Here is a 65,163-nt window from a genome sequence, read left to right as displayed (position 1 = left end):
ATTGTACTACCTGTTTACATAATGTATATTCACATTCCAGAGTAAATTGAGATTCAATAAAGGAAAATTATATTAGCATCCTAGCCTGGAATACATATGTACATACATATGTTGAATTTATATCCATACAACCATGTTGCAAATAAAGACATCCTCCAAAAACATTGAAATAGTGCTGAATATATTGCATTGAATCGTGAAAAAAATTATATTAATCAATATTCACAAGTGAGGAAAGAGCTTCATGATATAAACCAGATAGATAACGAGGACAGGGCCCACATATATGACTCAGAATAACTACATTCATCTGAATTATGGTAAAAAAAGAACGGTGTCAGGTTTTGCCGTCTGCCGTCATCTGGTGGCTAGTTTAGAAAACTACAAGCCAGAGCTCACTTCGACCTGGTCGTTTAGGTGCATTGAAAGCTGGGAATTTATAATTACCATTTAAATCAAGCATGTTAATGTATAGATACTGATATGATGAAATTATATTATGATGTAGTTATATTTACAAAGGTTAGATTTGTATAACTTGATTTGGAACTTCTAAAAGCTTAAGACTCCATGTATCTTCAAAACAGTATGCATATCTTCTATTAATAGGCCATCTTACATTTCTACTTTTTGAAACTACGCCACAGGGGTGAGACCGTTAATAGGTCCTTTAAATTGTACACTGTTATTTAGAGACTTATTTGTAATCCTCAGTGAATCAATGTATTTAAAGCAGATGACTAAGTGTTGTTGACATGTTCAACCATGGCAGTTAAAGAGCAGGCATAGCTGTATGACTCAAATGAGCTCATATTATTAGAGGACTTTGTTGTTGTTTTTAAATGCTAAAGCTAAAGCAAAGGATCCATTTTAGTGTCTTTTGATATTAAACCAGCATGCAGTGCACAGTGACGATTAGAAGTAATAGTGCGGATACTGAGGCATCGTCAATGTGTAACCCTGTTGTAATTATGAGCTCAGGAATGCAGGGCTCTCAAGTTTTGAAGACAGGCAAGAGTGACATTTCCACCCCCCCCCCCCCCCCCCCCCCCCCCGAACTAAATTTTCGGATATCAGTCAGTCGTGCGCAATTCCAGGATGCTTTATTTTCATTGGTTGCTGGATTAAATCTTACCCAGATACAACAGATACGTTTTTTTTCCTGATTGGCTATTGTGTAGCCCATTTCTTTTTTTTGATTGGCTGATAATTGGCACCTCACAGCCAGGGATGGATTAACGAACGGGTCTACCGGGCCCAGGCCCAGGGCCCATGAACTCAGGGGGCCCCTAAACCAGAGTCTCCGCGCGTGACGTCGCTGTTATTACCTTCGCATTGAAAATGCCGGAAGGTTATGTTTTGATCGCCGTGTATTTATTTATTTATTTATTTATTACCTTCGCATTGAAAATGCCGGAAGGTTATGTTTTGATCGCCGTGTATTTATTTATTTATTTATTTGTATGCGTGTTATTCGCAAAACTCAAAAAGTATTGAACCGAATCGCATGCAATTTGGTGGGATGATTGTTTATTATCCGGGGACCAGTTGATTAGATTTTGGGATCGATCGGGTCAAAGGTCAAGGTCAAAGGTCATGAACAGGTCAAAATATTTCGCAGAACTCAAAAAGTATTGAACCGAATCGCATGAAATTTGGTGGGATGATTGTTTATTATCCGGGGACCAGTTGATTAGATTTTGGGATCGATCGGGTCAAAGGTCAAGGTCAAAGGTCATGAACAGGTCAAAATCTTTCGCAGAACTCAAAAAGTATTGAACCGAATCGCATGAAATTTGGTGGGATGATTGTTTATTATCCAGGGACCAGTTGATTCGATTTTGGGATCGATCGGGTCAAAGGTCAAGGTCAAAGGTCATGAACAGGTCAAATCTTCTTGAATCACATGGAATTTGGTGGGATGATTGGTTATTATCCGGGGACCATTTGATTAGATTTTGGGATCAATCGGGTCAAAGGTCAAGGTCAAGGTCATGGAAAGGTCAAAATCTTTTTTTTACCATAGCACGATACATTTTTGTCCAATTGGCATGCAACTAATGCCAAAATGTTCATAATTCAATGCCCAATCTTGTAATATGCGAAGGTATGCGCTCTACCGAGTGCCCGTTCTAGTTTATTTATTTATTTATTTGTATGCGTGTTATTCGCAAAACTCAAAAAGTATTCAACCGAATCGCATGAAATTTGGTGGGATGATTGTTTATTATCCGGGGACCAGTTGATTAGATTTTGGGATCGATCGGGTCAAAGGTCAAAGGTCAAAGGTCATGAACAGGTCAAAATCTTTCGCAGAACTCAAAAAGTATTGAACCGAATCGCATGAAATTTGGTGGGATGATTGTTTATTATCCGGGGACCTGTTGATTAGATTTTGGGATCGATCGGGTCAAAGGTCAAAGGTCATGAACAGGTCAAAATCTTTTGCAGAACTCAAAAAGTATTGAACCGAATCGCATGTAATTTGGTGGGATGATTGTTTATTATCCGGGGACCAGTTGACTAGATTTTGGGATCGATCGGGTCAAAGGTCAAGGTTAAAGGTCATGAACAGGTCAAAATGTTCTTGAATCGCATGAAATTTGGTGGGATGATTGGTTATTATCCGGGGACCATTTGGTTAGATTTTGGGATCAATCGGGTCAAAGGTCAAGGTCAAGGTTATGGAAAGGTCAAACTCTTTTTTTACCATATCACGATACATTTTTGTCCAATTGGCATGCAACTAATGCCAAAATGTTCATAATTCAATGCCCAATCTTGTGATATGCGAAGGTATGCGCTCTACCGAGTGCCCATTCTAGTTAACATTGTATTGATATGAATATGATGATATGACACGATGCGCCGTAGCCGGTATATGCGAGGCTTAAGTCATTCATGTCAGTAACAGGGCCCCAATAGTCCTACTCAGGGATGTTATTCCTGGTTATTCGTTTAATTCATATAACCGAAGTCCCTGCTATCATATAATTCGCATTATGTTGTCTGCTCAGCTCCGGTATCGTTGTTCCATACGGACTGTTTTGTTCGCAATGTTTTTTTGCCGGGGGGGGGGCCTTGACACGTCCAGGCCCAGGGGCCCGTGGTTTCTTAATCCGTCCATGCTCACAGCAGAACTCCAGGGAAGCGCTTGATTCCTCTATGGTGAGGGCAGCGCGGCCAGCTCATGTTTGTGTGCTGCGGTACGTTAAAACATTAAATAGCCGAGAGTTTTTTTCAGCGTGAGAAATACGATGTGTGGCGGGAGTGCGTGACTTAAGACCGAAATGCGTGAGTGTCAAGCTCAATGCGTGACACTTGAGAGCCCTGGGAATGTTACCATGCTGATCGGTGGCTTCATTTACATGTCAGCTGAGCTCAGAGCTGTCCTATAAATTCACAAACTCCATAGCTCTGGAGGCCCTTTTTTGTTGGTATGAATATTCAGGTCTCCGTACAGGATGAGTCATTCTTATCAAGTTGTTGATTTGGACATTCTCTCAATGCCGTGGAGGAGCAGAGGGTCAGGTGGGGGGTAGAAACTGGCTGTCTGCCGAGGTGATCCCACATTCCAGTTTGGGGGTACCATCCCAAAGGCCCGTGGGAGTCTGCTCAAAGAGCTGAACCGTGGCCTGGAATTAAGACAAACTTTTTTTTAGGATCTCACAGCCAATTTTACTTTACTTTTGTAAATATATAGTTTATATGTATATATATATATATATGTATATATATATATACATATATATAATATATACATATTTATATATTTATTCAATCCAATTTAAATCAGTTTATTTTGTATAGCCCAAAATCACAAATTACAGATGTGCCTCAGAGGGCTTTACAATCTGTACACATACTCCCTGACCTTTGACCTCACATAGGATCAGGAAAAACTGAGAAAAATAAAATGAAAGTGAAGAAACCTTCAGGAGAGCAAGAGGAGGATCCCTCTCGCCAGATGGACAGAAGCAATAGATGTCATGTTTACAGAATGAAGCATTACAGAGTTGCAACACATTTAATAAATATGACATAATATATAGTATATATATATATATATATATACTATTTATATATATATATATATATATCTAGTAGCTGTAGTATAGTTGTGAGTAATGCGTGAGTAATGTGTCAAGTATATGTGTGTGTGTATATATATATATATATATATATATATGCACACGCACAATTCAAAATGAAATAAGTGTAATTTTAAAGAAAAAAGCAGGGTTGTCGTATGTTATTAGTTTGACTGTAAACATACTTTACAGTGTGTTTTTTCTTCCATGGTAGATGGCGAATATTTTTTTTCTTTCTCAGGCGCATAGTGTGAATAAAGGAAATGATTACAAATATTAAACTCCCGCCAGTACAGGGAAGAGAAAAGTCGTGTTGCTTTGGGTGGGTGTGTCAGCATTAAGGAGCGTGAATAGACAGCAGTGCGCTCTCTAACCAGTACACCAGTGGAGGGTAGTCTGAGGACAGGAAGGCGGGGCTCCTCCTTGTGTGGCCCCGCCCACCGCAGGGGCCAGTACCTGGCCCCCACACAGCTGTCCGATCATTTCCAGTCCGAAGCAGACAGCGCAACATGTCTCCGAGACGCACCACCGCGCTCTGCCTGCAGCTCCTGCCGCTGCTGCTGCTGCTCGGAGCGGGGCAGCAGTGCCTCGCTGGCCACCAGCTGCTCGTGTTCCTCATCGACGGGTTCCGTTATGACTACATGGACGACCTGCAGGCTCTGCCCGGACTCCGCCAACTCGTGGACAACGGCGTGAAGGTGGACTACATGACCCCGGACTTCCCGTCTTTATCTTACCCCAATTACTACTCATTAATGACAGGTAATCAATCAATCAATCTATCTATCTATTTATATGTATGTATATATGTATGTCTGTCTATCAATCTATCTATCTTTCTATCTATCTTTCTATTACATTGCATTACATGTCATTTAGCAGACGCTTTTATCCAAAGCGACTTACAATAAGTGCATTTCAACCTAGAGTACAAACTAAGAACAACAAGAATACAGGAAGTAACATTTCCTAAACATAGTCGAACTACAAAAGTACCATAAGTAAGTGCTATTTAAGTGCCACTGAAGTGCAAATCTGTGTTTTAATCCAGATATAGTCGGGAAAGGTGTGTTTTCAGTCTCCGGCGGAAGATGTAGAGACTTTCTGCTGTCCTGATGTCAGTGGGGAGCTCATTCCACCACTGAGGAGCCAGGACAGCAAACAGTCTGGATGTAGAGTGATGAGCTCGAAGTGCAGGAGTCACAAGCCGATTGGTTGATGCCGAGCGGAGCGAACGTGCCGGGGTGTACGGTGTGACCATATCCCGGATGTAGACGGGGCCCGATCCGTTCAGAGCACTATCTATCTATCTATCTATCTATTTATATGTATGTATATATGTATGTCTGTCTATCCATCTATCTATCTGTCTATCTATCTATCTATCCATCCATCCATCTGTCCATCTATACATCTATCCATCTATCTATCATTTAAATTTACATCTTTTTTTTAAATAAATTGGGGGCACTTTTTACAACTTGTGAAATAACATTTAACCTTTGTTCAAAATAATAAATAGACTTATTTAGGTTTACAGTATATGAACAATTGTCATCAAATGGCAATAATAGGACTATGAAGCAGTAGCTTCAAAGTGTTTTCTGAGATTTTTTGAACAAAAAACAAACAAAAATCAGGCAATCATATTCAATTGTATTCTTATTTCTTGGTAAATTCTTATCATTACATTTTTTAAACAACTATTAACAACATTGACTTATTTCTTTGTTTTTTCAATTTCAATAATTAAAAATTATATTTGATTTTTTTGTGTACCTACCCAGTACAGGAAGTACAGATATAACAGACAAAACAAAAAACTATAAAAACGCTATCCATGGATTAATTCAATTCACAAACAAGTAAATGTTACACATGTTAAGTAAATATTACATCCTGTAATTTCCCGCTTGCGGGATCAATAAAGTATACATCTATCTATCTATCTATCTATTATATGTACAGTGTATAAATATAATAAATATGTACATTTATAATACGGGTAGATGAATTCAAGCATTCTGATTGGTTGGGAGTGTGTCACAAGGTGTACTTTATTTAAGCAATAAGGTACGAGAGGCAGTACTGTATCGTCAATAATGTCCGCTTCAAAGGAGTTGCGCGGAGGGCCAGTAAACCCTTGAACAGGACATTATTGACAATACAGTACTGCCTCGAGAAATTAGTGGTAGGAGGGTTGCGTGCATCATTATAAATAGTTAGTAAATAGTAAACTTTCAGCACAAAATAGTTGTCGAGCAGTACATTTTCGTCAATAATGTCTGCTTCAAGGGTTTGCCGGCTATCCGCTGCGCGTCGGGCCGAACAACTCCCTTGAAGCGGACATATTGACGGCAAAGTACTGCCTCTCGTACCTTATTGCTTTTATAATACGGTTGCGTGCGATATTATAAATAGTAACTAAATAGTAAGCTGCGTTTTAACACAATAGTTGTGTATCGCATTTCAGTAGCGGAGAGAAAATAGTCTGTTTGTCTGTTTGTCAGGTGCATAGCTTTGTATAGCTTTGCAAATCTGTTTGCAGTTACATAGCATTGCAAATAACAATAGACAAACATATGTGTATTTGTGTCAGTTGCATAGAATTGCAAATAACAACAGACAAATAGCTGTGTCTGTTTGCAGTTGCATAGCATTGCAAATAAGAAGAGACAAACAGATTTGTATGTTTGCAGTTGCATAGCATTGCAAATAACAACAGACAAACAGATTAGTCTGTTTGTCAATGTGCATAACATTGCAAATCTGTTTGCAGTTGCATAGCATTGCAAATAGCAACAGACAAATAGATGTGTCTGTTTGCAGTTGCGTAGCATTGCAAATAACAATAGACAAACAGATTTGTATGTTTGCAGTTGCATAGCATTGCATAACATTGCAAATGTGTTTACAGTTGCATTGCGAATAGCAACATGCAAACAGATTCGTCTATTTGTCAATTTGAATAGCATTGAATAGCCCTGCAAATCTGTTTACAGTTGCATAGCATTGCAAATAACAACAGACAAACAGAAGTGTCTGTTTACAGTTGCATAGCATTGCATAGCATTGCAAATCTGTTTGTCTGTTGCTGTGCAAATTAATACAATTATTAGACGAAATTATGGGAGAATTATTATTTCTTGGTTTGCAATGGGAAGTGAGGCATTCAACTCGACACACATCACAATCAAGACAGACACGATGATAAGAGTACACAAAGCCACAAATCAGTGTTAGAATTCTAATTTGTTCACCTGAAAAATGGCTGCTGGAACAACGCTGTTTTTTATACCACTTAGTTCTACACTGTGGTTCTAAATACCTCTGTCTAGAAGGAAGAAGCTGAAACTCCCTGTGCAATACGAGTCGTCCGTTAAGAGGTTATCTGTTGTAACCGTCTGCTGTACAGAGACTCTGGGCTCAGCTGGGACTCACCAATCAGCCTGCTAGACCATTTCACAACCTGATGTAGAGCATTGTTGTTCTTCTATGCTTTCTTTCTTTAACACGGTTTTATATGTGGGCAGTAGACACACGCATGATCCGCAGAGCCCAGTGCTGGTGGTAGGAGTGATTTAAAGATAGTGATGGAGGCAGAGGCGGCATTTGCGGCAGAGGGAGTTATACCGAGCTGGGAGAAGGATTTAACATCGATTTTGTGACTCAGAAGAGAAATGAGAAAATGAGTCAGCGCTGCACAGTGGATGGTAAATGGACCTGTACTTGTACAGCGCCTTTCTAGTCTTCCGACCCCTAGAAGCACTTTTACACTACTTGTTATCGTTCACCCACTCACACACTGATGGGAGGGCTACAATCAGGACTAAATAACATTCATAGACCGTAAATGCAGCTATGGGAGCGAACCATCAACATGGACCAGCGCAGCGAACCACAGATCCTCTGATTAAAGGACGACCCTGCTTTACCACTAATAATACATCTGGGACTTTTGCAAAATCAAACAACAGGCAGTTATTTTCCTCTTCAACTGCAGTCTGATTAACCGTCATGTGACATCTAAAGACGTCAAGGGAGAGTTGAGACCTCTTTGCCTTCCTTAAATGGTGAGTTGTTCAGCATTGTCTCTTGGGGGGCAGAGTGGGCAAATGGAGCCACGGAGAAATAATATGTTTTTTCTTTCCGATTTTGGAAGGAGCGATATGATTAAAGATCGAGAGGCAGGTGTAAATGAAATAACGAGCCATGGCTTCAGAGCACTGTTGCAGCATAAGTTGTGCCGTTAAGCTACTGGAGAACGATCCACAGAATGTACTGGCAGAATCAGCATTAAGGATACATGCCATGGCCCTGCTGATGTGCCCCGCCCACTCCTCCTCTCTACCTCCATCTGCCTGATGGATCATGGAGGTCTGGATCGTGGTCCATGCCTACTACCAACTATTCATACACTCTGTCATACTCATTGAATGTGTTGTAACTCTGTAACGCTTCCATCTCTACACATGAAATCTCTTGCTTCTGTCCATCCTGGAGAATGATCCTCCTCTGTTGCTCTCCTGACGGTTTCTTCCCGTTTTTTCCCTGTGAAAGTGTTTTTACATTTTATTTTTTTGGAGCGTTTCCTGATCCGATGTGAGGTCCTGGGACAGGGAGGGATGTCGTATGTGTACAGATTGTAAAATCCTCTGAGGCAAATTTGTAATTTGTGATGTTGTGCTATACAAAATAAACTGAATTGAATTGAATGACATGACAGTGGATTGCGGCTTATCAGTGGGAGGAGAAAACAATTGTGAAGAAGAAGTCAACACGGTTCACTTTGAAGGGGAGAAAACCCTACGACTGAGGACTCAATCTCAGGTATGACTTTTGGAATGTGTGGCACTAAAAGATGACTTATTTGATCTTATCAAGTCATAAGAACTCATGGGAGGGTTGGAAGGACAACAGACATGGATACTGGACAAGGTTATTACATGGAGGAGTATCGAATTAGTATAAAGCAATACAGTGGAGTCAGATGGTCTATTATATACATTAACATGGACATGGTGGAGGAGTACAAGTACCTGGGCGTCTCCATCGACAGCCGACTGAACTGGAAGGCCAACATCAACGCTGTGTACAAGAAGGGGATGAGTCGACTCTTTTTCCTGAGAAAGCTTCGATCCTTCAACGTGTGCAGCAAGATGCTGGAGTTATTCTACCAGTCGGTTGTGGCCAGTGTGCTGCACTTTGCCATTGTCTGCTGGGGGAGCAGCATCGGAGCCGGTGACACCAGCCGTCTTAACAAACTAGGAAGGCTGGCTCCATCATCGGCTGCCAGCTGGAGCACCTGGAACAGGTGGTGGAGAGGAGGACGTTGAAGAAACTGGTGTCCATATAGGACAACCCGGACCACCCTCTCCACCACCTCCTACAGGGACAGAGGAGTACTTTCTCCAAACGTCTCCTCACGCTCCGCTGCCACAAGGACAGATACAGGAGAACATTCCTGCCGACGGCTATGAGGCTCTACAACAGTTCACCTCTTGCCAGATCACCCTAACCCTTCTTATATTTGTGTTTTTTATTTTTATTTTTATTCTTGTGTGTTGCTGCTACTGGCTCGACAAATTTCCCCTTGGGGATTAATAAAGTATATATCTATCTATCTATCTATCTAACACCAAACAGGGGAACTAGACCAGTTCTTAAAACATTTAAAACAGGAAAAAGAACTGCAAACTATTTCTATGGATGACAGCAGCGCCACAAACTGACCTGAATACCAACAAATTATCAGTCCCTCTTGAATGTTATCAATTTATTGATGATTCATGTGTTGATTAAATGATTCTTCTTTCATTGCCCAGGATACCAATTCATGAAATACCCAGTATTCCAATCCACGTGTTTATGAATTTATTATTGTATTATCAAGTAAAGGATCTTTATTACTATCACCATGCCACTTGTGCAGTGTGCTTAGTCAGAGCAGAGAGATCAATGTGTGGCCAAATCATAAATGAGACCCACAACTTTAAATAGCAGAGCAAGCAAATTACTTTTACAAGCACTTCCACGTCACTGCGCACAGAAAATCTCTACTTGTGCGAGCTAAATTGAAAATGAGGAAACCCTGCTTTGACCTCGAGAAGAAGTTCCCTTGTGGACAACTTGTTCCGCTGCTTTTCTGCTCGCCAAAACCTTCTCCTGCTCGCTTACAAATGTATACTTGGTCACAATCCTCGTCTTTGGATCGGCTCAATATCGTTACACACAGATTAGGTAGGTGCCGGCATAAAGGGGGTTTCAATCCGCAACTAAACAACTCAGAGATCTATCCTCTAATGTACAATATTTAGATGTAGTGGAGTCAAAACTACAATATATAAAAGCAATACAGAATGCCTAAGAGCCTCACTGCATTATGTTACATTATATTTTCCTTTTTTGAGTTGTCACCTGCCGTCTGAATTTAGTGTTTACCTTGACAAGAATAAAGACTTTTCGAGCATAAATTGGTGCACAAATGCAGCAGTATGCAGGACAAGAAGTTTGACACTTAGCTTTTGCTGAAACGGCGCCTCAGAGAACTGGAGCTGTTGGCTGAGATCAGAGATCAAAACTGTGTGTATTTGGTCAGTCTGGCTGAAATGAAATGACACTAATTGTGTTGGACAATATTGTCCTCCTTAGGGACCGTTCATGCAGAATGTTGACTGCATGATTATGCAGCAACAGCCTTGTTATGAATATGTTTTCAGTAGCTGGAGCAGCAGCTTCCTTTACACACAGTGCACATCTGAAAAGAAGTGCAGGCACAGGAATACCTACAGAAAGAACTATCTTATCCTGGTCCGCGGCTTTAAGCTAAATACAACAATATATATATATAATTGTATCATAATATAATACATTCCCTTATATAATATCTGGAGATGTATGACGGGGGTGGAGGGTGGGCGTCGCCAACTGTGGGAGTGGGGTAAATTAACAGTATTTAAGTGTGTGTATATATTAGGGTATGCAGGTATGTGCATTTATTTTCATTGGTTGCTGGATTAAATCTTACCCAGATACAACAGATACGTTTTTTTTCCTGATTGGCTATTGTGTAGCCCATTTCTTGTGTGCAGGTTTTTGTTGCATGCCTACCCGTATTTATACACGATATGTATTCTTTATTTTATTTTTTGTTTTGTATGTTTTTTGTCTGAGTATCTTTGTATACGTACAGTGCGTACATCTTTTCTTTTGCATGTGCATATCTCGAAAACCAATAAATGATTTGATTTTATTTTTCATGGAATACCTACAGATTATTTTTGATTCATATTCATAGACCACATATAATTAAATATGTGGGGTCGACACCCGTCTGTACATACAGGAAACTATTTTCTCTAAAAGATGGCTGAGTTGGCAGCTACAGCTAACGATGCTAACAGATTAAACAACGTAACGGAGCTACCAGTGTTTACCTGTGGGGGAAGGGAGGGTTTGGGACAGATGTATGAGCAGAGTAGTTGCCATGAATTGGACAGAGATGATTAATATACAAGAGTTCACTCACTTTGAGAGGGTGAGTTTATTGCAAGAACATGAGTCTGTGTTGTATTGTGAGATTATATGATCTACTTTACAGGGCTCTCAAGTGTCACGCATTGAGCGTGAGACTCACGCATTTCCGTCTTAAATCACGCACTCCCGCCACACATCGTATTTCTCACGCTGAAAAAACCTCTCGGCTATTTAATGTTTTAACGTGCCGCAGCGCGCAAACATGAGCCGCGCTGCCCTCACCGTGGAGGAATCAAGCGCTCCCCTGGAGTTCTGCTGTGAGGTGCCGCTTATCAGCCAATCAAAAAAAAGAAATGGGCTACACAATAGCCAATCAGAAAAAACCCCGTATCTGGGTAAAATGTAATCCAGCAACCAATGAAAATCAAGCAACCTGGAATTGGGCGCGACTGACTGATATCTTGAGAGCCCTGACTTTATCCCCCAAAAAACTTGTTTCAGCTCAGTTTATTCACCCCTGCAGCCATCTAAGGGCAGCAAGACAGATATTTGAGATAGATAAAACCATAAACAGTGCCATAATGTGTCCGCTGTGTTGACTTTGATTAAATCACATGTAGATGACACCAGGCTGCTAAAAAGGAACAGACACACTTCTGATTAGTTATAACTCTGTTTTATGCTTCCATATGTTATCACTGAGGCATGACAATGTGGTTCAGAACCTCCTTTCAACTTTGAGTCATTGTTATGTGTCATCGTGACTCGTCTGTTTCAGTTCTGATCTGCTTTATATTTCACTTCACCCACCCCTTAGTTTAGGACATAGAACGAGAGGAACAGAGAGCAGACAGAGGATAGTCCTGCCGGGCCAAACGTAGTCCAACTAAACTATCAATTTGGAATATTTTGTTAAAAAAGGTTAAATTATTCTTTTCCGCAGTATTGCGACATTGTGGTGGAAATTATTGCATTAATTTAGATTTTAGAATGAAATAGAAGTATACTTATTGTGAACGTCTTTGCGGAGTACACAGTACATGCTTCAGACAAGCTGAACTGCACGTTATCTCTTTTCCATTCCCACAGACGTACTTCTTCTTTGAGACAAGGCCAACATGTTGAAACCGGGTGATGAGCCTTGGCATGTAACCGAGATGTTATGTGCCAGAGCAGAGCCGGTGCTGCTGTCTCTGCTTTTATGGACCAAGCTCTTCACCACCAACGGCTCAGAGGTCTGACAACTAGAACAGAGTTTTATACACATTAGTCATATCTTCCTTCCCCCCGCCTACCCCGTGGCAATCTCCAACTAGATGTTGTCTGCAGGCCCTGGGAGAACCCGTGAGAAGGAGAAGAAAGTACAGAATACAGGCCATGACACAAATAACAAGAACTTTGTGTTATGTTCCCTATCAATGGAGCTGAGCAGGCTAGGTCAGGATTAACCATCTCTGTGTTTTCAGATTTCAGCAATACAAGTTACACCGAGAACAAAACAATATGATACATAATCTCAGTATTTTGCGATGTTCTGAAAATCATAAATGATTGATTTATTCTTTTAGAATGTAATATCAATTATCAAAATTGACTAAATAGAATAATATTTGAAAAAGAACCTAGTGAATATAGAAAAGATCGAGAGTGTGTGTGTGTGAGTGTGTGAGACTCATGTATGCTTTTGAGTTGACGTCCTCTATTTTACGAAGCTCCATAAACAAAAGCCCATCCTGGCCAATGGTATGCGAGCTTTGGACCCTGTGTGTTTTGATAGAGCACATTCTCTTGGGGAAAGAATCACTGGCAGGACACACACACACACACACACACACACACACACACACACTGTTCATTGACACCTTCTCAATACCTGATCCAGAATGCTGCAGCTCGTGTCCTCGCATAAACTAAGAGAAGAGATCACATAACTCCTGTATCACAGAAACACATTTAAAATGCTTCACCTGGTCCAGCCCGATATGCTGCTCTAGGCTGCTGGGGGACGTTTTAGGATATAGTGAGCTCCTCTCTCCTCTTCTCTTTATTAGTCATACATTTCTGTCATATTCATTGAATGTGTTGTAACTCTGTAACTCTGTTCATTCTGTACTCATGACATCTCTTGCTTCTGTCCACCCGGGGAGGGGGATCCTCCTCTGTTGCTCTCCTGAAGGTTTCTTCCCTTTTTTCCCTGTGAAAGGTTTTTTTCTTGTTCTTTTTGGAGTGTTTCCTGATCCGATGTGAGGTCCTGGCACAGGAATGTCGTATGTGCACGGACTGTAAAGCCCTCTGCGGATCATTTGTGATTTTGGGCTATACAAAATAAACTGAATTGAACTGAATGTTAACTATTTAGCCTCGTTTCTTAATTTGTTTTAGATCAAAACTAACAATATTTTAGTCTGTTCCCAAATACTTTTTGTCTTCTCCTCCTGTGTATGTTCCAGCTTCAAGACCATCGGTTTTACTGAAGAAGCTTTAAAAAACTTAGATGCATACATGAATAGTTTAATTTCTGTTGACGACTTATTATTTTCTTTAAATAATACAGTGTGTTTTCATGGTGAAGATTACGGATTTTGGACAACAATGGAACTATTTTGTATCAGAGAAATAATATCAGGCTTTGAAGACTAAAACTGTTTTTTAAAATGCTTTTTGTTTATTGTTGTCAGGTCGCCACTGTGACATTCATCAGATGACTGGAAACTACATGTGGGATGAAACCTCCAACAAGGAGTTTCTGATTGGGGGCAACGAGGACAGCCGGTTGTCTTTTTGGTGGGAGGGATCAGAGCCATTGTGGGTCACCATGCAGAAACTGGGAAAGAAGGTGTTCATGTACTACTGGCCTGGTAAGCATACCCATTGTTAACATGAACACTGAAGCTGTCTGCCTTTTTAGTTGTGGATCACATGCTCTTCTAACAGAACAGATGCATTTCTATTTTCATTAGCAGCCTGTGTAACATTCAGATGTTAAGAATTAACCATTAATCAGCTAAATACATTTGGACCAATTAATCAACTGGTTATTAAGTAACAATTTATTAAGAAATACAATAAAATGTAATAAAAAACAATCATTTGAAAGCTGGTTTAAAGAAAAAATAAGGTATGTAATGTACTGGTGGAGATTATGAGACAGCTATCTGCTGCCCACACTGGAGTCGTGCAAAGCTTCAATGCTCCTTGGCGACGGCTACAGCACCCCGCAACAAGCTCCTCCCTCATTGGACACTCGTCCAAGTGACTGGTGGAAGGGTATTCAGATGTGCTTCCAAAAGGGTGAAGACTGACATTTATTGTATTGGTGATTTTTCACAAATCTAATCATCAATATTAGTTCATTATTATTTAAGGGTATATTGTGCAACAATTACCTTAAAAAACAGTCAGAGAACAGGTTGTTACATCACTCAGTCAGTCTCTCTGTCGCTCAAGACTGACAAATAAACGTATAAATAAAAATAAAAAACTTAAGAGCAAGACCCAGAGATTCTGGATTTGATTACATTTATTTTTTTCGCAAAAAAATCACAAATGACACATTATTCTCAGAGGGCTTTACGATACGTACACATACAACATCTTCTGTCCCGGGCCCTCACATTGGTGAGAACTTGAACTCTTCCAGTTGTACACAGACTAAAGTCAGTCACAAGTTAAACAAATCCATCTGTCTCGAATATTTAGCATATATTTGTCGTGTACATTCAGCCCTTTCCCCAATCACATCAGTTGTTGGAGTCAGTACCCAGAGCCCTTCCTTCTTCACAAACATGTTGTGTACTTTTTGTGGCTTACCGAAAGAACCTGGCACCCAATTCACTCCGGTTGGGTCAAGATGACCTTTTACAGAACCCGCGAGTCATTTGTGGGAAGTTTATGATGCAGTTATTCTTCCTTCTATTATTGCTCAAATCCACATTTTTAGGAAACATCTGTTCCACAACCAAGTATCATAACAAGTTGCAGAATTGTTTCTGCTGGCTAACTCTAAGGAGTTCAAACTAAGTTATACGATTTTCTCCAACAACTTCTCATGTGAAGCACTGGCATGGATGTCTTCATATTTACAGAACACACTGCGATGTGTTAAAGTTTGTGATGCACTGATGCATTGTGCCTTATCCTGTACTGTTTGCTATTGTTTTATTACAACACATTACTATCATTTAGCAGACACTTTTATCCAAAGCGACTTACAATACGTGCATTCAACCATGAGTATGTTTTTAATGTTTGTTATGGTCTGTCAAAAGGGACTACAGATGCAAATGAGCTGTAGCTACAATCCGGTACAGTGCATCAAATGGTGACATTTATGTTTTAACTTGCAATGTTAACAATTCTAAAAACTGTAAATACTGCAGCCATCTCTTGTTTGTCTTCAGGCTGTGAAGTGGAGATTCTGAGTACCCGCGCAACATTCTGTGAGGAATATTATGACTACCCATCAGCGCAAAACTTCATAGACTCAATAGGGAATGCTATGAATGTCCTGAGGTAAGAACACAATGATGTCCTGTGATCCATGGCTTTCCTAACACGGAAAATAACAGTCAACTTGAGACTTGACTATGACAGTAAAAAGAAATGTTCGCTGGGAAAACGCAGCAAAAGCAAGACCTTGTATCGCCACAAGTATGAGTTGTTAAGAGCCGAAGGGTTCTGTTCCAGAACTTTCTGAAGATTCTACCTTGAAGTGTTTTCAAGGCTGCATAAAAACTATTTTATTTGTTTTTTCTCCGATTGTATATAGTTGTTTGTTCAAAATGTATACATTTAGTGGCCTTAACAAACATAATTTCCTATAAGTCCACAGCCTAAACTCTGCAGAGGAGGAGAGTCTATGAACAAATGGAGAGCTAGTGGCTCGTTCAGACATTTCTATAACAGCAGAACAGAGAGGACTGAACAGCAAGGTTTATGGATATGGACGAAACATTACATTTTACATTACATTTAGCTGTATCTTTTATCCAAAGTGACTTACATTCATACACCGTAGACGCAGCTACGGGGAGCAATTCAGGGTTAAGTGTCTTGCTCAAGGACACGTCGACGAGGGTTAGCAGAGCCGGGGATCAAACCGCCAACTCTCTGGCCCAAAGACAGACCTACATCTACAGCCTTGTAAATGTTTGATGGTGTTCTCAAAATTCTTAGTGACGATGACACAAGTATCAGCACGAGGTAGCTTCTAACTCAACAAGCCGATCAGACAAAATGTTGGGAGAACAATTTCTTACAATTAATCAATAAAGATGTCCTCTAGATGGTATTATTAAAACTATATCGGTCTAAAGTCTCACACAGCCTGAAAGGTCTAGGTTTGATTTCATGGGACAGTGATGTAACTATTAAAATATAAACAATAATGATAGCAGCAGATGCTACAAGTGTGTGTGTGTGTGTGTGTGTGTGTGTGTGTGTGTGTGTGTGTGTGTGTAGCTCAGGCGAAGCAGACATGGCAGCAATATATCATGAGAAAATAGATGTGGAGGGCCATCACTTCGGTCCAAAGTCTCCTGAGGTCAGAGCAGCTGTGCAAGAACTGGATAAGGCTTTGCAGTTACTCAACAGCATAATCAAAGTCAGTAATATCCCGACTATTGTTACTACAATTATAGTTACTACGGCTCTTCCTGCCATGCAGCTCATTGTCCATCCGTTTCTGTCTCTTGTGGTTTTCTCAGGAGAAAGGCATGATGGACAAGCTCAACATTATGCTATTTTCAGACCATGGTATGACAGAGCTCCAGTGGATGGACAAGGTCATAGAGCTGGACAAGCACATCAACATGTCAGATATTGCCAAGATGATGGACAGAGGACCAGTGGTCAGTCTGTGGCCCAAAGATAACAAGTACCAAGCGGTGAGGCCACAATCAGAATGGTTTTGTTCATGGCTGATAAACCAGTAAAATGCATGCTCTTTAACGCTTGTGTTGCCTTAGGGTCATTTTGACCCGAATCAATATTACACCCTCCCCCCGCCTTTGGGTCATTTTGACCCGATTCAATGTTTCACCCTCCTGTTACCTTTATATTTACTAACATATTTTACCATTTGGGTTCAATTTGACGCCAGCAATTAAAACCTCCAGAAAATTATTAGAATTAATATTGTTTTCCAAGTTTAAGTGTGAGGCACATTATGTTTGTTTGTTGACTACCGAAAGAACACCGACATTAAACATTGAATGGGGTCAAATTAATCCTAAGGCGGGGGGAGGGTGTAATATTGATTCGGGTCAAAATGACCCTAAGGCAACACAAGGGTTAAATGACTGCTTGGTCCAGAGTTAGAATTATGGGGAGGGATTGGAGAGGTGTGAACCCCCGAATTAAGACTTGGACCCCCGAAAAGAAGCAAAAACAACATGTCTGTGTGGTGAAAACATTCATACTTACTTTCTTTTTAAATTACTTACAATATATGTCAGGATGGACTGTGTTTAGAGGGAACAATACATTCCTTACACAAGGAGGGATGCGCCAATCGTGAACTGTTGGGTTGATACCGATGTTTCAAATACAAATGTGGCTGACTATCGATGCCAAAACCGATGTTTCTCATATAAAAAATAACTGAGTCTTGTTTGAGAGTTCTGTCTACGAATGGAGTTATGTCAAAAGGGAATTATTTGTACATTTTAAAATAAGTATTGGGTGAATAAGAGACCTTCTAGGGGCCACGTTTTATGTTCATTCAATGACTGAACTGATGATGAGGAGTTGAGAGTGCTCACTGCCTCAGGATACGTGCTGTTACAGAAACAAGTAGTTCTTAATAATACGCAGTGTTTTTCCTGGAAGGAGGACAAAAAATGAACCCCCCCTTGATTGTCTCTTTATTATTCATCTCTGGGTTGGTCAGGGGGTCTGTGTAAACCGATTGGTCTTGTGCCCTCCTGATAAAAATGACTCCAAGGCATGATGGCATTAAGCAGAGATAGATACAAAGAGAAAAATACATAATGTAGAATTTGGAAGAAATTTGAATGCGTCATATCACTTTTTGTACTGTCTTTGTACTCCAGCATAATTGATTTAAAGTGAAACCATCAATGTATTATCATGCATGTAAGTAACTGGCTTAATTATAACTTGATTTCCCAACTAGACTTCTCTGATAGAACGTCGGTCTGTTGACAATGCATTGACATAGCTCCTAATCTGCTTTTTATACATTGAGCACATATGTAAGGAGTAGCAGGATGAAAATAGAGATCATTACAGTTTGAGATGTATCAAAGGTATGCACGGGGTCCAGTCACTTAAATGCACCGAGGGAAGAGGAGCAGAAAGGATCTCTTGGTGTACCAGTTCACGAGATCTTCATTCTTTTATTGTTGACTGGCGGAGAGGACCTGGAGACAAAAAAATACACAATACATCGACACAATATAGATAGATAACAACAGGCAGACCCACATAAGGGAGTTATATATGCTGTCTAGTTCCATAGCAACAACTAGAGGAGGTTCAGTAAAAGTAGATGGTGCATGGACTGTACTTGTGTAGTACTTTTCTAGTCTTCCAACCACTCAAAGTCCTTTAACACTCCATGTTATCATTCACCCATTCACACCCATTCATACACTGATGGGACAGCCTTCTGGAGCAAAGTGGGGTGAAGTGGAAGCCCACAGACACATCGACATGGACTAGAGGAGTGGGGGATTGAACCGACAATCCTCTGGTTGAAGATACCTTCCGGGCCACAGTTGCCGCCAAGAACACAGTCAATAATTTAAAAATCATAAAATCAAAAGGTGCATATGTGTCATTGTACAACCATACAAATAGTATGCTGACAATAACAGCATAAGTGTTGTTTTATCCACACAGGTTTCAAAAAAGCTGAAAATCTACAGAAAGTTAATGAATTTAACCTTAAAGCAAATCAACTTTATCTGCATTTACCAGAAACCGGGGGCCGAACCACCAGCTATGTGATTAAAGGACAACCCGATCTAGCTACAGCCGCCCCCAAAAACAATTATGTTCAGTCGTGCCTTTTTATTTTATAGATATGTTTGAAAATCTTTGATGGGGTCCATTAATTAAGGAGATATTTCTGATTGTGCTGAATGTATTATTGCGGGAGTAGTGAAGGGTTAGTTAAAATGATTAAATTGTGTGTGTGTGTGTGTGTGTGTGTGTGTGTGTGTGTGTGTTATTCCAGGTGTATGCCATGTTGACCCAAATCCCAAACATGAATGCCTATGCCAAACAGGAGATCCCTGAACGGTTCAATTTAAGATCAGGGAAGTTTGTTTCCCCCCTGACTCTGGTGGCTGATCCTGGCTGGTTCATTATTGAGGTAACTTCATTGATACATACACAAAGCAATCAGGCAACACTAAATGTAACTCTAATTTAAAGGGTCCATTCAAGCTAAGGTCGATTTAGCAGCTAAATGGATCACATGACCGATACAATATCACTGCACACTTTGTTCTATCTTTTGTTAAAATGATGTAGTGTGTGCGTTTATCTGTGTTCCCTTAGAACAAGGCAAAACTCCCATACTGGAAAAACGACTCTGGGACACCGTCAGCATGGCAAGCTGGTTGGCATGGTTACGACAACGAGTTTCTCGACATGAGAGGGTTTTTCGTGGCGACTGGACCTGGTAACAAACAATTCATATTTGATAGTACAATATGTGCATTATTTTATTCCTATAATCTCTCTGCTTCACAATTCAATCTAAAGCAACCCTCCCCCTCTCCTGTTAGCCACTATCTAAAACAGACGTGACCAATAAACCAGATTGGATTTAAGAGATTAAAAGATACTATTATATGATCTAAAAAATATATGATATTATATTACTATATTATTATATGATATTACTATTGTCATCCAAATCATAATTCTTCAACTTTAACCATATCTTTTTTACATTCTTAACTTCTTCTGCATACTCTAATCTGCAAAACATTGTAATATACAAATATTGAGCTCTTCATGACAATTCTGCTCTAACTTTTCTTTTTCTACGTCTTATTCTTTTTAAAATATCAAAAACATTCTTGGAATTGGAAAATGTTTCACTCCACTGTAAAATTATACTCCTTAACTTTAACTGTGAGACCCACATGGACTCGTTGTCTTTTTAAGGGGGGATTGGGGATCTTTAGGGGTCAGCAGTGTATACCACAGAGAAGTGGTATACATCAAAACAGGGAATCTTGTGCTGGACATTTTACGACGGAATCTAACAGACTTTGTTACTCAAACCTAAACCCCAAGAAATCCCCACGTGAACCTTTAAATGCTGGTAGAGAGACACACTCACAGTGCTTTAACACTATTTGTCATCATTCACCCATTCATACAATGAATACTAGGGCCTAAATGGAACAATTCACATTATCAATAATAACATGTAAATCGATGGTGTGTAATAATAGCTGCTGTGAAAAAGGCCTCTTTCACCGGTTCTAGTTTCCTTTCATTGGCTTCCTGTTCGTATCAGATTTTAAATTGTCAATGGACACGCCCTTTTTTACCTCCAATCAGGACTCTCTCAGAATACAGGGCTCCTGTCTGTCCCCAGAGTGAAAACAACGTCAGCAGACCAAAGGGCTTTTACCAGAGACAGTCAGAAGGTTTTTTGTATGTTAACAGGAAACTCAACACTTTCAAAATAAAGGTTCCTTCGAGTAACTCTATCTAGCTCTAAAACTATAATAGGATCTTTTCAACCCAAATATTACTGTCTAACGACTTAATTCATCTAAACGTTCAGCTTTGATATGACAGTTTAGCTCCTGTCTTTTATAGATATGTATTTGTGCTCCTTGTCTCTTTGTGGTATGCAGTTCTGCTTTCAACTCTGCCAGTCTTACATTTCAGATTTTCAGTAATGCTTTGCAGTTCATTTCTGCTGTCAACATTCACATGTATTTGCTAGTTTAAGATGTAGATCTAATTACATTTACCTAATTTCATTCAGACTTCAAGCAAAACTTTAAGGCAGCTCCAATTCGATCGGTGGACATCTACAACTTGATGTGCTCGACGTTGGGAGTGAAACCTTTGCCAAATAATGGGTCCTGGTCTCGGGTCGAGTCCTTCCTGAATGGCTCTGATGGTCCAGCCCTATCCACAACCCTCTGCTGTATGGGAATGCTCGGAATACTGCTTGCACTATGGGAGTAAAGCATTGAAAGGTTCACTTTTTATGGCATCTGATTGTGTCTAGAAATGATCTGCTAGAAAGAATAAGAACATTGTTCCATCTGAAACGAATGAAAGATATATAAAACAGGCAGAAAAAAATCAGCCATAAAATAGTTAGAGCATTTATAGGGACCAATAACTTAAAGTGCCTGAAGAGTTTTACAGTAGAAGGTACAGCATAACAGCAACTTGGTAATTATATTACCTTTAAATTCTCCTTGTCAATCATAATAAAACATGAAAAGTTGTCAGGTCTACATGCAGGGTCTCAGGGTTTCTGGTCCTAGTTTATAAAGTGAGTCAAAATCCTTGTGTTCACATACTTTGCCAATAAAAATGATTTTGATTTCTGGGTAAAGGTCACTATCCTCCTATATTTTCTTAATACTTTTTAAAAAATGACTAATAAAGGTAATTTAAACAAATTGTATGCTTGTCTTTATACAAATGTCACATACTGTTCTCTTACTAAACGGTGTAGGTTACACTATCAATTAATATAAATCAATTAATTGATAGAGAACATTTCTTAGTTTTTTTTTGTTTATTTAACCTTTATTTCTAAAAGTAATCTAATTGAGACGCGGGGGTCTCATTCATCACAGCAATACAACACACATTTACAGGACATCTATGAAATAAATTCATATTACATGTTTTTTTACATACATTCATACATGAAATGTGTTCTCTGGATTCAATCCATCCTTAGGAGCAGTGGGCTGATGTGAAGCGCCGAGACAAAATAGTAACCACATTTTAAAAGTGGTATTAGCTAAAATATCAAATTAAAGCTATTATATAGAACAAGAGTAGGAATTACAATATTATTTGCAGGAAAGGTTCTCGGAAATTGTACAGACGTATAAAACAGTTGTATAGAAAGCATTACTGATGTCTGGGTATTTGTAACCTTGAAGCTGTTGAATGTAAACCTCTTCTCTCGTGTCTTGCCATTGCTGTGTATCCAGATGAGAAGGAATGTTTTCTGATGTCAGAACAATTTGATTGAGAGACTTCATAAAGTACATAATGCTGACGTTGTTTTCAATATGTGTAAAGGCTAGAATATGTCTTAGGACTTAGGAGAATGAATAAAAGTTAGACTTTCTATATTTGGCAAAGCACAAATAGACGACATTTAGGTTCACTCTGTATGGTGGTTGATTATAATACTACTATATTTAGTGGGGTGGCTGTAGCTCAGTGGGGTAAGAGGGCCGTCCTGCAACCGCAAGGTTGTGGGTTCGATCCCCGCTCTCCCCATTAGTTGCAAGTCGAAGTGACCTTGAGCAAGGCACTGAACCCCCAGCTGCTTCCCGGGCGCTTCACTGCAGCCCACTGCTCCTTAATAACTAAGGATGGGTTAAATGCAGAGAACTAATTTCCCCTTGGGGATTAATAAAAGTGTATATTTATTTTTAATTTTATAATTAAGATTTTTTTTGGATTGGGCAACAACTTCATAATCAGAATCATTTATTTGCGTGTTAGACACACGAAGAATTTTACTGGGCGACTGGACTATACATTAGAAAGACAAACAAAACAACAACAATCAACAGTCAACATTGTGCAAGAATTTAAACATTACATTTACAATGGTATAAGATCAAATAAAATGCACAAACAGATAACAGTGTGTGTTAAAGTGTAATGTGTTTTAAAGTGACACGTGAAATTAGATGTTAAATATTAAGTTCAAAGAGTTGTGCAGGGGAGGGACCGGAAGGAAATGTCTTGGGAATGACAGTCAGTCAGTGGGGGACCCGGCCTCTGTTCATGAGCCCGACTGCCGACGGGAAAAAGCTGTCTGTGTGACATGAGGTCTTAGTCCTGATGGATGTATAAATACAACAAACTATAGTTGTTGTACATATAATATAACTATATATATAAAACTTTATAAGCGGTGATATCAAATAGTTTTTTGTGCCTCCAGACACATTTTATTTGGTGGGAAATAGGGCCAAATGGCTCTTTGGATATAGGGTTACTGACCCCTGCATGGGCTGTAGGAATGAAATATATATGTGCTATGATAAACTGTCAGCTAGGCTGCTATGATGTCAATATTACTATCAAAATATCATTTTTACATTCTATTTTTTCTACAGTTCCAATGTCTATCTGAAGAAAATATAAATCAGAAATTCTAATTATGAAATTATGATTTCCAGGATTTTTTTCATCACAGTGCGGAAATAGGCTTCTATCGAGAAGGCAAGGCATAGAGTTGTTATGACTGGACTGGGACAATATGGAAACAATTACTCACGGAAAGCTAGATTATGGACAGATGCGCATTTTATAACAAGTTTAATAGTTGATTTGACCCGTATGGGGCTAACTCTGTTAAGGTGGTGATAGTGTACGAGTTTTAATTAATGTATTGTCACCTAAAAAAAGAAAATAAAGGAGAGTCACCAGCAGTAAGTCTCCACACCAATTCATATGATCCGTTAACGCATATTGCTGTCAGAATACGAAGGCGAAACAACATATAACATAATAATAAATAAGACTAGAGGACGCTTTTTACAATTCATAACAGCATTGTAGAAAAGAGAGACAACAAACGGCAAAGATACGTTGATCAGAGACGTATTTGTAATTTTAATACGTCAAATACAACGTAATCTGGAGAGAAATACGTTTCAGTCAAACGTAACTGCAAATTGTATTTTAGGTCTGGGGGAACGTAATTTTTGTGATACAGGGTTGCGCAGCGACAGAATACATTTTTGGAAAGAGAAAACAGTGAGGGGCAGCAACGAGCCGCACGGTATGTAATCTGCCGGAAATCTACAAACAGAAGAAGAAGAAACAGGTGGCCTGTTATCCATAACGACCAGGGACGCTTTCTCCTGATTGGCTGCTTCTACATCCGGTGTTTACTGTGTTCAGGCTTCGCTAGCAGATGCTATTTTAAACCCCACACTGCCTTCGTGAGCAGTGGATTAACAAGTAAATCTTAAAAAAGGAGTAGGTCAATCATAATATACTTGACTCTCGGCGGCCATTTCACTGAAGGAATGATAAATATAAATAGTATACACGGATAAAAAACGCTGTTAGTTGTAGCTAAATGGGCCAAACCTGCTGCTGCTGTTGAAACTAACGTTAGTTCTGTGGGATTATTCACTCTCAGTGGAGGTGTCTCGTGAGGATACGCGAGTAGGTTCTTCTGTGGAGTCGTCAGGATGCCCCGGGAATGGACGTGTGCACACCTCTTCTAATGTTCAGTAAGAATGTCTTGATAATGCCTTGAGGTTGTGACATCCCCTGCTAAGTATGACATTATTTAGCCACCTTAAATAAACCCGGTAATTGAAATCAGGCTATCTTGCTTTTTTTTAGAGGCTGATCTGTGCTCAAACAATCTCGTTATTTCAAACCAGACTTCAGGAATCAGAATAGTTGGTGACGAGCAGGAGATGGTCATGAACGCATATGAAGAATTCCAGACCATAACCATGGCAACATCTAACACACATGAATGGAAATTACCCAGTCATCGGACCACATAACTTTTAGGCACACAAATGAGATTACATCATCACAGACAACACCTCACCTTAAAAAGTGGCTCAGTGAGAGAGCGGGTTATTGTCCCTGAACTTTCAACTTTCTGTGCTATCGGTGTTTTGATTAGGTGTGAATGGTTACATAGTCCTCATGGGCAGGTGGCACCTTGCATGGTAGCCCCTGTCATCAGTGTATGAATGGGTGAATGATGACTTGAGTGGTTGAGAGACTACAACAAATATGTACAGATACTGTCCATTTATCAAGCATGTCATACTGTCGGTTCACAGCTCGGCTGCATTGTCTGGGATGGATCGCAACAACCCAGAGGTTCTGACACATCATGGTGGAGAACCTGGTCTGACAGCAGGTGATGCACACAGGCACACATACACACAGACACACACACACACAAACAAGTATTAACATACTGTATATTTCACTCTCAAAGTATAGGACAGTGGAACATCTTTTGTTGTGTTGTCTGCATTCCAGCTAATTGGAAGCAACGGTGTGAGGTTGTGTCATCGTTGAATGAACAGTAGCTCTGGTGCCCAGACTTGTAAACCGTCTTTACGTTCACGTTGGTGCTTCTCCTGTGTAGCCTGTTAGCGAGCTCCTCAAATCCACACATCCAATGGTTTAAAAGTTGTAAGTGTTATATCAGAGATTATTCAGTTTGTATAACCTATACATGATCAATCAGGGGATCTTTTTTATTTGACTATACCTAGTTGGACCTTTTAAAAGACTTCCCTTCAATTAGTTTTCCTTTCGAAAACCCTACTTAAAGCATTTCAGTTTACATTCGTGGTTCCTGAGAAACCGTGGAAAGTAATACAAGATCCAACCTCGCTCTCTTTTGAACATGTCGGTCCAGTAGTGAGACAGTCCTAAAATGTTGTTTTTGATGTGGTCTGATGATTGTGGTTTGTGTTTGTCTCTCTCTTCCAGGGCATCCTGATTCAATCGGTCCAGAAAAGGAGCAGGTTAGTTCAGTAAATAAAAAGCTTCACTCCCTGTCAATTGAATGTCTGTAATGGTAATAAGGGGAGTTGCTTGTATTGAGGAACGCAGAGAGATTTACACTCCACCCTGCAGCTGCGTGGAGCTTTAAAGCATCTCAGCTTTGGTCACATTGACAGGTCATTGCCTCATGGACTACAAGGCATGGACTTCTACAGATCATTGACTTCAGATCATTGACTTCAGATCATGGACTAGAGATCATTGACTTCAGATCATGGACTATAGATCATTGACTTCAGATCATGGACTACAGATCATGGACTACAGATCATTGACTTCAGATCATGGACTACAGATCATTGACTTCAGATCATGGACTACATATCATTGACTTCAGATCATGGACTACAGATCATTGACTTCAGATCATTGACTTCAGATCATGGACTACATATCATTGACTTCAGATCATGGACTACAGATCATTGACTTCAGATCATGGACTACAGATCATTGACTTCAGATCATGGACTACAGATCATTGACTTCAGATCATGGACTACAGATCATTGACTTCAGATCATTGACTTCAGATCATGGACTACAGATCATTGACTTCAGATCATGGACTACAGATCATTGACTTCAGATCATGGACTACAGATCATTAACTTCAGATCATGGACTACAGATCATGGACGACAGATCATTGACTTCAGATCATGGACTACAGATCATTGACTTCAGATCATGGACTACAGATCATTGACTTCAGATCATGGACTACAGATCATGGACTACAGATCATTGACTTCAGATCATTGACTTCAAATCATGGACGACAGATCATTGCTTTGGTGTCCAGCAGCAGGCAGCTGCTTTCAATACATTTGTGATGAATCCACGGTGCACGACCTGCCCAGCAGCAAACTGCAGACATACTAAGTTAAAGACTAGCTGGTGTGGAGAATCTTGCTGAGTTTTCTCTACAGGGACAAGCAGTTCATTGCTATCCACAGACGACAGTGGTGGGCCCTATTAATCAGCACAGTGCTTCACAATACAAACAACAACAGACATGAAGTATAGACTTTAGAAGAGAAAAAAATATAATATTAATGAGTTAATAAATGGTGTCCACATTTCTCAAGGAGTAAAACGCAGACTGAAAAAGTGTTTTGCTGCCCACTCTGAACGTTTCAAGGCTGTTTTACCTCTGACCGCACTCAGGATCACTGATGGGTGTGGACACAAGTGTCACAGAGTCCTTGAGTTCAGTTACATTATTGCCACAAAGGGAAAAGATAAACCACTGGAGGCCAGCAAAGACCAGATCCTTAGGGGCTGTTAAGATCCCTGTCAAGTCCCTAAGGAGAGAAACAGTCACCTGTAGTTTGATCATGTAGCTGCAGGAAATTGTCGGTCATATTGTCTTTGAATAAGTTAAAGCAGTCTTATTCTTTAACATTTTGAGGCCTTAATAAGATGTATAGCTGAATCGGTATAGCAGTGATAACACAGCTTTCATTGATGATCCTCCTGAAAACACTCGCTCTAAGATTGACTGGCTAGATGATTTTTCTTTGTGTCTTTCAGAGGACTTCCTGCATGGTGACGGAGGATCTGAACACCAATGGTACTTTGTCTACATGTGATCAGTGTCATCAGTGTCCAAAAACACACTCTTGTATCAGGCAATAGGACTGAGCCCATATCTCTGTCGCAGATCCTACTGCACACGCATTTCATACAGGATGTACTTCATGCTAACTTTCACTGTATCCTGTTTAAGCAGGTAGTAAACAGAAAAGTCAGCATATGTACATACCTGCTTTATGCTAACAGGAAATACAATACATGATGTCCAGCAAGCTGCAACTTTGGAACGTCACTGCAAACAAACAAATTCACAAATATGTATCCATAAGTGTCCCTCCTAAAAACAGATGACTTTTTTTTCAAGGTCTTTGTGGAGCCATGGACATTTGTCATTATTTCAGCTGGGAGCAGCACCTTTATCTCTTTTGTGCATTGTTCATCTGTACACGGGACATCTATTGCACTTCTGTCCCTCCTGAAAGAGGGGTCCTCCTCTGTTGCTCTCCCAGAAGTTCCTTCCCTTTTTCTCCCCGTTAAAGTTTTTTAAGGGGGATTCTTTTCATGAACCGATGTGAGGGTCAAAGGTTAGAGGATGTCTTATGTGTACAGATTATAAAGCTCTCTGAGGTTAAATTTTTTGGGGGGGATAATCCAAAATTAATTCAATTCAATTGAACATAAATTTGCTCTGATTATGACCAAAAATTAGTTTTAAAACCCACACAGATTCCCTCATGTAGAATGTCGCATCATTGTTTTTTCCTGCATGTTCTTTTCCTTTTAAAAGTTGAAAATGCCCATTGATAGGCTAATGTGACATGAAGACATTTGACCAATGTTTTTTTCCGCCCCTCCAGGTTCCTGGTCCCAGAGGTCGATCGCCAGTTCCTTGCAGCGAGCCGAGTCGTTACTCAGAAGCACCTTTAATCCCAGTCTGAAGTGGCTGTTCCACTGCCGCGGTCAAGATGAGGAAGAGGACGAGGGACATTTTGTAGTCGCTCACAATCTGGTGTCCCGGTCCTCTGCACGTCTCCTGCGTCTGCAACAAGCTCTTCTGACGGTGGCACCCCAGTGGCAGCAGGTCAGCTGGGCCCAGAGAGGATCTCCACAGGTCAGTTCCGGAGAGGGAAGCTGGATGTCAGCAGGTGTAATTAATGCGTGTGATCCTCTCAACCTCATGATCGAGAGAAACAAGGAAGAGCATTTTATTTCTCTGCTGCATGCTTTCATAATGTTGTCAGACACTTTGCAGCCTGTTTAGTCTTGGACCGTTTTTTTGAGATGCACTGTTCTCTTGTAGTTTTAACCAAACAGACGAGTTTTTTGCAGCCATCAGAGACATTATGATTTCATGTTGTCCATCAGTCTTACTTTCGCGAACGAGACATCTCAGGAGCGCCTTGAGGGAATTTCTTAAAAACTTCAAATGTAGCACAAACTTCCCCTTAGGCTGAAGGATGAACGAATTAGATATCGGAGGTCAAAGGTCACTGTGACAATATGTTTAAATAATTGAAAGGGAATAATAAGAAGTCATGAAATGTTAAAAACAAAAACAAACAAAACATTCTAGTTTTGAAGGTCAATGGCGTGATTAGAGAGAAGAAGCAATGTCCTAATTTGAGTTTCAAACCCTCGTCCTCTCTCCCTTCCTCTCAGGTCTGTGTTAAAGGCATCCCAGCAGAGGGTGTTGTTCTCCTCCTGCCCTCCTCCTCTTCCTCCTCCATCCTGCAGGGGCACTACACAGCTCTGTGGAGGCTGCTGGAGCAGCGGTCCCTGCTGCTCTTCATACACGAGTACACCAGGAGGGCTCGTCTAGCGGCCGCGTACATCTCCAGAGTGAGCCACCTGCTGGAGGAGCAGCTGGAGAAATCACTCCGGACACCTCAACAGGTCAGGCTGAATGACAGGAAAACGTTAACAAAGGTCAGCACACCTGTGCAGCTCCTTGCAGCTTTTAAGTGAAAACTGAGCACATTGTATGTGGATGTCCAATCAGTGTTTATGGTAAATGTAGTCCATTGGTCAATATAGCAGCACTGAGGAAGCAATAACTTCCTCGGTGCTGCTATATTGACTGAGAGAGCAGTAGAGCTCTGAATCTTCACAACCTCACAATTTGATTTTGATTCATCAATACATCTCCATGTTTTGCACATAGCTACTTTTTCAATCATTAATAAGAGCATTCAGATAAATGTGATTTTCATTCCCATGTGTGAGCCGCCTCACTACATATGCATTACAAATACAAAACATAAATCCCTCAGCGGAGAATTACAAGTGTGCTGTCATCTACAAAAATAAGTCGTAGTGAGACCAGGGCTGTGATGGCCTACACACTTTCACACACAGTTTCTTTATGTATTTAACAATAATATCATATGAGACATGAAATTGCTGCACTTGAACGCAACTTTCTTTGACAGGCTATTGTGTGCATTGTCTCTGTTTGCTGAAGGACATCTGCCCACCGTCTGCAGTGCATATATTCTAGATTCAAATATTTGTAAAAGTTGTCCACTCAGAATTCAATTCATTTCAATTTATTTTGTATGGCACAAAAAGTACAAATTTGCCTCAGGGGGCTTTACACATACGACATCCCTCACATCAGAACATGGAAAAACTCCATCAAATCAATTGTGTGAATCAAATGGTTGACAAGTAAAAGCACAACACAGGAGCTTCTGACAGCTATGGAATGCAAAACCAGGAAACCTGTTAACACCTGTTAAATAAATATATATATAAATATATATATGTGTATATATATATATAAATATGTCAATATATCAACGAGACTTAGGGTGGGGGGTTCATTCAGCTTCTGGCGTTTGGGTGGAAAATGAGTCTCTTGACATTCTGACATAAACCCGCCTGGAGAAATTGATATTCTCACAATGACAATGCCAACATGCTAACATTTAGCAGGTATTATGTTTACACGTTCTCTTTTAGTTAAGCCTGTTAGCATCCTGATCTGCATTGACTGACCATGAAGGTGTGAACAATATGTACTTGCAAGCCATCCAATGGTTGTTGAGATATTTCACACAAAAACTCAAACGTGAATGCTTGTGACGCTAGAATATTAATGTCTGCACAGAGTGTCAATCCATCCAACAGCGATCTCCCTCTGGTGGTGGACGCAGACGGAGAGCTGACATGTGCCGTATGCTCAGCTCTTTAACGGCTGCTTGTGTTAAAACAGCATTTAATGTTCGAGACCTTTGGCTTCTTCTCATTGGAAAAAATATTTAAAAAACAAAAATATGTTTATATTGCTCAAAATGAGATACTGACTGATATTGTAATTGGGTACAGTATCAGCAGCACTTGTATAGAAGGATATTAAAACGATACCTCTGGTGCTTATTCACAAACACAAGCCCTCTCCTCTCCTTTCCAGACCCCGTCCAAATGGTCTTCAACCAGCGTTGGTCTTGTCTCACTGAGTCAGGAGCTCCAGGTCCATCTCAACCACTGGTCTTGTCTGGTCTCCAAAGTCCACTCTGACCACCACCTCAGACCAGCTCTGGTCCAGCACCCCCGGCTGCTGGTGGAAATCAAACGGACTCTGGACTTACTTGTTCTGCAGGCATTGGTGTTGATGGAACATTATGTGTACGTCATTCTGTGTGCCATAGCCCAGACCGAATTAGACTCTGTACCAAGGGAAGTCCTGGAGGACATTTTAGCTGGAACCGACCTGTATAACCAGGCAGTTGGCGAGCAGAGAGCGCAGCACGGCACCACCCAGCTGAGGACTGCAGTATTACAGCAGGCCCAGTATTCCACGCTGGACTGGAGTCTTCCAAACGGCAAAGGGCGTCACCCTGCTGCCTTCACAGTCAAAGAGCTGATGATGATTTTAGCGGTGCATCAAGCAGACATGGCAGCCAAGCAGCTGCACGGCTGGGCCTCTGAACAGAGCTGTCCCACCTGTCAGGTCCACACCAACCACGAGGCCAAAGCATGTCCTGATGGCTCTGTTAAGCTGGTGGCCGGACCCCGCTCTGGGACCTCTGCACTAAAATCTGAGCTGACCTGGGAGCAGCTGCAGCACACGTACCTTAATTCCTCTCCTCTCTTCTCGATTCATCATCAGTCATCGTCTGGTCACACTCCTCCTCTTTACACCCATGACCCTCATTTGGACAGTACTACCTTTGAAAACCGCCATCCTGTGTTAGCCAAGAGCACTTTTGTCAAACACAGGCCAGAGGTCTCAAACAAAGACCAAACTAGCCAATACCAAACATCCCAGACTGGTCTAGTCCAGACGAGTGTGGAAGCTTTGGACTCAGTCCAACCGAATCTAGAAAGTTTAGGAAACCGTAAACTCTTGCAGACCATTTCACCCCCTTCAACCACCCCCCACTGTCTCTCAGCCCAGCCTCTGTCGGGGGTTTTCCAACGGGACCGTTCCTCAGTAGAGCTACTCTTCCAGGTGCTCATTTTCTCCAATGACCTGCTGGCTCACCTGGTGTCACACACACAGACACCAGAGGCTCCACCTGAACAACTGCTCCCAGATACAGGGTCAGAGGTGTTAACACCAAAGGAGAAGACTGACCTGATGATTTTAAATCCAGCTCAAGCAGTGGAATGGAATACAGGAGGACAGAGTACAGAGCAGAGCAAGGACCGACATGTGGAAGGAACTCGGCAGCAATGGTCTGAACTGAATCTAACAACGAGGTAAGACGCTGCTGTCAGGGTTCTCAAGATTAACCAGCTCCTGATCGTTGATGCACCATTGTTAAGAAATGTTGATGCCTGTCAGATCCTCTGAGACACGTTTGACAATCATGCTAGGCAACAGCAGGCCATAGCCATGAATTATATGCTGGCCATTCACAAGAATGATTAGGCTTAAGTTTGGTTGGTGGAACTGACTAAACAAAGACTGACTTAAGACTTTGGATCAGGCTTAGTAGAGACCCGCTCCTAGATCTTTCACATCCAGTGTTGCGACATCACTCCATGTGTGATAACTGCAGTGTGTGTGTGTGTGTGTGTCCTTCAGCTCTCGAAGGGATGGAAACCCAGAGAAGGAGGAGACCAGAGGAGCAGCGGAGAGGGTCAGTCTTCGTTGGCCTCACTCGGTCCAGTGGTTGGACCTCGGCCAGTCGCTGTTGTTTGCGGATCTGTTTGGCCAGTACCGCACCTTGCTGTGGACCCTTTGCAGCAACGCGCTGTGGCTGCAGCTGCATGTGCCACAGGCGGGAAACAGTGCAGGAAGCATCAACCTCCAGGACCAACACAGGGGCTTCCAGATGCTGCACAGGATGAGTCAAGCTTCAAAGACAGGTGAGACGATAATGTCCAGTCAAATGACCAGTGTGCAGGTGTGCATACAGCAGGCCCTACAACACAGTCATTCATTATGTAATCAATCATTCATTAAGTACTTCCTCGATTGATTGTTTCCGTTACTCCAGGTACAGTTTTCTGTGTGTTTTAGTCATTTCATCTGATGAGTTATAACTGTCATTCAGATATTCACTGAAAATATATATTTTTTTAAAGATGCTATGTTCCAACATAAACATAAACATAACATAAAAGTCAACCATCCTGTGATTTATGATCAAAATAAATTCAGGTGCATGTAGAGTTTATGTATTTCTTCACCACAAGCGTTTCAGCTCTCACTGGCACAGAGTCGTCTCCCACATCACGTTTTTGTTGGTTGGAAAAGCCGCATCAGAGGGAGCATCAACAGGAGCAGAAGATGTTCCTCTCTACCTGATGATGTGTCTTTTCATAAAAAAAACATTTGATCGTCGAATTGCCGGTCAACAGGATTCTTCTGGGTTTTGTGCTGTCTGCTGTAGATCTGGTTCCAGAGGAGTGCAGAACCATGCTGGAGGACTTCTGCTGGTATCTGTTAGTCATCACAGCACATGCTCAGTGGGACTATGGTTAGTACACACGCACGCACACACACACACACACGCACACACACACGCACACACACACACACACACGGACCGATTTAGCTGTTATAGGGGACAGCGCTGTTGGAGAAACAGAAATAATATGTACCAGTTGGAGTATAGTTCCATATGTGTTCGTGGTGCAGTGCGTTGAAACCATGTCTGGTCAGAACAACACTTGGCCAGTTTTCTTTATAACTGCACATACATTAACTTCAACTTTACACTAAACACTGCTCTTCATTTGGTCCTCGACAACACACCTGCCATGACATCGTCGTGTCGGTTAGGACGACTCGCAACCAAATCACAAGCTTTAAAGCTTCATCTGGATGTCAGAACATTGCACAGACCGTTTTATCCTTGCTCTGTGTTGACTGAATCCTTCTCTTGCATGTGTTTGTCTCTCACACACTCTGTTTCTTCAGAGTTGTGCAGAAGTTTGGGTTCAGCTCTGAGAGACAAGTGTCTCAAAGCTGTGAATCATAGCAGCAGCTCTGCGACGCCGTCATGTGAGCGAGATGGACGTGGGATGATGTCGGTGACCATGGAGCACCTCCTGCTGCTGTGCCCCCCTCTCCTGTCGTCCCTGAGCTACCGACCCTCAAGCAGCGGGGCCTCAGGTAAGAAGACATACACAATGGTCTACTCGTGCAAGAACATCTCTGCACTGTTATATGAATGTTCTCTTACTTTTTCTGGTATTGTGGACTCGTTCTCAATGCTCCGGACTTCAGAACACTGAGTAAACATGATGAATACCTCCTAGGTGGGACATTAGCATAATAACGTACCATATGTTTATTTATTGTTTTCATATGTCTGAAACCAATAAATAAAAAGATGGACTTTTAATGATTATGAGAGCTGTTGATGACGCGTCACCTGAGTATCACACAGAAATGGTTCCATATGAAAAAAGCTTTTTTTTAAACTTCAGCCGTGGCTACACTTGTCACTGACCTCATCATATACAGAGGCGTTTTGCAGAATCGAGCCTGTTAACGGAATTTATGAAGAATTTTTTTCTGCAAGAATAGCTTAAAGGTAAAACAGTGATATACAATAAATCAGTGAAAAACTCATTTTGGATAACGGCTGACGAACTGCACATGACTCCTGCGACAGGTCTGGAAAACACATGTGATTTGGGTTTGTACCATGGAGGGAATTCAAAATACGAGAAAACTGGTGAATGTGGAAAGTTCTCCTCACTCACTACTGCGAGGTGTTTAGGTTCTCGCATGATGCCCAATTTGATTCAATCACACCAGCAACATACCTTCCTGCAATATCACTTGACACCACTTTACTTTAAGCTGGTGTTGATGCGTAAAGCTGCTGTAGTCAGCCATTTTCACATTGTAGCTGAACAACAATCATTAGACAGCTGCTCTGCTCCAGAGACATGTCATGCAATGGGTTCAGATTATCTTCACCTTCCTTAATGTTCCTTCATCCAGCAGCCAAAGTGAAATGTAGTTAATGAGCCACTGTCTGCTAGTTGAGACCTCTCTCTCTCTCTCTCTCTCTGTCTTTCTCTCCCCCCTCTCACCCTGCAGGCTCTCCTAGCCTCTTCCCCGCCAGGCTCACTCTCCAGAGGCAGACTGTTAGCTTGGTGTTAGCCACCGTGCAGCTGTCTATGGTCTGGGTCATGTCCAAGGCTTACCAGTTCCTCTCTTCCTGGCGCCTCAACAACTTCCTGCTCATCACACAGGGAGACCTCAAAGTAGGTTGCTGATCAATATCAACCATCATCAATTGAATGTATTTAAATTCCAGGCGTGAATAGACGGTACAGTGCAGTGCAGTGAACTTGAAGAAACCACTTTGTCAACATAGTAGGCACAGAGTTCACAAGCTGATTGATACGACTCTTGTATTAATGTCAGGATATAGTGACACTTTAGCAAAAATGGCAGAAAAGTGTATTAAACCGACTGTAGCTTTAAGTGATTACATTTCCGTCCAACATTCTCTTGCCTTATAGAGCAGAAATGAAATCTGCATCATTTTGACGAAGTGTTTTGTGTGTTGTTTCTCTGCAGGTGCTCAGGGAGTCGACAGAGATAATGGTGCAGCAGACAAAGTCCCTGCTGATGAGTTCAGATAGTAATCAACATTCCACTCTTCATAACCACAACCAGCTTCTACTGAGGAAGCAACTTGAAGCACTGGACAGGGCTGTGTCTGAGCTGCAGGTGACCCGTCTGGTTTATTCTACACAACCGCAATCGACATTTTTATTTCAAAGAAGAGAATGGTACCCAGCAACACGTTAGCTGGGTTTGATAGGGTCTTTTATATGTTGAAGTGCGGTATAAAAATACAGTGAAACAAACAAACTCAACGAATGCACAGGAGAAGAAAAGGAAAAGAAAAGAAAAAAACATTGGCGGTAACACAAAAGAGGAAAAGTGACACTTAAGAATAACATCAATTACAAGGTATGACACAATTAACCAGTTAACCTGGCCATTAACAATCCACTCAAATATTTTAATCAAATTATTGAAAAGATGCTTTATTTTCTGAAGGAATTATTACTGTTTTCTGACTAGCACATGGCCTGTGCTTCAAATCTATCTTCCATATTCCCGGCTCAACCACCTCAAATATCGCAGTTTGAGGGGCAAGAGGGAACTGCTTGATTGCCTTGGCACCAAAATCAAAGAAATGAGCCCAAAGTGTGCAGCCTATGACTTTGTAAGACGTGGTGAGACAGAGTTGATGATGTGTCCTTTTGTCGTCCAGTGGGAGAGGAGTGCAACCTATGCACCGCTGAATTGTAAGTTATTATTGAATATTCAATACATGATTTCCACACTTCATCTGTGACGATGAGCTACTCTCCTACAATGGGACTGGTATAATCCAAGCAAGTATGCTGAATTTATCATCTGCAAACGAAAACCTGTTTTCAAGATCAACAGATGGAAAATACCAGAGTCGGAAGAACACTTGGGAATTGGAATTCAATACAAGAATTTGAAGAACTTTCATCAAATTGGCACAAAATAATGCTCCTCTTAGATAGTAGATCAATGTAAATACAGTCCACCGCAAACAAAACCAATACGATGGAATAGCCTGCAGAGTTTGTTCATTCCTGCGTTACCGTGTGTGTGTGTTTATGAATAATGTTTGAATGTTTCTAAGACGAGATGTTTTCACTTTCTTCCATTCTGCCAGCATGAATGTGGCATTATACAGACCAAAGCATGTGGACGTCACTCATCCTGATGCCACTGTTGTCTCCACCAGGCCTTCTCTTCTCTGGTGCTGAAGACCTTCTCCAGCGACTGCAAGAGGATGTCAGGGGAGATCTTTGAGCAGACCATGCCTTCTGCTGGACACTGGAGACCCAGTCTCCGGACAGGTACGGTTGTTCATGCCCAGTCAATGTAGGAAGTCATCGCACTCTATCTAAGGAATGCTTTGACACACATTCTTTACCTGAGGAACACCAGTCCATGTTGGATGGGTTTGTATATTAACTGGACAGTAGATTCATTTTTAAAGGTAATTTGTACAGTTGTGGAAACCTCAAAAGACTCTGAGTATACATTCTAAATGTTCAATGAATAAATTAATATAAATACAGTGGCCCTCCGGTGCTATAAACACACACAAGGCAGTGTGTGGTTTGTCCTTTCTAGACTACTGTAGTGGTGCAACATGATGGACTCCCTGAAGAGCTCCCTCTGTAGATACGAAGAGATCACTTCTCAGATGACGAAAAAAACAAAAAGGTTATTATTATACATTAATGAATATTATATTCCCGCTCTGCCAATAAATCCCCCTAGATCCTCCACACTGCTAATGTTCATTTTGGAAATAGCCGTTACTCAACTTCACAGACACCAAATCGTAAAGTCACATACAGGCAGTAAAAATGCTCCCTGCGCAGATGGCTTCCTCCAAACTCTGACCAGATCTTGTGCTGTGTACTATGTGAGCTGACGGTACCATGGAGGATGCAGTAGAAAAGACTTAGACATGCAGAGCTGGGAGCAGAGGTCTGCGAGCTTGGCTGGAAACCTAATGCACATCCCCTGGAGGTTGGTTGGAGGGATGCTGAAGGCAGATGACTTTTGTCCCTGTTAACTGAGCTGAGTAGAAGAGGGTGGAGCCCCAAACACGCAGTGAAAAACATGGCAGACACTGCAGCCATCCAGTGAGTTTGGGGTGTGGGTTAGAATTAAGGTGAGTGACCGGAGTAAAGATAATCAAAGTCCAGAATTCCTAAACTTACAGTGTTAACCGGTGATGTTCTATCAATCAATGAAAAAATGTTGTGAAGCGCATTTAAAAATAACCCACGCTGACCAAAGTGCTATATAGTCCACAGCAGGTAGCTAAAATCACAAATATGAGAAACACCAACATTAACCCCAGTGCACACAACACATGGGCACACATAGGCATGAGCACAAGTCAGAAATGCCAGAGTCAAAGTGTGTTTAGGAGTCAGTGGAGGGGGTCGAACAGACGGGGAGGAGCTTTTTTGTTCCTCATGCTCGGGATGCACCAGCAAAGGCAGGGCCCCCCCTCAGTGGAAGCTTAGCAAGGTCAAAACATAGTTTAACGTAATAATTAAAATATTATGAAAATCATAATAATGATAATAATATACTATATTTACACAGCACAAAAGAAAGTTACATGATACTGGACTTCCAAAGGAATGCTCACCCAACTTTTACTGTGAACTGACAATCGTGTATGACTCTGTTTGCACAGGTCCTGCCAGCGGTCCCAGTCAGTATGCGTCTTCGGCAGCTCAGACTGTGATTGGTCAGGTTTTAGAGGGCGTGGCACCATTGTCTGATGATGCCCGTATCCAAGCGCTGAGTATAACAATGACGGCTTTCATGGAGGCCTGGATGGAACACATCCTGAAACAGAGGATCAAGTTCAGGTACATTTTGTTCATACATTGATGTCTACCACAGTGTTGGAGAATACCACTAAAGAGACTCAGAAGACCTTGAGATGGGCGGTACTGCAACCTCATCATTAAAGAGCATATAGCTCTATATATATAGATGATGATGATGGATATGTCACTCTTGCCTGTCTTCAAAACTTGAGAGCCCTGACTTCTATTTGAAGCTAGCTACTGCAGGTCTCCTGAATGTACACATGCTGCTCTTGTAACAGTGAACAAAGACCTACCAGCTTCACAGGAACACTTCCTCGTCTCCTGTCTCCATCACAAGGGGATTTGTAAATTTGTAATTTGTGAAATTGGGCTATACAAATAAACTGAATTGAATTTAATGTTGTGATGGTTCACTTTAACACTGATCAATGGACCTACTGTATTTCTAATCCAATTTATATAATTACTCAAAGGTATGATAATCTAAATGTGATGATATGTAATGTTCCTCAAATTTCAAATGTTTCCTTGTGTTGTGGACTGAAAAAATAAATAGTTTTTACCTAAGAGTAGAGCAAAAATAAGAAAACATTAGGGACTCCCAGACATCATTAGGTAGTAACAACATATCAACAAACATGTGTTTATAGAATGCTTCCTGCATGAGACTCAATGTAACAGCATTAAAATGTAGACTAATGTAAACAATTATGTTATCATTTCGACTAAAACATGGCAGGTCTAGCTGTTACTGCCAACAAAACTCTTATTTTGTGAACATCTGATGCTTGTTTGGTGTGAGAGTGAGTTTGTGCTGCTGCTATATTGTGAGCAGAGCTGTTTGTTGTCCCTCCGCAGTGTGCAGGGAGCTCTCCAGCTGAAGCAGGACTTTGATTCCATCAGAGAGTTGATCCAGTCGGACAAATACGGTCTGTCATCTGAACTCCACCAACGGCTGCTCAGCCTCCGGTACCACATGCGACCCAACACCTCACCGTCCATGACGTAGTGTCAGGTTCTGGACCTCACATTGCACTGGGACCACTCAACAAACCAATGCGTTGACTTGTTTTCAAATCCATCAAACCTACATATTTGTATCACAGCCGCATGTTTTGCTTTAGTGGGAACAAACTCCCTGTTTAACTGTTGTTCAACACCTGACTGTCAGCTCTTTGGACTCTCAAAATATCGCATTTCTTGGTGTTTTGAAAATGTATTTCATTTTCCATTACGCCGCCCGTTGCATTTTTAAAACTGATTTAAAGATGCACTATGACAAATATGATGCTTTACAAGCTCCCATGGTTTAGAACGGTATACAGTGGTTTATACTAAGTGAGTGTGGTCATGCGCCTATCTCCCCATCCCCCCACCACGTTTGAAAATGTTGTGAATTTCCTGCGGGTTGATAAAAGCCAATTGGGTTATATTTGCACAATGCCTTTATATTTTATTCTGCTCGTATGAGATGTTTACACAGCGGACAGTCATTGTTAGCCATGTCGTCCGTGAACGTGAGTTGCCACATCTCACGAGAACGTGTTGCTGGGACTGAAAAAGGTTTTAAACATAGTGAACTTTCGGTTCATTTTGTATGTCTGACATGTGGCTTGTCAGTCATGTTCCGGGTATGTAAACGCCAGGTCAAAGAGAACCTACACCTGTGCTGATTATTTATTCACCTTTGCTAAGCAGGTTGGGGGATCCTTCTCTCTGTCTGCAGGGTTTTTCAGCAAGTGGACTCAGCAGTGGTGTGTCTGCTCCAGCAGCCTCAAGCCAAACCGTACCTGCCGTCCAGAGCCTGGCAGCCTTTCAAACGCTGCTGTGAGTATCACACCACTCGCCTCAATAAAGCCATATTAACCTGAGGAGAACTTTTAAGCATTTGGGACTATTTGTTGTGCTCAAAGTAGTTCTGTGATAAACCTTGAACAGTGTGGATTCACTCGAATAATGAGGATACTAATCCTGGAGAGACATGTAAGGTTCTTAACTGTCATTTATATGAGGTTCTGTTGGAACAAGAATTAACTAAACTTTCTGACACATTATCAACTCAATGAGGTTTGGGATTCTCCATGCTTCTGGCTCAATGTACTGTCTTGGAATGTCTCAAATGGGAAATTCACTTGTGATGTTCTATAGTGCCTGTATATATTGACAAAGGCTTTAAAATCAATATTTCATATTTTCATTCAACTCTGGGACAAGTGGGTGAGATACATAAAACCCTTAAAAAACGATTTTGTGGCATAATGAATAAATGACCATCTAAAGTTGCTCTAGCTGAGTAAGCCATATTGACCTCTCAAGTCCCCCCATTACATCTGTGTTTTTGTTGTTGTGTTTATGCATTCCCTCTCCCAAATTGTACTTTATATTTGTTGTTTAAAATATTTAAGGATATTTTTATTTGTTACGGACTAGTCATGTATGAACTTCCGCCAATAAAGCTTGTTTCCCTCACTTCTCCTCTGAAGTGTTGGAAGAGGAAGAAGCAATGCTACAGTTTTCCCAGTGCGGTCTAGCCACAAAAAAATCTGTATTCTTTCCAACCCAGTTACACTTTTTTGCACACTCATACATTAAATGAGAAGCTGCAATACTGGGGAAAGTTCAGACAATTTCTTTAAGTGCTGTCAATTGACACAAAAATGTAATCGATTGACAGCACTTATCAACATTTACTTGGAAAATGCAATTACATGCAGAATTGACATTGTGTCTCTTTAATATTAAAAGGAGCACTATACAGCTATATAAACAAATCACAGAGCAGTTCTGATGACAACACACTACCCCTAAATGTCTCCATAACAGTCCTTTTTTAACAATTAACGTAGTATTACGAGAATACAAAATGTGTTCATTACCAAAGTAGCAGAGCTTTGGTATTGTTTAAAAAAAAAAAAAATCAAGTCTACTATTACTGAAGGAAGGAAGAATAGTTAGAAACACTATGAGGGGACTTTTATTGTGAAGAATATAGGAAATGAAATGTGATTGGCCACCCTTTTACAGCGGCTCCTTTGACCATCAGTAACAGCCATAGTTTTGTGGTGAAATGTGCATTAAATATAGATATATATATATATATATTTATATTTGCTTCAAGATGGATCATGACATCATTCTACTCAGATGAAACAATCTCCCGTCATAAATCTGGAGTATTAGATTTGATCAGAAACACATTTTGGTGATGCAGTAGATCATTGGTTGGATGAAAGAGAGAATAGAATCAGTGGCAGCAACCACTGTCTGTGTGACTCTTCAGGTCCAGCCAACAGCAGCAGAGGCAGCCTTGATGCAGCAGTGGGGAGCAGTATAACCAACCTGAGGAGTATGGAGGCTGAGGACCTGACTCGGGCGGATCCCTCATTTGTGACGGCTGACGTCCCTCCACTGAACCCCTCCAGCCATGGAGAGCCCTACATTGTTTCAAGGTATATCTTCACAGCTGTGATTCCTCAGCGATATGGTTTGGAATAAGTGTCGGACTCAATGCCTGTCCCTCCCTTAAATTAGTTGATGTGTAACTGGTGACAATGTTAGCTTTTAAAACAATCATAGAATGAACATTATTCACAGGAAGTGCTGTGTTACTGAAATGAGAATGCTAACCAGCTAACCACCTGGTGAAATGCTGACCCCTATGTCCTCGGAGCAGCTGTACATAGGGCACCTTTAAAGTACTCAGGGTTCTGAGTTATTAGAAAAGACAAAAGCACCTGTGCTGTTGTGATGAGATCAAATATAAAGAAATGTTCTGTCTTTACTTTGCGCTCCCAGTCTAGCTCTGGGGGTGGCTCAGCGGGAATGGCTGGACCTGAGGATCCAAAGCAGCACTCGTCGCTGGAGGCTGCCAGGTCTGCAGTGTCTCTCCAAGTCTGAACCCTGAACACACACACACACACACACACACACCCTGATGCTGAGGCCCAACAGAGAGACCAGTCGAGGAAGTGGCAGCTAGACTGGCTCAACAGGACACCGTAGCATGTAGGCTGGAAAATGCACTTTCCTGTAAAAAACTGTTTTATTCTTGTTGTTCAGACAGGGTATTTTTGTAAATAAGATTATGAGAACTCCAGAGATTACTTTTGAAATATTTAAAGTGAATCTATTTATTAGTAAAATATTTATATTTATAATAAAATTATATTTGTTGTATCCCTTGTCTGAAAACATGTTTTTGTATTCCTGAATAAACTAAAGAATATCGTCATCATTAATTTCTTCTGTCTTTTTTACGTGTATATGGTGAACTGGAATTTAAAAGGTCGACATAAAATGCGTGGTGGTAACAAATAAGAGATTGCTGATCAACTTCCTGAAGCTGAACTGGATTTGGAGATATTCAAGTCTGGGCTTTATGACTGAGCTGCTCTGCAAACAAAATGTTACAAGTTTAACAGACTGGCAGGCTAAAGGAAAGGCAAAAAAGGTTACATACACTAAAACAACAACTTTATTCCAAAATGGATTCTTGGAGCATCCTGCTCTCGACTGATTTCGTGCTTTGCATTGTGGGAGCGCCCCAGAAAAGACAAAATGAAGAATGATTGAGAGCCCGCATCTTTTCCAAAAGTCAAACAATTAAGTGGACACCCAGGTTCTGTAATTGAGAAAGTCCATACAGAGAAAGGGTTAGCCTTAGAGTAAAGCGTGAGTCATCACAACCACAAGAAGTCCTTGAGCACGCACCCATAACTGGCCACCCGAAATATTATGCAGTTTGATACAGCAGAATGAGAGATGAGGGCAGTTGTGGATGACTTTGTGAAGTGGGCCGGTAGAAATCACCTTGTTCTGAATGTGGCCAAGACCAGAGAGATGGTGGTGGACTACATAAGGAAGACGACGGCTCAATCTGCTGATTGATCATCAACTGATGATCAATCAGCAGATTGATTATCAACTGATGATCAATCAGCCCCAGCTGTAATTAATCTCTGTGTGTGTGTGTGTGTGTGTATCTCTTCCCTGTAAAGAGGAGTAGGAACCGAGTCGCGGGAGGAGCTTGGGCGAAAGGCCTCATCCGGCCGCCAGTAATATATGTGAAATAAAAAGTTTTGTTAAAACATAACTCCTTGTTGCTGCCTTCATATTCAGTCCGTTACTCACGGGATAACAGAGAAATCGGTTATAGATAGAGATGCTCCGATCAGTCACCGATCACTGAAATCAGTATCTGCCGATCCGATAATACCGATAATACCGATCACCGATCACTGTGTCGATTGAAGCATTCTATTTATTGTGTAGCATTATTTATGAAATGAATTATTCTTAACAACATTGGTTTTGTATTTTAAGTTTTTACAATTAAAATTAAAATGTAGGAAATTAAAATTGTTTGATTGCCAGTGTAGGGGATTTCAGATATGTATGGAACACATCTGCATCAGTCATTTCCTGGAACTCTTGGGGAAATCTATATACAGGACTTCAAATAATCAGAACTGTGCTTTTTTAACATACAAAAGTCTGACCTTTATTTTTATAAACTCTTCCTTGGTACAGTAATTTTTTTTGAACTTTTAGCATAATTTAAGCTAAATCTCAGAAACGATCTATAAAGATACAAAATCAGTTCATTGTTTACTTTTATTTGTTAGTGTATGATTTGTGGACATCTTATTTCGAAAAACGGATGTTTTTTCACGTGGTTCTTTCCGCTAACTTTGCAAAACCGAATGTTGTGTCACGTGAATCCTTCCGCTAACTTTATCAAAACCCTCGCGCGCTCCCAATCAAATGCATGTACCGTGAACATAAGTCCATAGGGGCACAGACATTATTTGTCGGCTGAGTTGACCACGGAGATCCGAGTGTCGGCTGAGTTGACCGCAGTTCGGCGGAACAGGGACGCCGCTCGGTGCGTGAGGATCCCCTCTGCACTCTGCCGGCCCTCGCCGGGCGCATTTTCTCAGTTGCGATGCGCGGCGATTGAAACGTCTCTGATAGTTCTCGCAGATTTTATGTCATCTGATCGGCCAAGTTTGATCGGCCGTTTTGAGAACGCCGATCAAAACCGATAAGGGGAATATCGGCCGATATGGATCGGCGCCGATCAGATCGGAGCATCCCTAGTTATAGACAGATACATAACATTCCTTATATACACCTTACACTTTGCATTTCTTTATTTTCTTTATTATTTTATATTAAAATGTATTGTATATGTATTGTGCATTTTTTCATACTTATTGATATTTTATGTTTACTCTGTAAGCTTGTTTGCTGCTGCTACAACCAATTTCCCCCTGGGGATGAATAAAGTATATATATATATATATATTAGTGCTGTGAAAAATAACGCGTTATGATTAAATTACAGGATTAATTAGTTAATTTTTGTAAACGCATTTAACGCATGCGCAGAATGAGCTTCCAATACGTCTGTTGTTGGTCGTCTCCACAGCAGCATGTCATTTCTGTCTCTACGTGTCGCGTTAACACGACTCCGATCTCCGTCTCGCGCGCCGCAGAGCTCCGATGCCGGTGTCACTTGCACCCCCCCCCCCCCCGTCAACAACTCCTCTCATTTACATGTAATGACGCCACTTCCGGTCATGTGACTGGTTGGCTTCTTTGGGAACGCGCGTCTTTCAGTCTTGGCGCGTATCTGTACATTGCGAGCCTGCTGCAGGAGCCTCTCCGCTGACAACAGAGCTACTTCACCGCAAAAGATACCCGTAGAAGTCACGAGGAGAACATGTCTGACTGGACCAGAGGCAGACGGCGAGATGCTAATAACGAAATTGAAAATAGGTAATGTTACGTTTTGAATTGTGTGTTCGTACGAACTTAAAACGTCGTTATTACGAACTTCCATTGTGCCTTTGTTCACTTAGTTAGCTAACGTGTTAGTTTAAGTCATTATGTAAAGTGATCGTTAGATATAATCCTTGTAAGTAACTTAAGAAGAGTTTCTAGCGAACTTAACTTTACTTAACACGTTTACTGCTAACGCTATTGAATGAATGGCCTCAACTTTAGCTCGCACTGTAACGTTATCGGTTGATGTCCCAATGGAGACTGGCGCTCTTCGCCTCCTTCTTTACTGCGGTAGCTTGTGTGAGTAGCTTTACAGACGTATCGCCACAACGTTAGTGGGTGAGCCTACAAGTAATGTGTTTGAGTTGCAGTCGTAACTTTTGGTAACGTACATAACACGAGCGTATTGGCGCTCCCGCTTCGGAAGGCTGCAAGCAGGAGGCGGTATAGGCCAACGAGAGGAGAAGGAACTGATCCGATCTGTTAGTGTAGATAGCTGGGGGAAAGAGGCTACTTTGAACAGTGAAGTCGTTGGACTTAATGCACCATTAAGTTAATAACTCAGGAAATACCTGGACTGACATGCCGTATAGTGATCAGTTCACTGAGCAGAGATAGGCCTCAGACCCTAGACGTGTCCGCTAGATACTGGATGAATGAACACACGGCCAGAACAATCGGAAGTGGGTAGCCAAGCAGATGGCGGGACAGACCTCTAAACTAGCGGAGTAGTTAAACTGTGCAGGTCAAAGGAAAGCGGCTTTAATTAGCGCTGCATTTGACGGGAGCCCAAGTTAGAGCTCTCTGTTGTCAGAGCGGTAACCACCTCCCGAAAGGCGATTAGCCAGCTGTGTGGAAAAAACAATACGTTAATTTAAAACACGTCATGTAAACGTCACCGCTGCGCTGACTTTCACATTCATTTTCGTCTGACTGGCCATCTTTGGGGAAGAATATTCCGTTCGCTTCCTGAAGATAAAGATTTAAACGCGTTTCCCAAATCGCGACTTGTTCCGTACCACGGTGAAGTTAGCCGGGCTGCCATCTTTGTTGTCACGGGGAGACATCAGCATAGCTCCTGTAGCGATAGCTCGATACCGCTGTGTGTGTGGAGCCGTCTCCGTGCGTGGAACGACGTAAAAATGTACGCGTTTCATTTCGTCTTCCCCGTGTAGAAGCTATGGCCCTTCGCGGTGGTCCAACTGCAGGAAACGGTGCATCGACGGAAGCCTGCGGGCCGACGGAGAGGTTGACGGTGGTGGCAGCAGAGACAACAACCGGCACGCGGACGGCAGCTCCAAGAACTCTGAAAAGAGACCTGAAAGGTAAGAGTTTACACAGCCGCCACATGAGCACATATTTTATGTATGTGATTTAAATATATATATATTACATTACAAACTTGCTCATACAGTCTCTTTCTGACCTTTGTATTGCATTATTATTTGGTACATGTTATACTTGTGAGTATATCTTTCTGGTGCATACTTTGCAATTCTTTCTTTATATCCTATCGGTGTGAATTTGCAACACTGTCCTACTAAATGAAGCTGGGCTAGTCTGTGCCAACATCACTTTGTGTACCCCGCATGGTGTTGCTGCTGGTCTGTAACCTGTGTGTTTCCTCCCTAGCTTCACCACTCCAGAGAGTACAGGCCCGGTGTCCCGCTGTAGTCGACAGGCTGACTGGGGCAGCCAGGTGGAGGAGGATGAGATGAAGAAGGGTGTACACCGAGACATGCAGCGGTAACTAAACAATGCTTCTCTTTCAGTGGTTTAAAGCACACTCTTTGAGTGCCAGTCCTCACTGACTGTTTGTGCCCTTTGTTCAGTTACAGGAGGAGGATACTGGGCGCAGAGGTCACCCAGAGGGAGAGGAAGACCTCTTCTGGCTCTTCAGGGAGGTGAGTAATGAGCTTTTACTTGTTTAGGGCTTTCAAATCTTCCGACCTCTCAAAGTGCTTTCACACTATTGGTCAGCTGTACACTGATGGGGGGGGGGGGGGGGGGCTACGATTCTGTCTTTTTCTGACTACGAAATTCAGATTATTTATTTTTTGACTCTGGAATTAAATAAAGGGGTCAATTGGATATGTGCTGAAACTGAATAATTTAGATTAATTGACCAGATGGTTAAAAAACAGTGGATTGGTTAATCGATAGAGCAGATCCACACATAATGCTTGTTGGGCCTTTATTGTTTGAATCCGTATGTATGATTACACCTGTCTGTTGGTCTTTTGCAGCTGTGACTCAAAAGAGGGAGACCACATGGAGACTGATGAGGCTGTGTTGCTACGGCGACAGAAACAGATCAACTATGGCAAAAACACACTGGCCTATGATCGATACATCAACGAAGTCCCAAAGTAGGTCTATGCAAACACATACACACACCCTCAATTGAGACAGCACTGCAACTATGTGTAGAACAATAGTTCTGCTTTATTGGAAATAAAGAAAACCTGGACACTTATCACGCAGCAAATCTGAGACAAATTTATTGCACATGCAAACCTACTCGGCAAAACAGCCAATCTTAACTTCTCCTGTTTTTTTCCCAGACACATACGTCAGTCGGGTGTTCACCCGAAGACTCCCAATAAGTTCAGGAAGTACAGCCGCCGCTCCTGGGACCAGCAGATCAAGCTGTGGAAGGTCAAACTGCACGCCTGGGACCCCCCAGCAGAGGACGGCCAAGACAATGTCCTGGACAACATGTAAGAAGACATTTGGCAACAAAAGACACGCGCCATGAGACGCATAAGGACTGCACCCTGTACACATTCTTTATCATGATGATCGTGTTCATGTGTTGTCTGTCGTCTCTTCTTCCAGTGAGGAGCTGGGTCTTGGTGATGTAATGGATATTGAGCTGGATTTCCCAAACTTGCCAGACTCCCAGAATTCCCCAATCCCACACAGCCTTTCTCTGGATGTGAGTTTGAGTCTGAATCATTACGAACATTTAAAAATGTATAAGACAAGCCCACATTTTTAAGTAGTATAAAGTAGAAGAAACATTTATGGGGAAATGTAGTTAAGTTGTATGTGATGGCTCCATTTCATGAAGATTTCTAACAATATTTTTGGACGTTTTCAGGAAAGAACTTAAGGTAGTATTGTTCAGTTGATGTGTTTTCATATACTTTCAAAGAGAGAGGGTCAGTCTTTTCTTCAGAACTCAGCAGGTCCGCTGAAAAACACAATATATGACTGGGAAAAACTGACGTTACTCTGTTTTTTTTCCCTTCGTCTATTGTATCTTTCATACGTCGTAGTGTGGTACATAAAATGCAGTACTTGTATGACTACAAATGCTGATGTTGAGATTTTCTTTGTAATGCTGCCTTTTATTGACCGTGCTTGTGTTTGTTCTCTTGCTCAGAGTGAAGACTGTTCGGGAACTCCAGTTAAAGTACAGAAGACCGAAAGCAAAGTAGAGCCTGAGATGAGCTCATCATAGAAAAGAAAATACAACACGTCCACACGCTCAAATGGTTCAGCCGCTCCCCCCCCGACTCTCTCACTTCCCACAGCCCATGCAAGCAATGCTGCATCTGTACAGCACCACGGTGCTGTGTCGGTCTCAGTTTGTCGTCATTGGTTCAACACTGTGACATAGATTTTGTGTTCTGTCTACATTTATACTAGTGCTTCTTAATCCATAAAAGGTGACATTTTACAGACTACTATTCTGCTCAGGGAGTCTTATTTTTTACAGTTGCATGTTGAATCAAGCGGTGGTCGGCTGAAATTATTTAGGATTTAATGTTCACTTGTAGCACTGATCAGTGGCCGACATCCAGCTCTGTTGTCCATTATGTACAGATGTTAAATCACATCCTGCTTAAACTTGCTAGATGGAATGCAAGGATATGTAGAAAGTGACTCAAAAGGTTCTGTCACATGTTTCATGTTTATAGGAGATGGGCAAACCAAAGGCAAAGAACGTTCCTTTTAATAACTCATACTGACATGATTGTCCCCCCCCCAAGTATGTACAATTTTAAATACAGAGAAGCATTACTTTAGTTATATTGGGCTGTGATTTGTTTTTATATCTGTTGTTTTTTTAATGCAAATGTTGCTGTGTTTATTGACGTTTCCTTCATGGTGAAGACTTTCAAATAATAAATAAATAAACTTAAAATGTGTCAGTCTTTTATGAACAGAATTTTGAAGGGCTGTTACTCAATCTGTTGTCACTGCATTGAAACTGCGCTATTTTGGAACCAGAGCAGAGCGTCTGCTTTGTTCTGTGAACATTAATTTCTAATCGGGTTGATTAGACGCAGCCCTGTGGATTTAGCTGCACGATTAACACTACAATGGTTCTTCTATGGCTCCGGTTGTATTGTAACATGTTTAGAGTGATACAGTCATAATTAACGAGGTCGTTAATGCACGAGTCTGATTTGTGTGCCGTGTTGAGTGGATTAACTTGTGTTGTATGAAGCTGACTCAACGAGTGTTGCGGAATAAACCCGTAGTTTCTTTTTGACAGAGGGGGCGGTAGAGCACGCACGAGCGGTTAGACAACGTAGAACACAAGAAGAAGGGAGTGAAAGAAGAAACTATAAGGACGAGGAGAAGACAGTACTGCTTCTGTGCAGGTTCAATTGAAACGCATTTGAGGAAACTGATTGTGGACCATGCTGAGGGCTTGTCTGAGAGGAGCTAATGCCACAGCCCGGGTGAGTCTCGTGCCGCCGCATCTGGAACCGTTACTACCACGAGCCTCCATGTTGGCATCAGCCACTCATTGACCCACACAGGCTGCTCAAGGTGCCGGAGTGGATTTGACTGTAGACCAGGTCTCATTGTTAATGTCCACATGTTACATAACGTTAGCTTCTCGGAATGAGCACGGATTCTGAGTTGTCGTTAGGTTGTCACCAGAAAGAGCTGCTGAAAACGAGGCTCCATGTCGGTGCGAGCTGGTTAGCTCCTAGTGACGTTTGGCTAATGACATTTCAACCCCAAGTGAGCTAACGAGTTGAGCTAACGCTAGCTGGGTTTGAGTGAGCGGGAGGCTGAGGCACGAGAGACTGAACGTGTCTCTTCATTTAAGATGAATTATTATTTCCTATCCGTAATAAAGAACGTCATTGCTAACATATAAATACAATATATCTAGTGTGTTGCTTTTTGCTATATTTAAACATGAATAAAGCTTATTGAGTCTGGTACAATAAGTTAAAGCATTAAGACGTGTGTGCTTCTGTCTCCCATCCTCCCTGATCTGGAGGTCTCTCAGCCCTAGCCACGCCCACCGAGAGGGTCGCGGTCAGTTTGTTCCTCTTCCGAGAAGGGATTCAACTACATTTCTGGATTAGAGAGACATTATTGTCCACCTCATTGGAAACTTATATTTGGCTTCTCCCATACAACTGTTTTAATGCAAATGGTGGTAACCTGGCTGATTAGTTAAAACAATTTATGTATTTCAGATATTTTATTGACACCCTTGTTCGAGTGTGGTCGGACAGGTTTAAAAAAAATTGGGGAACCCCCAAAAGGCTTTTTGAAAGGCCCCCCCTGGAAAGGGGACCCCCAAAGGGAGCCACTTTTTCCCCCCCCGGGGGGTTTTTAAGGCCCCCCTTTTGGTCCCCCCCAAAAAAAAGGGGTTTAGGGGGAAAATAAAACCTCATCCCGGCCCCTTTTGGACGAAGGAAATTCGCCTGCCCCAAAAAAGGGATTTATTTTCCGGGAAAAGGGCCTTTAAAACCCCAGAAGTAAAAAGGGTCACTCCTTGGGGCCCCCCAAACCCCCCGGGCCCTTTCTGGGGCCCCCCCTTTTTTCCCCCACGGGCCCAACCTTTTCCCCCCCAAGGCCCAAATCCAAAAAAGGGGGACGGAAAACCAAAAAAACCCCCCTTTTAAAGCCCCCCCGCCCCGCATTTGGGGGAAAACCCGGGGGGCTTATCAAAAAATCTCCCCCCTTTGGGAAAAAAGAGGGTAAGGCCCCTTTTCCTCCCGGGAAAAAAAGGGTTTCCCCGAAAACATGGGGCACCCCAGGGGGGTTTGCCCAAACCCCCTAAATATTTAACCAATTACCCCAACCCCCCCAAGGTGTTTAAAGAAAAAAACCCCCAAAAATTTTTAAGGGGGCCCCTTTTTGAATTTTGGACCCAATTTTTTGGGGAAAAAAGGGAAACCCCCTTTTTTTTGGAAATTCAAATAATGTTAAATTAAATTTTTTTTAAGGGGTTCGGGTTTGGAAACATTAATTCAAAAAGTTTAAACAATAAAAAGGGTTTTAAAAACCCCCCCCCTTTTGGGACCCGGGCCAAAAATTTTTGGGGGGAAATCGAAATGCGGGGAAAAAAAGGGAAAGGGTTTTTAGCTACAAAACGGGTTAAAAGAACCCCTTTTGGGAAAAATTTTTAAAAAAAAAGGGGTCTGGGGAAAAAATTTCCCCTTTTTTTTTTAATTTAAAAGGGCCCCCCCTTTCAAATACCCGTTTTTTAAAATTTAATAAAAGATTTTTTAAAAAAAAAAAAAACCCTTTTTAAAAAAAAGGGGAAAAAAACCCTCAAAAAAAATTTTGTTTTTAGGGTTTTAAAACTTTTAAAAAAAAAATTTAGGAAAACCAAAAAAAAAAATTTTTTAAAAAAAAAATTTTCCCCTTTTCCCATGTAAAAATTTTTTTCCAAACAAAAAAACCCGAAAAACGTTTTTTTTTAAAAAAAAAAAATTTTTAAAAACCCAAATTATCAAAATTTTAAACCAAAAACCAAAAAAAAAGGGAGAAAAAATTTAAAACAAACCCCAACGAAAAAACACACCAAACAGCCCCAAACCGAATACAACCCCAAAAACCAAACAAGAACCCAACCCCAACAAAAAACCCTTTAAAAACCCACTTCGAACTACCAAAAAAAAACCCCTTTTTTTCCCCAAAAACCCCCCAAAAAAAAAACCTTTTTAAAAATTTAAAAGCTTTTTTTTTTCCCAAAAACTTTTTTATTTTAAAAAAACAACCCCAAAAAAAAATTCAGGGGAAAATTTTTTTCCCCCAACAAAAAAGGGGGGGGGGTTTTGGGTTTTAAAAAAAATTTTCCCAAATTTTTTCCAATTAATTTTTAAAAACCCAAATGCCCCAAAATTTTTTAAAAAAACCAAGCCCTTTTTTTTAAAACCCCTTTTTTTTAAAACCCTTTTTTGGGGGGGGCCCCAAATAAAAAACCCCGGTTAAAAAAAAAAATTTTTTTTTTAAAACCGCCCCTTTTTAAGATTTTTTCCCCCCAAAATTTTAAAATGAAAAAATTTTTTTTCCCCATTTCCAAAAATTTTTTTTGTAATTTTTAAATATAAAAATTGGGATTTTTAAAAATTTTTTAAAAGTATTTTAAAAAAAAAAAAAAATTTTAAATAAAAAAAAATTTTTTTTTAAAAGTTTTTTTTCAAAAAAAGGTTTGAAAAAAAAAAAAAAATTTTTTTAAAGGGTTTAAATTTTGAAAAAAAACCCCAAAATTTTTAAAATTTTAAAAAATTTTAAAAAGGGAAAATTTTAAATTTTTTTTTAAAAAATCTCCCCAAAATTTGGAAAGGGGGACAAACTTTAAATTTTGTTTTATTTTTTTTTGGGAATTTTAAAAAAATTTTTTGGTTGAAAAAGGGGCCTTTTTGGGGGGGGCCCCCTTTTTTATTTTAAAAAGGGAAAAATTTTTAAAAGGTTCCCCCCGGGGGCGGGGGGTTTTTTAGTTTAAAATTTAAAAAGTGGAGGGGGAAAAAAAACAGGAGGTTTTTGGAATTTTGTGCCCCCCCCTTTAAAAATGAAAACAACCTCTTTTTGGAAAAACAAAAATTTTTTTAAAAAGAACTTGTTTGGGGTTCCCCTCCTTTTTTTTTCCGTTAAAAATTTTTAAGCCCCGGAAAAGGGGGTTAATTTTCGTAAAATTTCCCTTTTTGGTTTGGGGCCCCTCCCCCTCTCTTTTGGGAAAAGCCCCAACTTTTTTTTTGGGGTCAAAAGTTCGGTCCCCCCCCTAAAAAAAACCCCAAAACCCCCCAAAAAAAAACCCGGGAAAAACCCCAAGCCAAAAACACGGGGAAAAACGGGGGGCCCAAACCCAAAAAACGGGAAAAAAAAGGGCCGTTTGGGGAAAAATTTCCCCGGGGAAAAGGACCCCCCCACGGGGGGCCCTTCCCCCAAAGGGGGGCCCCCTTTGTTCTTTCCCGGGAAACGGAAAAATTTTCTTTTTTAAAACCCCTTTTGCCCCCCTTTAAAATTTCCGGGAAAGCGCAAAAATTTTTTTAAATGGAAAAAAAAAAACCTTTTAAAGGAAAACCCGGGGGAAAAAATTAAAAAAAGGCCCCGGGGTTAAAAAAAAAATTTTTTAAAAAGGGGGAAAATTCCCAACTAGGCTTAAAGGGAAAATTTTAGAAAAAGGTTTTCCCGGGGGAAATGGGAAAATACGGGGAAAGGTTTTAGGGGGTTTTTTTGGGACCCAAATTTGGGGGGGTTTTAAAAAAGGGGGGGGAAATTTTGGTGGGAAAATTAAAAAATACCCCCCCCCGGGGGGAAAAAGGGTTTTTTGGGGGGGCCCCAGAAAAAAAAACCTCACCGGGGCCTTTAAAACCCCCCCCACGGGGGCGTTTGGGGTCCCCCCAAGGAAAACCCCAACCGGGTTTAAAAGTTTTTCTAGGGAAATTTTTTTTTGGGGAATTTTGGGGCCCAATCCCCCATTGGGGCCCAAAAAAGGTTTTTGTTTTGGCATTTGGGTTCCCCAAATGCCCCCGGGGGGATAAAATACCAAAAGGGGGCCCCCTTTTGGTGAAAAAACCCCCTTTTAAAAAACCGGGGGGAAAACCCCAAACGGCGGGGTTTTTTGGGGTTTTCTGGGGAAAAAGGGGTTTTGGGGCCGGGAAAAAACCCGGGGTTTTGGGGTTCCCCCCCCCAAAGGCGAGGGGCCCTTTAAACCTGGCCCCGGAAAAACCCGGGGGCTTTTTTCCAATAAAAGGGAAAACCTGAGCGGGGCCCCCAAGCCCGCTTTTTTAATTTTTCCCCCCAAAATTCCCCTTTTTGGTGTTTCCCCCCCCGGTTTGGGGGCCGGGGGTTTTGGGGCCCTCGGGGGCGGGGGCCCCGGCCCCAGGGGGGGGGAAGGGGGTGGAAACCCCTTCCCCGGGGGACCGCCCGGGGGGGGAGACCCCCCCCCCCAAAAGGGGGGGGCCCCCCCCCCCCCAAAAAAAACCTCACGGGCCCCCTCCCCGCCCTCCCGCGCTCGGAGAGCCGGGGCCCCCCCCTTTTTTGGGGGGAAAAAGCCCCTTTTTTTTTTAAAGCAAAAAAAAAAATTTTTTTAAAAAAAAAAAAAAAAAAAAAAAAAGGTTTTTTTTCCCCCCCAAAAAAATTTTAAACCCTCCCCCTTTTGGGTTTTTTTTGCCCTTCTTTTCCCCCCGCCTTTTTTTAAAACCCCCAAAAAAACCCCCAAAAACCCCCAAAATTTTTAAAATTTTTCAATTTGGGGGGTTTTATGGGGAAAAAAAAACCAAAAATTGGGGGGAAAATTAAAATTTTTGTTTTAAAAAAAAAAATTTTTTAATTTTTAAAATATTTTTGGGAAAAAACCAAGGTTAAAAAATAATTTTTATCCCTTTAAAATTTTTTTAAAAAAAAAGGTTTCAAAAGGGGTTTAAAAATTTTCTTAAAATTAATTTTTTTTTTTTTTTAAAATATTAAAAATTTGTTTAAAAAAAAATTTTTAATAAAATTATTAATTTTAATCTTTTTATAATTTTGGGGGAAAAAAAAGGGGGGGTCAAAAAAAGGGATTAATATTTTATTAAAAATTTTTTTAAGGGGGTTTAAAACCCTTTTTAATTTTTAATTTTTGGCCTGGTAAAAAAAAAAATAAAAATTTTTTTTAAATTTTTTTTAATGTTAAAAAAGGGGAAATTAAAATAAATTAAAATTTAAAAAATTTAAAATGGGGCCCCGTCTTTTTTAAATTTTTTCCCCTTAGAGCGGAAAAAACCCCCCCAAAACCTTTTTAAAATTTTTCTTAAAAAAGGGGCGGGGGCCCCCCTTTTAAAAAATTCTTTCCCAAACAAAGAAAAGGGGGGAAAGTGTTTCTTTTTTCCCCCCACAAAACAAAAAAAAGATTAAAACAAAAACCCTTAAAAAAAAAAAAACCCTTTTTTTCTTTATTAAAATTTACTTTTGGGGGCCCCCTTTCAATTTAAAAAATATTTAAACCCCCCAAAATTTAAAAATTTTCAGCCCCTTTTTTTAAACAAAAACTCCTTTTTTTTTCCCAAAAATTTTTCCCCACCCAACAATTTAAACCCTTTAAAAAATTTCCTTTTCAAACAAAAATTAAAATTTTTAAGGGAAATTTTTAAAAACATTTTAAAAAAGGGCCCTAAAAAAAAAAAAAAAAAAAAATTTCAAAGTTTCCGTTTTTAAAAAACCTTTTTAGGGCTTTGGTTTTGTCCCCCCCAAAAAGTTTTAAAAAAGGGTTCGGGGCGGGCCTGGGTTTCCCCCTTTTTTGGGGCCCCAAAAGGGCCCCTTTTTCCCAAACCAAATTTTGGGGGGAAAAAGGTTTTTACCCCGCCCTAAAAGGGGGGGTTTAAAAGGGGGCCAAGTGGGGGGGTTTTATTTAATCCTTTAAAAAAATCAAGAGTTTATTATTTTTTTTTTTTATTATTTTGGGGGGTTTAATAAAATTTTTAAAAAATTTTATTTTTTATATTTTATTTTTTTTAAAATTTTTAAAAATATTAATTTTTTTATTTTTCAATATTTTTTAGTTTTGGGGGGTTTAAAAAAATTTTTTTAAAAATTTTTATTTTTTCTTTTTTTTTAAATTTTAAAAAATTTTTAAAATATTTTTTTAAAAAATTTTTTCCCAAAATTTTTTTTAAAAATAAAAATTTTCCCCTTAAAAATAAAAATTTTTTTTAAAATTTTTTAAAAAGTTCCCTTAAAAAATTAAATTTTTAAACCCCTTTGGGAAATTTTAATTATTAAATTGGGTCCCTTTATTTGTTTGATGAAATTGTCTTGTTTTTTTAGTTTTTTTAAATTTAAAAGGGTTTTTGGGTTTTAAGAATGTGTTTTCAGCTAACCTAGCTAACCAACGTCCCCCCCTTTTTTTTAAACCGAGCATGCGGCCCCGGGAGAGACAATATTTTTTTCCCTTTTTAAAAAAAGGGTATTTTGTGTTTTAGTGAGTTAGTTGTTCATTATTAATCTGTTACTTCATTTTGTTGTAAATATGAATAATTAATTAGTTAAGAGAATTTCTGTTCCTTTCATTTATTTTATTCATGTAAAACCACTATATTCTTTTTTTGTATTTTTTTTTTTTTTTTTTTAAAAAAATTTTTTTGGGCCTTTTTTTAAAGAACCGGGGCCGGGGGGGATGACAAACTATTCTGTGTCCCTTGTGTTTAAATACAGAATAAACTGACGTTACTACAAGCCTGCCCAGCTCCATGAGATGCATTGACCAGGAGACATATCACAGGGGTTACACTTTGACACACTCAAAACAAAGTACCTTTTTTAATGTAGGGCTGTAATGCAGCCACAGTTACTGACTGTACCACTTTGCCTGAAACCGTAACTTATTGTGCTGAAGTTGCTGTTCTCAGATGAATTTTGGATCAGGCTGGTACGGTTCACCCCTCATGCCCAGGACACTGCTTCACTCACGTCATGACGTCACTGTCACTCAAACTGACTGTTCCCGAAAAAGAAAAGAAAACGTAGCCTTATCTGCACATAAATGTTTTAACGTACCGGTAATAATAATTCACTTGAAACAGGTAGACAACCCCCCCTTAAAACCCCCAAAAAACCCCCCCGGTGTCCTGCTGCTACTCAACCACTACATCTGCACTGTTTTCTGAATGCATTTCAAAATAATTCCTTAATGAATACGTGTAGACCGTATATAAGTAGTATGTGTATTTATTTTTAAATCAATTTAGAATATTTAGAAAATAGGTTGTAAGATCCGGTAGATACACCTCCTGCTGCAGGGCTTATCTATTTTATCAGCTCTCCTTCAAAGGGTAAGGACCCCGTTTACATTGACACCTCTGAACACAACTATTACCTGATAACCAGTGCGGGTGTTGCCTAATTTTGGGGTCACTGAGTAGCAGTGTTTGAAACAGGAGTTCTAAAGAGGGGGTTTGGGGGGAAAGGGGGGGGTTTTTTCTTTGGGGCCCCCGGCCCCCCCCCTTTTTTTTGGGGCCCCGGGGGGGGGTTTGTTTGAAAAAAAAGGGGGCCCCCCAAAAAAGGGTTTTCCTTTTCCCCCCGGGGGGGGGAAATTTTTTTGGGGGGCGGGGGTTGGGGGGGTTTAAACAATTTTAAAGGGCAAAAAGTCTTTCCAAACAGTTCAAAGAGGTCCCCCCAATTTCCATGGTCGGTCAGGGAGCTCTGAGGGCATGAGCGGCTCATTGTGATTGTGTCTCTTGTATGCATGTTCTGCATTTGAGTACCATGTCGTTTATCTGCTGACCAAGCCCCGGGCCACCATACAGCCTGGCGGGCCCCTTTTTTTTTTTTCTCAGCGGCGGGTTTCCCCTTTGGGTATTACCAGCCGTGAGTCTTTAGGAGCAAACCGCTTCCACTTGGGGGGCTCTAGCCAGTATTTTTTCAGCACTGATTCCTGTTTGACATGCGCTGGCCATCCTTCTCTGCACAGCGTCATGACCCGTGAGCAGACACTGTCAGCTTTGAGCTGCTCTTTCAGATTCCCTATGTATGAGGGGCTGGCAGGCAGATTTTCCATGATACAGTCCACTTTATGTTTGTGCTCTCCATCAGTTCTTTTTCATTGGGGACATGCTCGCTTTCACAGGCGCGTGACAGTGTGTCTGCTGTCCAGAGTGACTTCCTGGCCATGTATGATTGAATACGAGTAGCGATGAGCCTCATTCTGAAGCGCTGAATTTTTGGGCCCAGAAGATCAAGTGCTTGGGCTCCAAGTAGGCTGAGAAGAGGCTTATGGTCGGTCTCCAGGATGAAATGCTTTCCCAGGAGGAAATCCCGGAACCTTTCACAGGCCCATGTGAGGCCTAGAGCCTCCTTTTCAACTTGTGCATAGCGTTGTTCAGTTGGAGAGAGGACGCGATGCATAAGCCACAGGACACCATTCACCGTCCACCTTCTGGAGAATAACGCCCCCAAGCCATAGAAGATGCATCGGCTGATACTTTAGTGTCCTGTTTGGGTCATACATGGCCAGCACTGGAGGAGAAGCAAGTGCCTCCTTCAGCTCCTTAAACGCCATTGCCTGGTCCGTCCCCCACACCCAGCAGTTCTTTTTCGAGAGGAGGTCGGGGAGTGCTTTGTCCTTTTCCCCGGGGAAAATTTCCCCCGGGTTCCCCAAAACTCCTCATCTCACTAAATTTGTGGGCTCCTTCATCTCCCCCCCTTTTTGGGGGGGGGGCCCCGGGGGGGGCCCAAAACCCCCCCCGGGGGGGTTTTTCCCCCTTGGGTGATGCCTGCTTTCTCCACTCTTTGTAGCACAGCATGGAGTCGAGTGTCATGCTCATCTTGGTCCCCCCCACACTAGTAAGTCATCGATGTGGCAGACCACACCTCCAACCCTCTATGACTTCCGCCATCATGCACTGAAAGTGTTCGGATGCAAATTGGGGGTTTTTAAACTTTAAAAACTTTCGCCCTGAAAAAAATTTTTTTCCCCCCAAAAAGTCGGGTTATTTTTTTGGGCGGGTCCCTTTTTAAGGGGGTTTTGGGAATTTTTTTTAAATTTTAGTCTTTTAGAAAAGGCGGAAAAATTTAACCCGCGCCCCGGGAAAATTTTCCCCGGGGGGGAAAAATTTTTTTAGGGGAAAAAAAGGGGCCCCTTTTTTTTTCCTTTTCCATTTTTCCAAAACTTTTTTTCCCCTTTTTCTTTTCCTTTTCCCCTTTTAAAAAAATTTCCCCTTTTTTTTTGGCCTTTTCCCAACCAAAATTTTTTTTTTTCCCCCCAAAACCCCTTTTTTGTTTTTCCCCCGGCCCCGTTATTTTATTTTAAAAAATTTTAAAAGCCCCCCCCCCCAAACCCTTTTTTTTTTGGGCCCGGGGGGTTTTTAAAAAGGGGTTTGAAAAGCCAGGGCCCCCCCCCCCAAAATTTTCTTTTTTTTTCCCCCCCCCTTTCCCCCCTCTTTTTAAAAAAAGTTAAAATTTTAAATTTCCCCCTTTAATTTCCCCCCTTAAAACCCTCCCCTTTTCCCCCTTTTTCCCCCCGGGGGGAAAAAAAATTTTAATAAAAATTAACAACCCTTTTTTTAAAGGGTTTTTTTTCCCTTGGGTTTTTTTTTGGGGGCCCGGGGAAATTAAAAAAAAGGGGGGTTTTCCCCAAAAAAAAATTTTTCTTTGTTCTATTTCCCGAACCCGGACAACGGGGATTCAGTTTTTAATTTTTTAAAGGGGCCCCTTTTTTCAGTAAAAAGGCTTTTGGAAAACTTAACCCCAAAAAAAAATTTTTAACCCAAAGAAAAAAATTATGGTTTTTTCCCACTTTGAAAAAAAACCCCAGGGGGAAAAGGGGAAAAATTTTAAAAGTTTTAAAAACCCTTTTCCCTCCCAAATGTTGAGGAAAGGTTTATTCTTTTTATTTTTAAATTTTTGGGGTTTTAAAAGTGCTTTTAAAAAAAACCCCAAAACCAAAAATTTTTAAAAAATTTTTTTTTGGGGAAAAAACCCCTTAAAAATTGGGTTTTTAAGTTTCAAACCCTTTTTTTAAAAGGACCAAATTTGGTTTTGGGCCTCCCCTTTTGGGGGTTTTGGGGGGGAAAAACCCGGGAATAATTTAAATTTGTTGGTTTTTGAACAAATTTCGAATTGTTGCTAAATTTATTTTTTTTTTTTTGGGGGGGAAAATTTTTAAAAAAGGGGGTTTTAAAATTAAACCCGGGGTTTTTCGATCTTTTTAAAAAAGTTTCCCCAAAGGGCCCCTTTTGTTTAAAACATGAAAAGGTTTAAAGTTAAAAATTAAAAAAACCTGTCGGGGAATTTTCCCCTTTATTGGAAGGGGAAGGGAATTAGCAAACAAAAAAAATTTTCCCCCCCAAAATTTAAAGTAAAAAAGTTTTAAATTTTTAAAAATTTTTAAAAACCCAGGGGATTTTTTAAAAGGCCACAAAAAGTTTTTGGAATCCTCAAAAGAACCGAAAGGTTCAAGGAACATTTTCCCTTTTCCCTTCCCCCCTTTTTAACCTCCCCCCTTTTCCCGGACCCCCAAATTTTTAAAAAAAACTTTTTCCCCCTTTTTCCCAAAACGGGGGTTTTTAAGCCAAAACAAAAAATTTTTTTAAAAACTTGAGCAACAAACAAAAAATTTTGCCTCCCTTTTTGGTCTTAAATTTTCCCCCCCAAAAAATTTTGGAAAATTTGGGAAAAAAGCCACGGGGGGGAACGAGGTTTAGAAGAATTTTTTTTTTTGGGGGGGGAAAAACTTTTTCCCTTTGGAAAAAAAAATTCCCCAAAAAAAAAACCCCCTTTTCAATGGGGTTTTTCCCAACAACCCCCCAGAAAGGGCCCTTTTTTTAAAAAAACCCCGGGTGGGCCCCAAAAGGGCCCTTTTGAGAAAAGAAAAAAATTTTCGGGTTCAAAAACAAACTTGGGGGGAAAAGGAAACCCCCCCGGTTAAAATGGGGGAAAAATTTTGGTTACAGGGGGGAAAGGGGCCCAAAACCCCTTTTCCCAAAAAAAAATTTTTCCAAAAAACCCGGGGTTCGGGCCGGGGTTTAAGTAGAAACCCGGGAAATTTTTCCCCCCGGGGGGAAAATTGGGGCCCGGGGGGTTTCCCAAAAAAAACTCTAGGTTATTTTAAATGGGTAGGTGGGGAAAAATTTAAAATTTCCTTGGGCTTTTAAAAACCCGGAGGGGTTTTGGGAAAAAAAAAAGGGGTGCGGGAACGGGTTCATAAAAAAAAACCCGGGGGTTTTTAAACCCGGCCCGAGACCTTTGTGAAAGGGGGGGGGGTTGGGGTTTTCGAAAAAATTTTGGGGGGGAAAAAGGGAAATTTTCCCGGCAAAAATTTAAAAAGAGCACAGGGAAGGGTTGAACCCAAACCTTCCCCTCATTTAAACCCAAAACAAAAAAAAAAAAATTTTGGGAAGGGGGGGGGGAGGGGAAAAAGGGGGGGAAAAGGGGAAAAAACCCATTTCCCCAAAAAGGGGAAAAGCACCCCCCCAAAAGGGAAAAACACCCAAGGCAAAATTTGGGGGCCCCCTTTTTTCCCTGGGCTGGCCTTTTAAAAAAGGCCCCAAAGTTTAAAAAAAGGGGGGGGCATTTAAAACCCAAACCCCAAAAAAAAACCGGCCCCTAAAAAAACCCTTGGGAAAGGCCCCCAAATTTTAAGGGCCTGGGGGGCCCCCCCCGGGGGAGATCCCGGAAAAGTTCCCACCATTTGGGGGGGGCCCCCCAAATTTTGGGGAAAAGGGGGGGGTTTCGTTTCACCCCCCCAAATTCCGAAAAAACCTTCACCCGTGGCGGGGTGGGGAAACAAAAAAAAAAACTTTTCTTTAAAAAGGGCCCCACCCCTTTTGGGAAAAAAAGGCTCAAATGGGCCACGTTTTAAATTGGCCAAAAAAACAGGAAGGGGGAAAATTTACCCTGGGGGGGCCCCCCAAGAAAGGGCGGGGGCCCAATTTTGGGGAAAATGAAATTGGACTCCGGGGGGGCCCCCGGGGGTTTAAAAAAACCCACCCCGGGGGGGGGGCCCTTTCAAAAAGGGGTTAAAAAATTAAAAGGGGGAACCCAAAGGCTTTTTGAAAGGCCCCCCCTGGAAAGGGGACCCCCAAAGGGAGCCACTTTTTCCCCCCCCGGGGGGTTTTTAAGGCCCCCCTTTTGGTCCCCCCCAAAAAAAAGGGGTTTAGGGGGAAAATAAAACCTCATCCCGGCCCCTTTTGGACGAAGGAAATTCGCCTGCCCCAAAAAAGGGATTTATTTTCCGGGAAAAGGGCCTTTAAAACCCCAGAAGTAAAAAGGGTCACTCCTTGGGGCCCCCCAAACCCCCCGGGCCCTTTCTGGGGCCCCCCCTTTTTTCCCCCACGGGCCCAACCTTTTCCCCCCCAAGGCCCAAATCCAAAAAAGGGGGACGGAAAACCAAAAAAACCCCCCTTTTAAAGCCCCCCCGCCCCGCATTTGGGGGAAAACCCGGGGGGCTTATCAAAAAATCTCCCCCCTTTGGGAAAAAAGAGGGTAAGGCCCCTTTTCCTCCCGGGAAAAAAAGGGTTTCCCCGAAAACATGGGGCACCCCAGGGGGGTTTGCCCAAACCCCCTAAATATTTAACCAATTACCCCAACCCCCCCAAGGTGTTTAAAGAAAAAAACCCCCAAAAATTTTTAAGGGGGCCCCTTTTTGAATTTTGGACCCAATTTTTTGGGGAAAAAAGGGAAACCCCCTTTTTTTTGGAAATTCAAATAATGTTAAATTAAATTTTTTTTAAGGGGTTCGGGTTTGGAAACATTAATTCAAAAAGTTTAAACAATAAAAAGGGTTTTAAAAACCCCCCCCCTTTTGGGACCCGGGCCAAAAATTTTTGGGGGGAAATCGAAATGCGGGGAAAAAAAGGGAAAGGGTTTTTAGCTACAAAACGGGTTAAAAGAACCCCTTTTGGGAAAAATTTTTAAAAAAAAAGGGGTCTGGGGAAAAAATTTCCCCTTTTTTTTTTAATTTAAAAGGGCCCCCCCTTTCAAATACCCGTTTTTTAAAATTTAATAAAAGATTTTTTAAAAAAAAAAAAAACCCTTTTTAAAAAAAAGGGGAAAAAAACCCTCAAAAAAAATTTTGTTTTTAGGGTTTTAAAACTTTTAAAAAAAAAATTTAGGAAAACCAAAAAAAAAAATTTTTTAAAAAAAAAATTTTCCCCTTTTCCCATGTAAAAATTTTTTTCCAAACAAAAAAACCCGAAAAACGTTTTTTTTTAAAAAAAAAAAATTTTTAAAAACCCAAATTATCAAAATTTTAAACCAAAAACCAAAAAAAAAGGGAGAAAAAATTTAAAACAAACCCCAACGAAAAAACACACCAAACAGCCCCAAACCGAATACAACCCCAAAAACCAAACAAGAACCCAACCCCAACAAAAAACCCTTTAAAAACCCACTTCGAACTACCAAAAAAAAACCCCTTTTTTTCCCCAAAAACCCCCCAAAAAAAAAACCTTTTTAAAAATTTAAAAGCTTTTTTTTTTCCCAAAAACTTTTTTATTTTAAAAAAACAACCCCAAAAAAAAATTCAGGGGAAAATTTTTTTCCCCCAACAAAAAAGGGGGGGGGGTTTTGGGTTTTAAAAAAAATTTTCCCAAATTTTTTCCAATTAATTTTTAAAAACCCAAATGCCCCAAAATTTTTTAAAAAAACCAAGCCCTTTTTTTTAAAACCCCTTTTTTTTAAAACCCTTTTTTGGGGGGGGCCCCAAATAAAAAACCCCGGTTAAAAAAAAAAATTTTTTTTTTAAAACCGCCCCTTTTTAAGATTTTTTCCCCCCAAAATTTTAAAATGAAAAAATTTTTTTTCCCCATTTCCAAAAATTTTTTTTGTAATTTTTAAATATAAAAATTGGGATTTTTAAAAATTTTTTAAAAGTATTTTAAAAAAAAAAAAAAATTTTAAATAAAAAAAAATTTTTTTTTAAAAGTTTTTTTTCAAAAAAAGGTTTGAAAAAAAAAAAAAAATTTTTTTAAAGGGTTTAAATTTTGAAAAAAAACCCCAAAATTTTTAAAATTTTAAAAAATTTTAAAAAGGGAAAATTTTAAATTTTTTTTTAAAAAATCTCCCCAAAATTTGGAAAGGGGGACAAACTTTAAATTTTGTTTTATTTTTTTTTGGGAATTTTAAAAAAATTTTTTGGTTGAAAAAGGGGCCTTTTTGGGGGGGGCCCCCTTTTTTATTTTAAAAAGGGAAAAATTTTTAAAAGGTTCCCCCCGGGGGCGGGGGGTTTTTTAGTTTAAAATTTAAAAAGTGGAGGGGGAAAAAAAACAGGAGGTTTTTGGAATTTTGTGCCCCCCCCTTTAAAAATGAAAACAACCTCTTTTTGGAAAAACAAAAATTTTTTTAAAAAGAACTTGTTTGGGGTTCCCCTCCTTTTTTTTTCCGTTAAAAATTTTTAAGCCCCGGAAAAGGGGGTTAATTTTCGTAAAATTTCCCTTTTTGGTTTGGGGCCCCTCCCCCTCTCTTTTGGGAAAAGCCCCAACTTTTTTTTTGGGGTCAAAAGTTCGGTCCCCCCCCTAAAAAAAACCCCAAAACCCCCCAAAAAAAAACCCGGGAAAAACCCCAAGCCAAAAACACGGGGAAAAACGGGGGGCCCAAACCCAAAAAACGGGAAAAAAAAGGGCCGTTTGGGGAAAAATTTCCCCGGGGAAAAGGACCCCCCCACGGGGGGCCCTTCCCCCAAAGGGGGGCCCCCTTTGTTCTTTCCCGGGAAACGGAAAAATTTTCTTTTTTAAAACCCCTTTTGCCCCCCTTTAAAATTTCCGGGAAAGCGCAAAAATTTTTTTAAATGGAAAAAAAAAAACCTTTTAAAGGAAAACCCGGGGGAAAAAATTAAAAAAAGGCCCCGGGGTTAAAAAAAAAATTTTTTAAAAAGGGGGAAAATTCCCAACTAGGCTTAAAGGGAAAATTTTAGAAAAAGGTTTTCCCGGGGGAAATGGGAAAATACGGGGAAAGGTTTTAGGGGGTTTTTTTGGGACCCAAATTTGGGGGG

At 40.8% G+C, this 65,163-nt stretch overlaps 3 protein-coding genes across 6 annotated transcripts; all 3 read left to right on the top strand.

Moving 5' to 3' along the window:
* Window positions 1-4,594: 4,594 nt before the first annotated feature.
* enpp6 (ectonucleotide pyrophosphatase/phosphodiesterase 6) lies at window positions 4,595-22,812 on the top strand. Of its 2 annotated transcripts, XM_056439893.1 has the most exons (8): window positions 4,595-4,853; window positions 14,246-14,425; window positions 15,968-16,079; window positions 17,028-17,169; window positions 17,273-17,452; window positions 19,768-19,905; window positions 20,094-20,217; window positions 21,547-22,812. In XM_056439893.1, the coding sequence occupies exons 1-8, from the start codon at window positions 4,601-4,603 to the stop codon at window positions 21,750-21,752; spliced, it is 1,335 nt and encodes a 444-aa protein (XP_056295868.1). In that variant the 5' UTR covers window positions 4,595-4,600; the 3' UTR covers window positions 21,753-22,812. The 2 variants fall into 2 exon arrangements, with proteins under 2 accessions (XP_056295868.1, XP_056295869.1); XM_056439894.1 differs by lacking the exon at window positions 14,246-14,425.
* Window positions 22,813-24,679: 1,867 nt separating this feature from the next.
* Window positions 24,680-42,936, top strand: ccdc142 (coiled-coil domain containing 142). 2 transcript variants are annotated; one of them, XM_056439726.1, is made up of 19 exons: window positions 24,680-24,758; window positions 24,925-25,018; window positions 25,592-25,671; window positions 26,256-26,290; window positions 27,867-27,906; window positions 28,727-28,980; window positions 29,529-29,762; window positions 31,282-32,573; window positions 32,902-33,185; window positions 33,713-33,799; window positions 34,243-34,437; window positions 35,377-35,543; window positions 35,863-36,015; window positions 37,079-37,193; window positions 38,561-38,738; window positions 39,561-39,671; window positions 40,429-40,529; window positions 41,983-42,151; window positions 42,498-42,936. In XM_056439726.1, coding segments are annotated over exons 1-19 (3,699 nt in total). In that variant the 5' UTR covers window positions 24,680-24,757; the 3' UTR covers window positions 42,607-42,936. The 2 variants fall into 2 exon arrangements, with proteins under 2 accessions (XP_056295701.1, XP_056295700.1); XM_056439725.1 differs by having other exon boundaries at window positions 29,529-29,795.
* A 2,382-nt stretch (window positions 42,937-45,318) lies between these two features.
* Window positions 45,319-49,644, top strand: slbp (stem-loop binding protein). Of its 2 annotated transcripts, none has more exons than XM_056439325.1 (8): window positions 45,319-45,482; window positions 46,664-46,813; window positions 47,121-47,234; window positions 47,327-47,392; window positions 47,735-47,857; window positions 48,053-48,208; window positions 48,327-48,426; window positions 48,877-49,644. In XM_056439325.1, exons 1-8 carry the CDS (start codon window positions 45,427-45,429, stop codon window positions 48,952-48,954), a joined length of 843 nt encoding a protein of 280 aa, XP_056295300.1. In that variant the 5' UTR covers window positions 45,319-45,426; the 3' UTR covers window positions 48,955-49,644. The 2 variants fall into 2 exon arrangements, with proteins under 2 accessions (XP_056295300.1, XP_056295299.1); XM_056439324.1 differs by having other exon boundaries at window positions 47,321-47,392.
* The last annotated feature ends 15,519 nt before the right edge of the window (window positions 49,645-65,163 follow it).

Source organism: Pseudoliparis swirei, chromosome 19 (assembly GCF_029220125.1).
Source record: "Pseudoliparis swirei isolate HS2019 ecotype Mariana Trench chromosome 19, NWPU_hadal_v1, whole genome shotgun sequence".
Lineage (NCBI taxonomy): Eukaryota > Metazoa > Chordata > Actinopteri > Perciformes > Liparidae > Pseudoliparis > Pseudoliparis swirei.
The sequence above is the reverse complement of the archived record's forward strand: the minus strand, read 5'-3'. Positions and strand labels throughout refer to the sequence as shown.

Bases quoted from the DNA above. Each gene is read 5' to 3' on its own strand.
- enpp6 (XM_056439893.1), top strand. From the start codon at position 4,601: ATGTCTCCGAGACGCACCACCGCGCTCTGCCTGCAGCTCCTGCCGCTG. The intron at 16,080-17,027 runs GTAAGAACACAA...GTGTGTGTGTAG, and splicing joins AATGCTATGAATGTCCTGAG to CTCAGGCGAAGCAGACATGG. The intron at 17,170-17,272 runs GTCAGTAATATC...TGGTTTTCTCAG, and splicing joins TACTCAACAGCATAATCAAA to GAGAAAGGCATGATGGACAA.
- ccdc142 (XM_056439725.1), top strand. The intron at 29,796-31,281 runs GTCAGCACACCT...TCTCCTTTCCAG, and splicing joins ACAGGAAAACGTTAACAAAG to ACCCCGTCCAAATGGTCTTC. The intron at 32,574-32,901 runs GTAAGACGCTGC...TGTGTCCTTCAG, and splicing joins GAACTGAATCTAACAACGAG to CTCTCGAAGGGATGGAAACC.
- slbp (XM_056439324.1), top strand. From the start codon at position 45,427: ATGTCTGACTGGACCAGAGGCAGACGGCGAGATGCTAATAACGAAATT. The intron at 48,209-48,326 runs GTAAGAAGACAT...CTCTTCTTCCAG, and splicing joins GACAATGTCCTGGACAACAT to TGAGGAGCTGGGTCTTGGTG. The intron at 48,427-48,876 runs GTGAGTTTGAGT...TCTCTTGCTCAG, and splicing joins CACACAGCCTTTCTCTGGAT to AGTGAAGACTGTTCGGGAAC.